The sequence below is a fragment of the Vipera ursinii genome (genome assembly GCF_947247035.1).
Source record: "Vipera ursinii genome assembly, chromosome: 1".
Lineage (NCBI taxonomy): Eukaryota > Metazoa > Chordata > Lepidosauria > Squamata > Viperidae > Vipera > Vipera ursinii.
Window position 1 is genome coordinate 114626616 of NC_139512.1, and position 71897 is coordinate 114698512.

Sequence of the window (71897 nt, forward strand, 5' to 3'; positions counted from 1 at the left end):
ATCACCTTCTCTGGAGAAGATTTTCAGGTGTGAGAGAAAAGACAGATTGACAGATGGACAGCATGAGAGAGTTATACATATTTCCCATGATCCCTGCATTTATTATTCACAATGTTCTCATTTCACTGCATGTCCACTCATACATAGTTGGATTGTTAGATTGTTTTTTCTGCAATGTGAAGTCACAAGGGGTGAAACATTCTTTCATTTTAGATATTGCTACTAGGAACTTCCAACCATCACTGGCTATAGTTCTGCTTCTTCTCAAATAATGTGGGGCTAGAATCTGGTGAAAGGGACGCGGTGGCTCAGTGGGTTAGGACGCTGAGCTTGTCGATCAGAAGGTCGGCAGTTTGGCCGGTCGAATCCCGAGTGCCGCATAACAGAGTGAGCGCCTGTTACCCGTCTCAGCTTCTGGCAACCTAGCAGTTCGAAAGCACGTAAAAATGCAAGTAGAAAAATAGAGAACACTACGGTGGGAAGGTAACAAACAGCGTTCCGTGCGCCTTTGGCGTCTAGTCATGCCGGCCCCATGACCAAGGAGATGTCCTTGGATGGTAATAATTTCTACATTCTTTAATGGAATGGAAAATTGACCAGAATCAACCAGCCCATTATGTATCGGTATAAAAGATATCTCAATATAAGACTACAGCAGCATGTTGTTTAGTTAGCAATTTGGCAAGGAAAGAAAAAGAAAATTATTCCACATGGGTAATCGTGGGGCTGCTTAGGGGGACAAAAGGAATATAAAGTTCTCCTTTAAACATATGAAATAATTCTTTAGCACTCTCTCCTGACTGTCATAGATTTAAAAACACAGCTTTAATCTGGAAAGGGGGACATGGCAATTTGGATCAAGGTAAGAACTTCTTAGAAACTAGAGAATCCAAAAAAGAATGGGAGAATCATTACAATAGATTGTTTGTTTCCTATCCCACCCAGGGCATTTTTCTAATTAATCTAAATCTTATTCTCTAGTCCCTGTCTCTCTAAAAGAAATTGAACCTCTGATTCTGACTTTGTCTCAAGAGAAGATTATACCCATGGAGATTCATTAAAAGTAATACTGTTTGGTGGAAGCCTATTTTGGTTAAACTTTTTAATAACATTAACTCCTCATGCCAATTCCCCCAAGAGGAGTTGCAGTGCAAGCCTTGTGATCCCAACCTGAAAAAAAGATGATCCTCCAGGGAATTATAGACCAATTAGGCTGATTGACAACATGGCCAGATGTATGCAAAACATCTAGCTAACAAATTAGAGGACTGGCTCATTGAAACAATTTATTTGCAGAGTAACAGGCAAGGTTTAGAGTAGGATACTCAAACATTTTGTACTGCATGAATTGATAACTAAGTATGTAAAATGTTCCTTCAGGATTCTGTTTCCTTTGTGGATTTCTGTGAAGCTTTTGATTCTATCAATAAAAACAGGCTATGGGTTAAGCTTGATAGGTTATTGATTTTATGTTTATGTTTATGTTTTATTTGATTTCTATACCGCCCTTCTCCCTAGGGACTCAGGGCGGTTCACAGGGCTTATATAAATAACGATACAAAAGTTAAAAAGAAATTAAATCAATGCCCAGTTAAAAACAATAATACAATACTAAGAACACCAAATTTAAAACCCATAATCCCCCATCAGGCCAGACCAGCTAATTCAAATAAGTGGGTCTTCAACCCGCGACGGAAGGTTCGGAGGTCTGATGTCGTCCGGAGCTCCACCGGCAGTTGATTCCATAATGCCGGAGCGCCCACAGAGAAGGCCCTCCCCCTGGGGGCCACCAGTCAGCATTTCCTGACCGGAGGCACCCTGAGGAGGCCCTCTCTGTGGGCACGTACTGGGCGGAGGGAAGTTGACACCGGCAGCAGGTGGTCCCCGAGGTAACCAGGACCCATGCCATGTAAGGACTTAAAGATCATAACCAAGACCTTGAACCTCACCCGGAAGACAACTGGTAGCCAATGCAGCTCACGGAGCAAAGGTGTAACATGGGAGTACCGGGAAACTCCCAAGACAATCATGGTTGTGTTTAATACACAAGGACTCCAGTTCGGATTAGGGTCATCCCAGGAGGATATCTGACCACCCCAACAACATAAAAATTTCTAAAGGATGTGAGCTTGCCCTGCTCCTATTTCATCTACATCAGGGGTCTTCAAACTTGGCCCTTTTATGACTTGTGGACTTCAACTCCCAGAATTCCTCAGCCAGCATCCCCAGGAAATGTGGGAAATAGGAACTTGTCCCTATTTTAATCTTATGCAGATGACTTATTGCTTACATCTTACTCTCAGAAAAGCTGGCTTGTTATGGCTCCTCAAAATACAGTATTGAATCCTGAAAAAGCAAAATTGGTGGAAACGGCGTGGGGAGCCGTGTGTAAATGGATGTGTGGAGCAATTGATGTGAAGGAATGTGCAGAGGGGGAGACATTTGGCAACCCAGATATTTCCCTGAAAGAAGCTTGGATTAAGATGGAGGGGGAGAAGAGGTTTAGGGCAGCCTCTCCCTAGGACACAGGTAGGCAACTTTGGCTCTTTTTTTTTATTTAAAAAGTTTTACAATACGTTTTGACTTTAATCCCCCCCTCCCCCACCCCTATCCCTCTCCCCCACTCCCCCCCCGACTTCCCAGAGCTAAATACAGGGCATAAAATCAAAAAACAAACATAAACACCCCTATATTATCAACAATAAACTATAAATTCTATCTCTCTCTAGCTCATATAAAATGAGTTGTTGTTGTTAGCTGCGAAGTCGTGTCCGACCCATCGCGACCCTATGGACAACATTCCTCCAGGCCTTCCTGTCCTCTACCATCTTCTGGAGTCCATTTAAGCTCACGCCTACTGCTTCAGTGACTCCATCCAGCCACCTCATTCTCTGTCGTCCCCTTCTTCTATTGCCCTCGATCTTTCCCAGCATTAGGCTCTTCTCCAGTGAGTCCTTCCTTCTCATTAGGTGGCCAAAGTATTTGAGTTTTAGCTTCAGGATCTGGCCTTCTAAAGAGCAGTCAGGATTGATCTCCTCTAGGACTGCCCGGTTTGATTGCCTTGCAATCCAAGGGACTCGCAGGAGTCTTCTCCAGCACCATAGTTCAAAGGCCTCAATTTTTTGGCGCTCAGCCTTTCTTATGGTCCAACTTTCACTGCCATACATTGCAACTGGGAAGACCATAGCCTTGACTATACGCACTTTTGTTGACAGGGTGATGTCTCTGCTTTTTAGTGTGCTGTCTAGATTTGCCATGGCTTTCCTCCCCAGGAGCAAGCGTCTTTTAATTTCTTGGCTACAGTCCCCATCTGCAGTGATCTTGGAGCCCAGGAAAATAAAATCTGTCACTACTTCCATTTCTTCCCCATCTATTTGCCAGGAATTGAGAGGGCCAGATGCCATGATCTTGGTTTTCTTAATGTTAAGTTTCAACCCAAGTTTTGCACTCTCCTTCTTCACCCACAACAAGAGGCTCTTTAGTTCTTCTTCACTTTCTGCCATTAGAGTGGTATCATCTGCGTATCTTAGGTTGTTGATATTTCTTCCGGCAATCTTAATTCCAACTTTTGATTCATCTAGCCCTGCCTTTCTCATGATGTGCTCTGCATATAAGTTAAATAGGCAGGGCGACAGTATACAGCCTTGCCGGACTCCTTTCCCAATTTTGAACCAATCAGTGGTTCCGTGTCCAGTTCTCACTGTTGCTTCTTGACCCGCATATAGGTTTCTCAAGAGACAAATAAGATGGTCTGGTACTCCCATCTCTTTAAGAACTTGCCACAGTTTGTTATGATCCACACAATCAAAGGCTTTAGCATAGTCAATGAAGCAGAAGTAGATGTTTTTCTGGAACTCCCTAGCTTTCTCCATGATCCAGCGTATGTTGGCAATTTGATCTCTAGTTCCTCTGCCTCTTCGAAATCCTGCCTGTACTTCTGGTAGTTCTCGATCCACATACTGCTGAAGTCTAGCTTGTAGGATTTTAAGCATGACTTTACTAGCATGAGAAATGAATGCAATGGTGCGATAGTTTGAACATTCTTTGGCACTGCCTTTCTTTGGAATTGGAATGTAAACTGATCTTTTCCAATCCTGTGGCCACTGTTGAGTTTTCCAAATTTGCTGGCAAATTGAGTGTAGCACTTTTACTGCACTGTCTTTTAAGATTTTGAATAGCAGGCAGAGCGATACAAGAGGAAAAGGTGAAGAGGATTATTATATTTTACTCTCCAGCTTGATGGACTTTTTTGGATTATAAATCTGAAGTGAAAGTGCGTCACAATTGGTAAAAGATGGCGGCTAAACCACCCCCTAAAACTCTTCGGAGTGCTGGAACTTCTCCGGTGCAACAATCATTACTGCAGGCGCTGCATCCTCCTGATGTATTGACATCAAAGGACTTACAAGATGCTCTTGAAAAATACACCCAGGTAATTTTGGAATCAATTAATGATAGATTTGCACAGATGGAGGAGAAATTGGAGAAATTGGAGGAGAGAATGGAGGAGAGGATGGAACAGAAGTTCAGAGTGATGAAGGTAGACATCTTGTCTTCAGTGTGTAAAGTGGCTCGTTGTGTGGAAGAATTGGAGGAAAAGCTAGAAGATTTGACTCAAAAGAATGCTATATTAGAAGCAAAAGTATTGGAGAATGAAGATAAAATGGAAAAGGAACTGAGTCTTGCTCAATATTTCCAGATGCAGTTTGCCATCAGAATTAGAGGCTTAAAGGAGAATATTAAGGAAGATCTAAAGCAGCTGGTTTCTGAGGCTTTCGAAGTAGTATTGAAACAGCCAGCATCTGAAATAAAAGGAGGCATGGATAAAGTGTTTCGTGTGAATTCATGGATTGCTGGACAGAGAAAGTTGCCTAGAGATGTGGTGGTATATTTTGCAAAAAGGGAAACTAGAGATGAAGTTATACGAGCTGCTTATGATACTAAAGTTGTGATTGCTAATCAAGAAGTTTTGGTCTTAAAAGAAATTCCTCCAAAGATTTTAAGGAGAAGGAAGGATTTTACATTTCTTGTGCAAGAGCTCAAGCAACGAGATATAAGGTTCAGATGGGAGATCCCAGTTGGGTTGATGGTGACGCACGAAGGTAAAAGGTACCGTCTGGTTACTGTGATGCAAGCGCGTGATTTCTACAATAATGTTTTAAATGCAACGCCATTAACACTTCTGGAAGCTGAAAAGGGATCTGGAGAAGGAGTGCATCAAGAGGCCGAAGATGGTCAGATAGAAGACAACGGTGTTGGAGGAGATCAAGATATAACCTTGTCGGATGATCCTATAGAACAGAGGGTGACGCGTGCTGCTGCAAAACGATCTAAGAAGAGAAAATAGCAGGATTTGCAGAAGTTTATGGAATTTCTATGACGTATTTATAGTCAAGTATGGGAGGTGGGAAAAGGTTTGGGTGTAGACGCAATATATTTTTATATGTGGTGGTTTTGTGGAAAGGGTGAGGTTTTTTGGATTAAAGTTTGGTGGATTATACAGAAGATTCTCAAATGGAGGTTAAAGTTTTGTTCGCAATCTTTTTTTTTGTTTGGAATAATTATAGATGTGGCACTGGAAGAGGAACGGCCGATTATAGAAGAGTTGACTTTAAAGTTCTCTGATTTGGTTGAGGTGGCGAAGATTTTGGTTAATTTGAAAGATTATTTGCAAGAACGTTATATCATGGAATGGACAAAATGGATGGAGTCTATTTAGGATAAGTATAGGGTTGAGAAGTATTATGTAGTATTTGAATAACTCTTTTTTTTCTTTTTCTTTTTCTCTTTCTATCTTGGGGTTTTTTTTCCTTTTTTTTGTTTTTAATATATATTTAATACTATTAAGGTTTGTTTTATCCTATATAAGTTAGAGAGTGTTTCTCTTTTTATTTTAGTTTTTTATATATATTTAATATTGCTAAGGTTTGTTTTATCCTATATAAGCTAGAGAGTGATGGATTTTAGAATTTATAGTTGTTAGTATATGGTTGTTTATGTTTGCTTTTTTTTATATATATATACCTTGTATTTAGCTCTGGGAAGTCGGGGGGGAGGGGGGGAGGGGGGGAGGTAGGGGGGGAGGAGGGAGGGGGGAGGGGGGGAGGTAGGGGGGGAGGAGGGAGGGGGAAGGGGGGTTTTTTAAAGGAAAATTGTATCTTAAAACTTTTCAATAAAAAAAAAAGATTTTGAATAGCTCAGCTGGAATACTGTCACCTCCACTAGCTTTGTTGTTGCTCAGCTTTTCTAAGGCCCACTTCACTTCACATTCTAGGATGTCTGGCTCGAGGTCAGTGACCACCTCATTGTGATTATCAGGGACGTTAAGCTCATTCTTGTATAGTTCTTCTGTGTAATTTTGCCACCTCTTCTTAATCTCTTCTGCCTCTGTTAGGTCCCTGCCATTTTGGTCCTTTATCATGCCCATTTTTGCATTAAACGTTCCCTTCATCTCTCCAATTTTTTTGAAAAGATCTCTGGTCCTCCCTATTCTATTGTTTTCTTCTATTTCTTTGCACTGTTCATTTAAGAAGGCATTCTTATCTCTTCTAGCTATTCTCTGGAATTCTGCATTCAATTGTGCGTATCTATGTTTTTCTCCCTTGCCTTTCGCTTCCCTCCTTTCCTCAGCTATTTGCAAAGCTTCCTCAGACAGCCATTTTGCTTTCTTGCATTTCTTTTTCTTTGGGATGGTTTTGGATGCTACCTCTTGTACAATGTCGCGAACCTCTGTCCATAGTTCTTCAGGCACTCTGTCTATCAGATCTAATTCCTTAAATCTATTTGTCACCTCTACTGTATATTCCACAGGGATATGATTTAATTCATACCTGAGTGGCCTAGTGCTTTTCCCTACTTTCTTCAGTTTAAGCCTAAACTTTGCAAGGAGAAGCTCATGGTCTGAGCCACAGTCAGCTCCTGGTCTTGTTTTTACTGACTGTATAGAGCTTCTCCATCTTTGGCTGCAGAGCATATAGTCAATCTGATTTCTGTGTTGACCGTCTGGTGATGTCCATGTGTAGAGCCGTCTCTTGGGTTGTTGGAAAAGAGTGTTTGCTATGACCATCGTATTCTCTTGACAAAATTCTATCAGCCTGTGCCCTGCTTCATTTTGTACTCCAAGGCCAAACTTGCCTGTTATTCCAGTTATCTTTTGGCTTCCTACTTTAGCATTCCAATCCCCCATGATGATAAGGACATCATTTTTTGGTGTTAGTTCTATAAGGTGCTGTAGGGCTTCGTAGAACCGGTCAATTTCATCCTCTTCAGCACTGGTGGTTGGGGCATAGACTTGGACTACTATAAAATGAGTACAAACAATATTAATATTACAAATAAAGTAGAAAAGAAAAAGAGGAAAACAGAAAAAGATCTTTACTCAAAATAAATTGAGAAAAGAAGAAAAAAAAACTTTCACCTGCTATTTGCATTCTCCCACCTTTCTCTAATTTCCAAACAAATTCTCAGTTACGCACCAAAAGCGCTTATCTCTATTAATCTTAATAATCTCCAACCAAACTAAACTATAGTCAAAAATATTTCTTGCATATATCACGCCAAATGTCTCACATGGCTGGTTCAGGAATTCTGGGTATTGAAGTCCACAAGTCATAAAAGAGCCAAGGTTGCCTACCCCTGCTAGGATCTTTCAGGATATATCTAGTTAAGTTAGAAGTAGTTTGGGAAGCTTCTGCCCATTAAGTGCAACCAAATAAAGAACTGAACTCAGTTGGACCTTGCTGTCTTGACTCTGGGTTTGGGCCTGATAATTTGTATACACAAATAGAGGTATTTCTGATATATGTGGAAAGTGAAAAGGGATCCACACCACTAACTGTTCACTAATCTTCCACAGTACCTGTTCTGAACCAGCCAGCTACCGGCCTTGTAATAAGGCAAACCCCTATTCAAACAGTAGAGACTGGAGAGCGTCTGAGGCTGAAAAGCGTCTGCCAAGATTTATTACACGAACAACAGAACAAGAAACAAAACACTGGAACTTGAATCCTCAAACGGAAGGGTTGCTTTCAGCAACCAGCCCTTCCCCAAACACTCCTTTTATTTAGAGTTCAGGGCGTGGCCTCCCTCTGCCTCCTCCCGAGGAGACCCGCAGCCTTTCTCTGCTTGGTCCTGCTCGACTGCCTCCTGCGTCGGGCGTCCTTGAACAGGGCCAGCTGTGGGTCATCATCCTCCGCACTATTGGGCTCACGCAGCTGAGAAGAGGGCCCCGGCTGGGAGCTCTGCCAAGCCTCCAAGCCATCATCAGCCAGTTCGTCTCCCACACACTCCTCCTCCCCCTCATCTGAGTCATCCGATACATCTGAGCCGGCTGCCGGACCCACAGGCTGGCCCTGAGTCACAACACTATCCCGCACCGCAGGGCCCTTCCCCCGGGGCTGCCGATCCGGATGCGGTCGGGATGGGAATTGTTCGTGAAAAGCAGTCACCAACGCAGGGGCATGAACGGCGGTCGCGTCTTCCCATGTGAAGTCCTCCGGCCCATACCCTTTCCACTCGATCAGGTACTGGAAGCGACCTTTCAGCCAGCGGGAATCCCGGATGCTGGCGACCTCGTACTCGGGGGTGCTGCCTCCATCACGAGGTCCTGATGGGGGAGGTTCCGCTTGGCGAAGTGGACAAGCCGGTTGTTCGGGGACCAACAAGGACCGATGGAAGACGGGGTGCACGCGCAGGGAACGTGGCAGAGTTAAACGATAGGCGACCGGATTGATGACGGCCTCGACTGGGAACGGTCCAAGGTAACGGTGGTCCAGCTTCCTCGCCGGCCGAGTGGATGGTAGGTTCCTGGTGGACAGCCAGACCCGATCCCCCACCGATAGTGGAGGCGTATCCCTTCTCGACCGATCGGCGAACCTCTTGTAGTCGGCCTTGGCCTTCTCCAGCTGCCGTCGCACCAACCGATGGATCGCCTGTAACTCCGCCATGAATTCGTTCGCTGCCGGCTCCGGTGAGTCCACGGGAGAAAGGGGGAAAAACCGGGGGTGATAACCCACGTTGGCCAAGAACGGTGTCATCTGCGTGGAGGTGTGCTGCGAGTTGTTAAAGGCAAACTCGGCTATGGCCAAATAGTCCACCCAATTGTCCTGCTGCAGGTTAACGTAGCAGCGCAGATACTGCTCTAAGATGCCGATGACCTTCTCGGTACCCCCGTCGGTCTGAGGATGATGCGCGGACGAGAGGCAAACCTTAATGTCCAACGCCCGCATCAACTCCTGCCAGAAGCGGGCTGTAAACTGGGCCCCCCTATCGGAGACGACTCTATCGGGAAGGCCGTGCAGCCGGAACACCTGTTGGATGAACATGCGACTAGTGGCGCGAGCTGACGGTAAGCCGCGACAGGGGATGAAGTGCGCCATCTTGGTCAACATGTCCACCACCACAAACACTGTCGTGAAGCCGGAGGATGGGGGTAGATCCGTCAGAAAGTCCATGGACACAGCCCCCCAGGGTCTCTTGGGTGTTGGCAAAGGCCGCAGTAAACCAGGCGGGGCCCCTGTCGCTGACTTGGCCTGCCTGCATGGGATGCAGGAGGTGACATAAGACTGGACGTCGTGTCGGACTCGGGGCCACCAGAAGGTACGGGAGACCAGGTTCAGAGTCTTGAACAGGCCAAAATGCCCCGCAGCTGGGTTATCATGACACTGGTTGAGGACGAGTCCCCTGAGTGGCTCTCCTGGAACATAGAGCCGGTCACGATAATACAGGAGTCCATCCGTGACCGACCAAGGCGAATCTGGCCCCACCTCTTCCTTCCGCTGAGCCACCCACACCTCCTGCTGCTGCGCCTCCCGGATCCGAGCCCGTATATCCACCGGCTCCCGCACCGCAGCAAAAGACTCGACGGGGATCACTGTCCTGGGCGGAAGCTTGTCTTCCACTCGGGTGTACTCGGGCTTCCTGGACAGAGCATCCGCTCTCTGGTTGTGCCCGCTTGGTATGTACTGCACCCGGAAGTCAAACCTCGCAAAGAAGAGGGACCACCGGATCTGGCGTTGGTTCAAATTCCGAGCGGTCTGCAGGCTTTCCAGATTCTTGTGGTCCGTCCGGACCTCGATTTGATGCTGCGTCCCCTCCAGATGATGCCTCCAAGCCTCGAACGCTGCCTTGATGGCCAGCAGCTCCTTCTCCCAGATGGTATAGTTGCGCTCCGAGGGGTTCAATTTCCGAGAGTGATACGCGCAAGGGAAAAGGGTACCATTGGGCGTCGCTGCCTGGAGTAACACGGCCCCAATGGCAATGTCGGAGGCGTCCGCCTCCACGACAAACGGCCGTTGCGGGTCAGGATGCTTCAAGATGGGCTCCTTCATGAAGGCGTCCTTCAAAGCTTGGAACGCCTGTTGTTCGGGGGCGTTCCACTGGAACCGAGTCTTCTTCTGCAGGAGCCGGGTGAGGGGGGCTGTCAAGGCAGCAAAGCCAGGGATGAATGTTCGATAGTAGTTGGCAAATCCAAGAAGTCGCTGAACATCCTTCACGCGACGCGGGGGTTGCCAACTCTGCAACGACTCAACTTTACTCGGCTCCATGGCGATGCCCTCAGGAGAAATGCGGTGACCTAGGAAATCGATGGTCACCTGGTAGAACTGGCACTTCTCCAACTTGGCAAACAGCCGATGTTTCCGGAGGCGCTGCAGGACCTGACGGAGATGCTGATGATGCGCTTCACGCGACGGGGAGTAAATCAGGATGTCGTCCAGGTAAATCATGACAAACTGGTCCAACAGATCTCGAAAGATGTCGTTCATAAAATGCTGAAACACAGCGGGGGCGTTGGTCAGGCCAAACGGCATCACCGTGTACTCGAAATGTCCATAGCGAGTACCAAACGCTGTCTTCCACTCATCACCTGGCCGAACCCTGACGAGGTTGTAAGCTCCACGCAGGTCCAGTTTCGTGAAGATCTTAGCCTCCCGGAGTCGGTCCAAGAGCTCGGGGATGAGGGGCAGCGGGTAGCGGTTATGCACTGTGATGGCGTTGAGTTTCCGGTAGTCACAGCAAAGCCGTAACTCGCCCGACTTCTTTTTGACGAAGAGCACGGGCGCAGACACTGGCGAGGACGAGGGCCGGATGAAACCGCGAGCCAAGTTCTTTGTCAGGAAGTCCCGCAATGCAGCCAACTCGGGCTCCGACATGGAGTACAAACGCCCCACTGGGAGAGGCGCATCCGGGACTAGGTCAATGGAGCAGTCGTAGGGCCTGTGCGGGGGTAATTGGTCCGCCTCTGACTCGCTGAACACATCAGCAAAGTCGGACAGTTCGGGAGGCAAGGAAACCCCTGAGGAACCCTCCACCTGGCCGGCACAGATATGGCGGGTGTGGTCCACGCACTGCAAACTTGGGAAGGTGACCAAGTTCTGAGACCAATAGATCTGTGGATCATGCGCCCGGAGCCACGCCAGTCCCAAGACCACGGGGAAGTGCAGATCCGAAGTGATGTAGAACTGGATGGCCTCCACATGGGAACTGATGGCCATACACACGGGTTGTGTGGCGGCCGTAATAGGCCCGGACAGGAGCACTCGACCGTCAATAGTCTCCACTAGCATGGGCAGATCCACCGGACACTGGGGAACAGCCCATTTGGCCACGAAGGCCGAGTCCATAAAGTTAGTGGTAGCCCCAGAGTCAATTAAGGCATGGACCGGAATCCCCTCTGGCTTGCCAGGAAGGATCAGACGTGCCTCCAAAATCAAATGCCGTGGAGGTTCACAGGCACCGTCAGAACGGCGTCGCTCGGCGTGGTCGTTGTGGGTTGCCCGATCTATCACACTGTCTAGATCGGGCTCGGGCCGTTTCCCGACAGCAAAGCAGGGGACTTTCTCGGGGCAGGCTTGGTCACTGATGCCCGCTGACGCTTCTTTGGGCAAGAAGCAGCCAAATGTCCAGGGTCCCCACAGTAAAAACACAACCCCCCCGATCGTCGTCTGTCCATTTCCGTCACCGATAGACGGGACCTGGTGGCACCCAGCTCCATTGGCTCCTCCCTCTGGACTGGGGGCTCACGCTCAACAGGAGCGGCAGGGGTCTGTGGGGTGGCACGGCGACTCTTTCGCTGCTGCAGCCGGGCATCGATCCGCAGACAAAGATGGATCAGCCCATTCAGGTCTGAGGGAATGTCCACGCGGGCCAGCTCATCCAACATCTCCTCCGACAAGCCATCCTGGAAGGCATCCACGAGCGCAGCCTCATTCCAGGCGGAATCCTGGCTAAGCAGCCGGAAATCGCTGATATAGGCCTGTAGGGGGCGCTGACCCTGCCTCAAAGCTTTCAGGCGTCGGGTGGCAGTCTGCGCCTTAATCGGGTCCTCGTACATGAGGCGCATATGGTCACAAAACCCCCCAAAGTTATCCAACAAAGGGCTAGGCTGTGCCAGCAGAGGCGTGCCCCAACGTGCTGCATCCCCCGACAGAAGGCTCAACACGAATCCCACCTTATCTCGGTCAGTGGGGAAATCAGCTGCTCTCACGCTGATAAAAAGCTGGCATTGTCCCAGGAAGGCAGGAAACAGTTCTGGATTGCCAGCAAATTTATCCGGCATAGCTATCTGACATTTCCTCCTGGGTGGGGGTGCAGCATGTACCTGAGCTTGCAGTTGAGCCACCTGAGCTGCCAGCAAAGTGAGTTGCTGGGTGAGCTGAGCATTCTCGGCACGAAGCTGCTCCATCGTAGTAGTAAGGGGTGGGAGGCTGAAAGCAAACTGTTCTGAACCAGCCAGCTACCGGCCTTGTAATAAGGCAAACCCCTATTCAAAGAGTAGAGACTGGAGAGTGTCTGAGGCTGAAAAGCGTCTGCCAAGATTTATTACACGAACAACAGAACAAGAAACAAAACACTGGAACTTGAATCCTCAAACGGAAGGGTTGCTTTCAGCAACCAGCCCTTCCCCAAACACTCCTTTTATTTAGAGTTCAGGGCGTGGCCTCCCTCTGCCTCCTCCCGAGGAGACCCGCAGCCTTTCTCTGCTTGGTCCTGCTCGACTGCCTCCTGCGTCGGGCGTCCTTGAACAGGGCCAGCTGTGGGTCATCATCCTCCGCACTATCGGGCTCACGCAGCTGAGAAGAGGGCCCCGGCTGGGAGCTCTGCCAAGCCTCCAAGCCATCATCAGCCAGTTCGTCTCCCACACACTCCTCCTCCCCCTCATCTGAGTCATCCGATACATCTGAGCCGGCTGCCGGACCCACAGGCTGGCCCTGAGTCACAACAGTACCAATACCCAGAACATGTACTGCTCATTAAAAAAAATTGAAAGTCAAACTATTTCAGCAAATTGGATCAGGCCGAGTGGGACCTGACATGCTCATGCTGCCTCAGATCCTGGCCCCAGGCTTGCTTTCTCCAGCCCCTGCTGCTCTGAGAGCCGTGAGCAAAGATCTTTGGGCCCGGTGTTCAGCCCTGGGTGCATTAGAGGTACTCCAACAAAATTTCTGTTGCTAGACAAGATAGTAGTTAAGTGAGTTTTGCCCCATTTTATGACCTTCCTCGCCACTGTTGTTAGGTAAATCATTGCAGTAGCATGGTTGTTAAGGGAAACTGGCTTCCCCATTTACTTTGCTTATCGGAAGGTGATCACATCACCCCAGGACACTGCAACCACCATAAATACATGCCAGTTGCCAAGTGTCTGACTTTTGATCACGTGACTATGGAGATGCTACAATGTTCGTAAGTCTGAAAAACTGTCGTAAGACACTTTTTCCATTGCTGTTTACACTAAATGAATGGTTGTAAGTTGAGGACTACCTATACTACTTAGCCCTCTGCTTTCAGCCATGAGCAAGTGGAGGAGCAGCTGGAGATGGCAATGCTGAAGACAGATGCAGTGGTGCTGATGGTCTTACACAATATGGATCAAAGACAGGTCTCCTCTAAAAACAGCCGCTATGTGGGCATCGTTAGGTGCCGGAACTCTCATCTTGGTGGGCGCAGGAGGTGGGGGTGGTGGTGCTACTGCGGTCATGGGTGCAAAGGGTGTTGGTGGTGGGCTGCCCCCCGGGGCTGGAGCTGGCACGGCTGGTGCTGTGGGAGAAGCAGGGCCCGCTCTATATGGCGGGGCTGCATGGGGCGGGCAGTGGAGGCAGTGTGGACGAGGTGATGCAGGGTGGCCACTTAGGCACACCGGGCAAGGCGACGGTGGCACAGGTCCAGCACCAGGTAGTCAATTCTTGCTCAATGACAGACCAAGGAGTTTACTCGGAAAGGCAAGAGGAAAATTTAGAAGAGATCTGTGCAACTTGTAGAAGGGACAGGCCCACACTGATAAATTAAAAATCTTTGTGGTCTGAAAGGAATGCTGGTGGGCTAATCAATGATTTGGTGACTAGAGGAGCATCTACAGTGTTGGGGCTCGTGGTCATGGTAAGCCATGGAGGCACTAGGCAACATGACTTTCAGGGCAGTGGTGGTGGTTTTATTACTTAAAAAAAAAGTCTGTGCTCTGTCCAAGGGTGCTTGGTAGGCTGCATGTACAGGCCTGGTCTAAAAATTATTTTGGAGCATTCAACTATCTAGAGCAGGCATGTCAAACTCATTTTATTTGAGGCAACTTCTTATAAAAGAATTGCCATTAATTTGTTTTAATAAAATAATTTAAATCAATTTTTCACTTGATTTCAAATTAAATGAATTATATTGGTTGACAATGAGATATTTTTTTTTAGTACAATTGCCAAATGCAATAAACTGGTTTTAGGTATATGTTACTGGAAGGAAAAAGCAATCCCTGCTGCGTTACTGATCCCAGAGAAGCATTTGCATGTATGCAGGTATCCTTAGGGTCCCATAGTTATGGATGAGAAATATTGGTTGCAAAGTTGGCATTTTGGGATGTAATACAGATATTTTGGACTTATTTTTGTTTCTTTGCATATTTGATATTTTTAAAAAGGCATATGCTACTGACTACACTTATGCACATATGTAACATCTTTTGCTAGGATACATGACCACTGCTTGTCCAAAATTTTAATGTACAGATAATACGACCAGAAATTATTTTAGCCTTTTTAATAAATGTTGTTATTGATGTTAAGCTCACCATGGAAAATATCATATATTGTTATGTATATACTAGGTTAATTATTTAAAGACTGAAGTGCAACATAACTAGATTCTAAATAATCTATTTTTCAAAACACACAACAGTTCAAACAGTAAAAGTAAAGTCAAAATAAAGAATATTTTATTCTTAAGAATTGTTTAATTTAAAGTGGTTTAGTTGTAATAGATGGTTAGATTCAAAATAGTTTTCAAGAGTATGTACAAAAGATACTATTTTTTTTCTAGCATCAGATAAATTAGACATAGTACATTGAGAAAAATGTTTCTCATTTCTTTCCTGTTACCTTTATTGATTTCATTGCAGAGATGTTAACATAGGAAATAGATTATTTTGTTATTTAATTTTACCTTCCAAAAGCAGATGAAAAATGTGAGGTTCTTTCCTGTTGGTTTTTTTGAATTAGCTCTTTTAGATTCTAAAAGTTTAGTTCCTAAAGAAATAACCGTGTAAATAATTTTAATGTCTCCTCTAGTGAAGGGTAGGCAACTTTGGCTCTTTTATGATTCAAGGACTTCAACTCCCAGAATTCCTGAGCCACCATGGCTCAGCTTGGAAACCTCTCCCGTTCCTCTCAGCATGGCTGCTCAGGATTTCTGCGAGTTGAAGTCCACGAGTCATAAAAAAGAGCCAAGATTGCCTAGCCCTGCAATAGGCTTAGGAAAGCCAATAGAGGAAGCTTTTTTTTGCTTGAAGTTGTAAACTCTTAAACATTCTTGCCTATATCATATTAAAATAGTAAGAAGGGAAAAAGGAAAAAAAGTGACTACAGTAGTGGCCAAAATTGTGGAAACCTTTTGGGAAAAGTGTATTTTTTAGGTTTGATGGCTAATAACACCACTTTTTTGGGAGTAGTACCATAAAATTACAGTATATATCAATGGAAAGATAATTTAATCAAGAATGTAATGCAACAAAGTTTGTTCAATTATCTGTACTGTATTCTATGAAAGGTTATAGCCAAATAATCAGAAAAAGGAAGCACAACTTGCTTAGGTTGATATCACGTAGCTTTCCTAAATCTGATTTTAGCCAATGAGCATGAGTGTTTAGGGAGCCAATCAGGTGTCATCTTGTTTTGGCAATGAGCCAATCAGATCACAGTAGGATTCAGTTATTGATGTCATGTATTGAAGCTGAGAGGAGGACATTTGTCAGTGTGCTATGTGATCGCTATCAAGTTGGTTGGGTGAGCATCTAAAACGTAATAAAATTAAAGTAATGTTGCCAAGAGTTGACTGGTTGCCCAGAAAGTGATGTAAAATAGTATTATTAAGTGAACAAGGCTACAGTTATAAAGAAATTATAAGAAAAATTGGTGGAAACTTAACCAAAGGTGACATTTCTACTGTATACTTTTACCAAAAGGTTTCCATAATTTTTGAAATAGAAATTGTAGAAGTACTCTGAAATTCACAACACACCAAACAAGACAATAACGCTAATCTCTTTTGCATTTCCAGAGTCTTATCATGGTATATGATTCTTACTATCTAGTTACCTTTATGAAACATGCATTATGAGAAACCAATTTCTATCTTGTGAGTAGGTTTTTTTTTTTGATAATATTTGTGGACCAAAAGAACCTGTGCAACCTGAACTTCCTTCTGGTATCATAAATTTCTAGCTTGGCTAAGATAGATTTGAAAAAAGTTCAGGACCTCTGTCCAGCAATGTTCCTCAGCTTTGGCATGGGACTTCATCTCCCCTCCCCATATTGTGGGCATAGTACTACCCCGGATAGAAGAGATGAAGCAAATTGGGGATCCAGGTGGTTCTATCATATGTCCAGCCTTAGGGTAAGATAATAACCTACAGTTAGTTCTCCCACACTTCTTTGCGTGGCCCAAAGCCACTTCAGCAAACATCTTACTGTTCAAGCTTTGGTCAGCCTCTCCTACCACAAACAGAATGTGACCCTGGGCTTTTCCCACAGGAATGGCGGAAACCTCATGAACTGAATCTAGAGGATCTCCCATGACATTGAAACTGGACATCAATCCTATTTCATTGATGAGAACCGCCTCTGCCAAGTAGGGAACAGCAGGGATGTTGATATCGCGAAAATGGAGGGGTGCACCATTCATACTTGTGGCACCATTGATGCACACTGCAGCTGCTATTTCCTCTAAGAAGGTTCCCATGGCTAATGCAATTTCAGCTCCTTTGGACAAGCCAATGACTCCAGCTCTTGGACCTCTTACCTGGGTGGATAAGGAGAGAAATGTACATATAGACAAGGTTAAAAAATAATTCACAGAAGCTTGAAAAGAGGTCATGCAAACATAACCCAGAGAAAATGGAAATACTTAATCCTGATCCAAACATTTATCAAAAAAGTCTAAATACAGAGAATGAATTTGTCAAAGGATGCGATGGAATTCTCCTGGGCAAAGTATAAACTTGCCCAGTGTTTGGTTTTAAAATTTGGCACTTAATCCTCCTGTCTTGTGTAGTCATAAATAAGACTACCTGAGACCTCTTGGGAAGTTAACAGTGTCATATTTGTGGGTTTAATCCCTTTCAGTGTTTCATGCTTAATATGATTGGGCAATTATCAATGAATGGGCATACTTCTCTCAGTCCGAATCTGGTCAGTTTAGCCCTGTGGTGTCTCTGGCATTGTCCATAGCACTGTCCAGTCTTGAAGTGCACTCAGCAAGAGCTCCCTGAAGTTCCCAATCTGCCCTTAACCAGAATATTTGGTTCCTCTTCACTCACTAGCAGTGGGCTAAATCAGATCTTTCTCACCCACCCAAACAAAGTTGTTTCTCTCTTCTTATTCTCACTGCTGCCAACTGGTGAAAAAAAGATGCTGCTCTAGCAAGCCAGTTACAGTAAACTGTATTATGTTTTCCATTATTAGACTATACTTCCCTAGACTATTAATGAGCAAAATCAAGCAGCCACTGGCTTAGTTTTGTGGGACAGCAGGGGAGTGATAGAGCTGACCCTCACTGCTTCACAGAGGGTTGGTTTGTTTTTTTTGCACTCCAAGGCAAGAACTGAAGCTTCTGTCTTGTGCACATTATCTCTTTAACAAACCTATAATAGGATGAATTTTCATTTTCAGATAACTGAAATAATACCTTCACCAACTTTTATGTTTAGGCTTTTCATCCTCACAGTGATCTGTAATTTGTCTTTCTGAACACCTAAATAAATTTTAGAATTAAGATTTAATTTAATTTAATTTAATTATAGGACTTATATGCCGCCCTATCTCCCAAAGGACTCAGGGCGGCTAACAACAATAAAACAACAATAAAATAATAAATACAAATATTAAAAGAGATTAAATTTACAAAGCCCCACTAAAAACCAATAAAAATTAAAACAAAATTAAAAACCCCATCTTCAGTCCAGGTCGGCCAGTTGGAAAAGGTTTGTCTTTAGGTCACAACGAAAGGACCGGAGATCTGGGGCCATCCGAAGTTCTCAGGGGAGCTGATTCCAAAGGGCAGGTGCCCCAACAGAGAAGGCCCTCCCCCTGGGGGTCGCCAGCCAACATTGTCTGGCTGATGGCACCCTGAGGAGGCCCTCTCTGTGTGAGCGCACAGGGCGATGGGAAGTCGTTCCTGGGAGCAGATGGTCCTGTAAATATCCCGGGCCTAAGCCATGTAGGGCTTTATAGGTAAGAACCAGCACCTTGAACCTCACCCGAAGGGCAACCGGCAACCAATGCAGCCCACGCAGGAGGGGGTGTAATATGGGAGTATCGGGATGCTCCCATCACAACCCGCGCGGCCGCATTCTGCACCAGCTGGAGCCTCCGGGTGGTCTTCAAGGGCAGCCCCATGTAGAGAGCGTTGCAGTAATCTATACGGGAGGTGACGAGTGCATGAGTGACTACGTAAGGCAACTCGGTCCAGATAGGGGCGCAACTGGCGCACCACGTGAACCTGGGCAAATGCCCCCCCTGGCCACGACTCCTATATGATGTTCTAAATTGAGTCGTGCATCCAGGAGGCCCTATCAACAGGAGGCAACACATCTCCCCCCATAACCAAAGATGGTAAATCTTGGACAACACGAGATGCCGATACGTAGAGCCACTCGGTCTTGGCCAGGTTGAGTTGGAGCCTGTTCTTCCCCATCCAGATTCATACCACTTCCAGGCAACGGGACATCATGTCGAGGGCATCACTGGGTTGGTTCGGAGTGGAGATGAAAAGCTGGGTATCAGCATATTGATGATACCTCACTCCGAAACCACATATGATCTCACCCAGTGGCTTCATATAGATGTTGAACAGGAGGGAAGAGAGGACTGACCCCTGAGGCACCGCACAATCAAGGGGCCTTGGGGTTGACCTCTGTCCTCCTGCCAACACCATCTGCAAACGGCCCGAGAAGTAGAAGAAGAACCACCATAGAACAGTGCCTCCCACTCCCAACCCCTGGAGACGTCGCAGCAAGATACCATGGTTGATGGTATCAAAAGCCGGTGAGAGATCTAATAGGACCAGGACAGAGGAATAACCCCTATCCCGAGCCTGCCAGAGATCATCCACCAGCGCGACCAATGCCATCTCCGTGCTGTGCCCGGGCCTGCAACCCAATTGGTACGGATTCAGATACTCAGTTTCCTCCAGTTGCTAGTTTTACATTTAAATATTTAAAAAGCAACATGGCGGCTGAGTTAATAGATAATTCAATAACATACAGATATCTTTAGTACTACTCTCAAACTATTACATCAAATATTTCCTCTCTTTTCCCCTTAGTGCTTACTATCTCATGTTTAAACTAATATAATTCTTATTATATCAATTAAATAAAAATAACTTACATTTATCAATAATTTTTAGTTTATACATATTCTTCATAACTATCCATGTCCTAATTAGTTTTTCCCAATTTTTAGTTTCCCATTAATATTTAAATTTAACATTTAATATTTATAATTTCCAAGTTTTAAATAACCAGAGTTCCCTTTATCTCAATTCATCACAAAGCCTAATGTTCAGGATACACATCTTATCTATTTGAATATATCCTATTTCTCGCCATCTTATATCTACTAATTAATAATACAGTATAACATTCTTATTTTCTATTAATTTCCAAATGTCTTAAATTTAGTAACCAAAATTCCTCTTATTTCAACATTAAATACTTCCTCTCTTTTTCTCTTGGTCTCTACTATCTCATATTTAAGCTAGTTTTACTTTTACATTCAACTTTTATAAGCAAATTAATATTCAAGTTTAACTTTTAATATTTATACTTCCAAGTTTTAAATAACCAAAGTTTTATCTCAGCTCAGCTTTTTTTTAACAAAACCTAGTATTCAAAATACACATCTTGTCTATTTGAGTTTGTTCTATTTTAATTCTCACTAAAAAGTCAAAATCCCAATTTTCTTCAGCTTTATTCTAGCTTTCTTTTTTTAAAAAAATATATATTTTATTAGATTTTTTTAACATAACATAAATCATTCAGTAATTTGTAAACAGAATGTTGTCTGGGTAGCATTTATAAGACAATCCTTAACAATTAATTTCTATGATCTATATTCCATATGTTAATTTCATTTGATTTCCCCTTTCCCCAAAATATCTTTCTTTGCAAAACATTAGATTAAGACAATTCTCATTATTTTAATTAACAACAGTTAAGTATATAGTTTCAATAATCCTATTTGTCATTTTAGTTGCCTTATCATAAATCCTGTTACCGTGTTTATTTCAGCTTATTTCTCACACCAAATTCTAAATATTCTTACAAGTGACAATCTTTTCAACATTTAACTATATTTACATTGGTGGATTTAATTCTGTTTTTTCCATATAAACCATCTCATGCTTTTATATTTCTTAATCAATAAGTAAAAAAAAGTAAAAGGAGAAAAGAAGAAAGAGAGAGAGAGAAAAAGGGAAACAAGAAAAAAAAGACAATTTTTCGAGATGAAGGATGATTTGGAGCTGCGAGACATTTGGAGAGAAAGACATTCACAAGAAAAGGATTATACTTTTTTTCTGATAGACATCAATCTTTTTCCAGGATTGACTTTATATTAACGACTAATTATTTTTTTTCCAGGATCAAGAAAATAAAGATTTGTCCAAGAACTATGTCTGATCATAGTCCAGTCTGGTTAGAGATTGACAAGGATAATAGAGATAGGCGCTCTTGGCGCTTAAATGAGAACTTGTTTAGAAATCAGGGAAACGTGGAAGAATGTAAAAAACAGATGAAGGACTTTTTTGAAACTACCGTATATACTTGAGTATAAGCCGAATTTTTCAGCCCACTTTTTGGGCTGAAAAACTCCACTTCGGCTTATACTCCAGTCAACCCAAAAAAAGAACTGTCCCTTCGTTCGGAACAGGCTGCTGAGAGAAGCTGCCTCGCCTGCTGCGCCCCCAACAACCGCCGCTGCCGCTTTCCCCCCCCATCGCTCACCCGCTGCCCCCGAAAATGCCGCTGCCGCTTCCCCCCCCATCGCTCACCCGCTGCTCCCAAAAATGCCGCTGCCGCTTTCCCCCCATCGCTCACCCGCTGCCCCCGAAAATGCCGCTGCCGCTTTTCCCCCCCATCGCTCACCCGCTGCCCCCGAAAATGCCGCTGCTGCTTTTCCCCCCCATCGCTCACCCGCTGCTCCCGAAAATGCCGCTGCCGCTTTTCCCCCCCATCGCTCACCCGCTGCCCCCGAAAATGCCGCTGCCGCTTTTCCCCATCGCACACCCGCTGCTCCCGAAAATGCCGCTGCCGCTTTTCCCCCCCCATCGCTCACCCGCTGCTCCCGAAAATGCCGCTGCCGCTTTTCCCCCCCCATCGCTCACCCGCTGCCCCCGAAAATGCCGCTGCCGCTTTTCCCCCCCATCGCTCACCCGCTGCTCCCGAAAATGCCGCTGCCGCTTTTTCCCCCCCCCATCGCTCACCCGCTGCTCCCGAAAATGCCGCTGCTGCTTTTCCCCCCCCATCGCTCACCCGCTGCCCCCGAAAATGCCGCTGCCGCTTTTCCCCCCCCATCGCTCACCCGTGCCACCCCGAAAATGCCGCTGCCGCTCGCCCGCTCGCTCGCTTCCTCGCCCGGGGACCAGCACCAGCCAGCCAGCCCGCCGGTGAGAAGCCCGGCCCGGAGGTGAGGGGAGGGAGCGGAGTCGCTCACCCGTGCTTTCCCCCCCCATCGCTCACCCGTGCCGCCCCGAAAATGCCGCTGCCGCTCGCCCGCTTGCTCGCTTCCTCGCCCGGGGACCAGCACCAGCCAGCCAGCCCGCCGGCGAGAAGCCTGGCCCGGAGGTGAGGGGAGGGAGCGGAGTCACTCACCCGTGCTTTCCCCCCCCATCGCTCACCCGTGCTTTCCCCCCCATCGCTCACCTGTGCTTTCCCCCCCGATCGCTCACCCGTGCTTTCCCCCCCCATCGCTCACCCGTGCTTTCCCCCCCATCGCTCACCCATGCTTTCCCCCCCCATCGCTCACCCCTGCCGCCCCGAAAATGCCGCTGCCGCTCGCCCGCTTCCTCGCTTCCTCGCCCGGGGACCAGCACCAGCCAGCCAGCCCGCCGGCGAGAAGCCCGGCCCGGAGGTGAGGGGAGGGAGGGGAGTCGCCGGGGACGCAGCCCGGGGCCCACGTGGAAACAACACAACGCTTGATACACACACACACACACACACACACGCACGCATGAGGAGGGAAACAAGCTTGACTGAGGAGGGAAACAAGCCCCCCCCCACACACGCAAGCACGAGGAGGGAAACAAGCTTGACTGAGGAGGGAAACAAGCCCCTCCCCCCCCCACACACACGCACGCACGAGGAGGGAAACAAGCTTGACTGAGGAGGGAAACAACGCTTGACTGCCCCCTCCCCCCCACACACACCCACCCACGAGGAGGGAAACAACGCTTGACTGCCGCCTCCCTAGCAGACCTCCCCATTCCTGTTAGAAATGGAGCCCAGTACTTCTAGTACTCTTGCACCAAAACAAAGACGCAGGTCATACGAAGCTGCTTTCAAACTAAAGGTTGTGTTAAGAGCAGAAAAAAGCAATAACAGTATTGCAAGTAGGGAATTTGGTGTTGATGAAAAACAAGTGAGGGAGTGGCGGAAAATGAAAGCTGAGTTGGAAAAGATTCCAAAGGCAAAAAAAGCTCGACGTGGTTTAACAACTCCATATGTGGCTCTAGAGGCTGAATTGCATGAATGGGTTATGGAGTGTCGTCAAAATGGTTACTACGTAACACGCATGGGAATTCGCTTACGTGCCCTTCAAATGGCTAAAGATGACAAATTAAAAGTACCAGGCATTGAAAATTTTGTTGCGTCAGCAGGATGGTGTACTGGCTTCATGAATAGGTATGGCCTATGTTTGCGGCAAAGAACAAAGATTTCACAGAAGTTGCCAAAAGACCTTGATGAAAAAGTGATGTCATTCCATTCATTCATCATAAAACAAAGAAAGATCCATAACTATGACCTGGGAGATATTGGGAATATGGATGAAACACCTATGACCTTTGATCTTCCAAGCAACAGAACCGTGGCAAGTTTGGGAGACAAAACTGTTTTACTCAGAACCACAGGTAATGAGAAAAACCATTTTACAGTTGTTCTGTCATGTTTGGCTAATGGAACTAAGCTGCGGCCTGTCATTATTTTTAAAAGAAAGACCTTGCCTAAAAAGGTCAAATTCCCACCACGAATTACAGTGCGCCCACATGTTAAAGGCTGGATGGATGAAGATGGAACAAAAAAGTGGCTGGAAGAAGTTTGGAATGGACGACCAGGAGCAGCCTTAAAGAAAAAACCATCATTGCTAGTTTGGGATATGTTCAGAGCCCACACATCTGATGACATAAAAACATTGGCAAAGTCTTCTCAAGTTACTTTAGCCGTTATTCCAGGTGGGCTTACATCTGTATTACAGCCCTTAGATGTGTGTTTAAATAAACCTTTCAAAGACCGTGTGCGAAAGATGTGGTGCGAATGGATGTCATCTGGTCAAGCCCGACTAACAAAAGGTGGAAATATGATGAAGCCTGACATAGAACTGATAGCAAAGTGGGTTCGTGATGCATGGGAAGAGATTCCAGAGGACATGGTGAAGCACGCCTTCAGGAAATGTGGCATAAGTAATGCTATGGATGGCAGTGAAGACACTGCTTTGCATGAGGAGGACAACTGTGATAGTGATGACAGCGAACTCTGTGACAATGTATATGATGATAACCTCACACCAGCTACAGCTGAAGCTCTGTTTGCAGATACAGATGAGGAGGAGGAATCCAGTTTTGAAGGATTTTGATGCTTGTGTTTTAGCTTGGTTGCTTATTGAGTTAAGGTTTTTGTACATTTAAAGTTATTGTTAATACTTTAATATTATATATTGTTTTTGTTGAATATACTGATAATATATTGTTTTTGTTGAATATACTGATAATATATTGTTTTTGTTGAATATACTGATAATATATTGTTTTTGTTGACCCTCTTTTCCACATGCCTCAATTAAAGCAATTTTATTGTTATCTACCTGTATTTTTATTTTTGAAATTTACCGTGAGCTGCTGCATTTCCCAGCCTCGGCTTATACTCGAGTCACCAACTTTTTCCAGTTTTTTGGGGTAAAATTAGGGGTCTCGGCTTATAATCGAGTCGGCTTATACTCAAGTATATACGGTAATATGAACAAGGGTACTTCTATGGATATGGTTTGGGATGCTAGTAAAGCTTATATGAGAGGGGTGTTAATATATATGAACAACAAATATAGACGTAACTTGGAATTTAGGAGGAAAGAATTAGAGAATGAAATTAGGGAAAAAGAAAAGGCCCTAATTTTGAATCCATCGGATGTGAAGATCAAAGAGGTTATTAATTTGTTAAGAGGACAGTTTGACAAGTTGATGGCTGATCAGGTGGCAACTAACTTACGGTTTGCTAGGCATAATACTTTTTGCAATGCCAATAAACCAGGCAGATGGTTAGCTTACATGTTAAGGAAGAAGCAAAGGGCTTCTAACATAGATAAAATAGAACATAAGGGTAAGGTTGTGTATCAACAGGATCTTATTAAGGAAGCTTTTGTAGACTTTTATTCTAAATTATATGCTAAAGATAAGATTAATGAAGCAGATATTGATGTATATTTGAGGAATGCCAACATCCCGGTTCTTACACAAGAACAAAAGGAAGAGATTAATCAATTGATAACAGAAGAAGAAATTCTTTTAGCAATTAAACAATTGAAGGTGGATAAAGCGCCAGGCACGGATGGACTGACTGCGGTGTATTATAAAAACCTACAATTGGAGATGATAAAGCCATTAAGGGAATTGTTTCAGAAAATTCAAAGGGGAGGAGGGGTGCCTCCGTCTTGGAAAACTGCTTTTATTTCTCTGATTCCGAAGGAAGATCACGATGTCACTCAAGTAAGAAATTACAGACCAATATCACTTTTGAATACGGACTACAAGATATTTGCTAAGGTTTTAGCTAACAGATTGATGAGGGTTTTGCAACAGATAATTCATGGTGACCAAACTGGGTTCATTAGTGGCAGACAAATGAAAAATAATGTGAGGCATATAGTAGACTTGTTGGAATTTTTGGAAAGGAACAACCAGATCCCTGCGGCACTGATTTTTCTAGACGCCGAAAAAGCCTTTGATCAATTGGATTGGCAATTTTTGATGAAAGTATTAGATAAAATGAATTTTGGGGATAAATTTTTACAACCAATTAGGGCATTATATCAAAAACAAACAGCCCGAATAATAGTAAATAATAGTTTGACTGAGGTATGTAATATTGAAAAGGGCACAAGACAAGGGTGTCCGTTATCACCTTTATTATTTGTTTTAACATTGGAGATATTATTGATTAAAATACGGAATTCGGAAAAAATTAAGGGAATTCAAATTAGAGATCAGGATTATAGATTGAGGGCGTTTGCAGACGATCTGGTTGTTATGGTGACTCAGCCAAAAAATTCTGTTGTGGACCTGATGGAGATAATAATGCAATATGGGAAGGTTTCTGGATTTAAGGTTAATGTACAAAAAACTAAAATATTGGCTAAAAATATGACAGTATTGCAAAAGGCCTTTTTAGAAGGGTTAACTGGATTTGAGATTGTTAAAAGGGTTAAATATTTGGGGGTGTATTTGTCACCCTCAAATGCAAAGTTATATAAAAATAATTATGAAAAATTATGGGGAAAAATTCAAAAAGAATTGGAAAGTTGGAAAAAATTACAATTGTCTCTATTGGGAAGAATTGCAGCAGTGAAAATGAATGTTTTGCCGAAATTTTTATTCTTATTTCAAATGATACCTATTCTTAAAAAGGACTCAAATTTGGAGGAATGGCAAAAGGGTATCAATAAATTTGTATGGGCAGGAAAAAGGCCACGAGTTAAATTTAAGATTATGCAGGACACGCGTGAAAGAGGTGGTCTTAAAATGCCCAATTTTAAATTATATTATGAAGCTGCTGCGTTGTCAGCGATAAGTGACTGGATTAATTTAACCCAAGGGAGATTATTAAATCTTGATGGCCACGACTTGTTATTTGGCTGGCATGCATATTTATTGTATGATAAGAAGGTAGATAATGTGTTTAAGGTGCATATTTTAAGACAAGCATTGCTGAGAGTTTGGAAAAAGTACAGACATAAGCTAAATTACAAGATACCTTTATGGGCAATACCGAAACACGCAATAGAAAATATAAATGTTGGGTTCAAACATGATGTGACTACATACAAGGAAATCTTAAGTTTGGAGAGGAACGTATGGTGTTTGAAGCCGTACAATTTTCTACGAGAAGAGAAGATTGTTCAAACCTGGTTTCAATATGGGCAATTACGGGCCAGGTGGAAAGAAGATCAGAAAATTGGTTTTTCAATGACTGATGAAAATCTGGTAAAGCAAATTAGAAATCAGGGTCCAGCACATATCAAACGGATATATCTTGCATTGATAGAAATTGACTCAGAAACAGAACTTGTTAAAGATTGTATGATAAAATGGGCTCAGAATATTCAAGAAGTTATCACAATGGACACTTGGGAAAAGATCTGGGTGAGGAACGTAAAATTTACGCAAGCTCAAAATTTAAGAGAGAACTTTTACAAAATGTTTTATAGGTGGCATTTAGATCCTAAAAAGCTTGCAAGTATGTATCCGAACTATCAACCTAAACGTTGGAGATGTGGTGGCGAAGATGCAACGTATTTTCATATATGGTGGACCTGCAAAAAGGTTAAAGCTTTTTGGATTAAAATCTGGTGGAATATGCAGAAGATATTTAAGCAAAGGATAAAGTTTTGTCCGCAATTGTTTTTATTGGGCATAATTACGGATACTACTGTTGTGGACACTAAGTTGATGTTGAACTTAATTACGGCAGCAAGACTTTTAGTAGGTCAATATTGGAAGAAGGAGGAACTGCCGACTATAGAAGAATGGACTTTAAAAGTTTCTGACCTGGCGGAAATGGCAAAAATATCGGCTTATTTGAAAGACCACTCGCAACAACGTTATATTATGGAGTGGAAAAAGTGGATTGATTACATCCAGAACAAATATGGTACTAAAGTTTCATTTAGCATTTGTATAAGTTTTGATGTGATACTAGTATCGTTTGTAGTCATTTTATATGAGCTAGAGTGCGATAGACTTAATAGCTTATTGTTGTTAGCATATGGTTGTTTATGATTGTTTTTACTTTTATACCTTGTATTTAGCTCTGGGAAGTCGGGGATGGGGAGGGGGGAAGGGGAGGGGGGAGGGTTAGGGAGGGTGAGAAAGGGTTGGGTGGGGGGTGGGGGGGAGGGATTGTTAAAGATAAAATGTACTAAAAACTTTTCAATAAAAAAAAGAAAAAAAAGACAAGAGCACTGAGATACAAAAAATAACATATAACTTAAAATATGTATTCCTCCTAATTTAATATATATTTATTCCCTCAATTTCTTATTCTTTTTGACCATAGCTAAGAATGTATTTAACCTGTTTAAACTTTGAGCATTCCATTCAATAGTTCTAATCATCTAATCCTTTAACTCTCATTCAAAACACATTTTTATGCTTTTCTTATTGTCACATTTAAATAACTAAAACATTTGCTTTTGTTTAAATCATTTCAACTTTTTTCAGAGGAATAAAAAAGGAAAAAAACAAATTATATTAGTTAAGGGGGAAAAATTATCCCTCTAAGAGTAATATATTTCAAAGTTTTTCCATTTCTTTAGCCATATTCAAACAAATGTTTCTTTTTAAAGTATTCTTTCTGATAAGCACCATCTTCTTTTTCTTGAATTTTCATTTTAGTCTTTTTTCTCTGGTCGTTGCCTTTCTTAATCAATATGTTTTGCTGCATCATTTGTTTTCCTGTAAGGAATTTTTTCTCATTCTTTTCCTTATCTTCAAAGTTGCTTAGACGTGTTGAAATATTTCCCATTTGAATTAAATCATAATTTTTTATTGTATATGGTTCCATCTTCAAGTATCCTCAAAATTATATTTAGTCATCTCTCCTGTATTTTCCTGAGAAAGTTCTTGAAGTAAAATTAAGTTGAAAATAAGTTGTTTCATGCTCTCAAGATTATTCTGCATTTCCTTGTAGTTTAAGGTCATTGTCCTTTGAAATTTTTGCTGCTTATCATATGCTTCCTTTTGTGAAGTGATCATTTTATAAGGTTCCTTCTTTAAGTGTCTATCCTCAGAATTTTGTTCGGTCATCTCTACTGTATTTTCCCGGGAAATTAAGTTGAAAATGAGTTCATTCATGCTCTCAAAGTTATTCTGGATTTCTATGTAGTTTAAAATCATTGTCCTTTGAAACTGTTGTCGCTTATCATATGTTTCCTTTTGTAAAGTATTCATTGCTTCAGCTTTGTTATTCTCACTTTGTTTACACAGCTGCATTTTCTAAAAACTTTGAGGTTCAGAGAAAAAAAATCCTCATCCACCAACAGGTGTCAGCATTTGTTCATTTTTCATGTCTTTCTAGTCTTTTTTCTTTCTTTGAAGGGTAAGTTTCACCGCTAACTAAAAGGGAGGGAGCAGAGTCCCCCTCCCCCTTTCCTTCTTCAGAGATCTCTTATTTGGGGGACTTTCTTCTTCAAGAAAATAGGTAGGATAGAGAAAATCAATATTCTTAACCCAGATTCAAGTATGCTGTTTAAGATCCACTTAGTTTAAAAGCTTATGGCTTCTGTTGTTTCAGCTATTGCTGGACATGGAGTTAGCCAGCCTTTTCTTCTGTTGGTTTCTGGGAGGCTTTTCCTGGACTGTTCGGAGAGACCGCCCTCTCTTCTAAGTCCCTGGGATTTCCTTCTTTCATTCCACCCCTTCAGGGTGGGTTCTGGACCCTTAGGGTCCCCAACAAAAAGAAATTTCAGACGAAGAATTCGGCATTCCGAATCTTCCAACTGCTTCACTGAAAAACAGCTCTAACTTTCTTTCTTTGCTAACTCACCTTCCAAGTCTGAGCTTTTAAATCATCAAATAGATCTCCCTGTATTATTATATATATTGTTTGAAGTAGAAAAGGCCATCCGGTCGCCATTTTTTTGGAAGGACTAACAAATCATCTCTCTATTTTTCCATCCTGACGTAGTTGTCCTGAAATGTTTATCTTCCCTTCAGTGTTCTTCTTCTTGATCCTCAGGTTTCTTCTGGTTTATATAGAAAGTCTTTTCCCTTTTCCATGTTATCAGCCTGGGTTTTCCATTAACTGTGTTTGTTGGTCAATTGAATCTTCTATCGTAGTATTTAATTGTTCCACTTCTTCTGTTACATTCTGTGTGGTTAATTCTTTAGTTGTAATCAAAGTTTGGATTCGTATATCTAGGCTGACATCTTGTTCTTTTCTGTAGCTTCTTATTTCATCAGTGGCTGTAAGAATAGTTTCATAAATTGCTTTCAACATAATCTGTTCCTGATCTTCATCAATATTCTCTTAGTAGAGTGTTGAGTTAAAAGCTTTACAATCAGAGAATGAAAATAATTTTGTCACTGAGTATAGAGCACAGCTGGGCTTCTCACAGTTGTTATCTCTCAAGGTTGCAGTCTTATCTATAGTCTAGGCTTCAAGCCAAGACTCTTTTTAGGCAATAACAAATTGTAATATCAAATTTACAGTGGGACAAAAAAGTATTTAGTCAGCCACCAATTGTGCAAGTTCTCCCACTTAAAAAGATGAGAGAAGCCTGTAATTTTCATCATAGGTATACCTCAACTATGAGAGACAAAATGGGGGAAAAGAATCCAGGAAATCACATTGTAGGATTTCTTATGAATTAATTCGTACATTCCTCGGTAAAATAAGTATTTGGTCACCTACAAACAAGCAAGATTTCTGGCTCTCACAGACCTGTAACTTCTTCTTTAAGAGGCTCCTCTGTCCTCCACTCGTTACCTGTATGAATGGCACCTGGTTGAACTTGTTACCAGTATAAAAGACACCAGTCCACAACCTCAAACAGTCACACTCCAAACTCCACTATGGCCAAGACCAAAGAGCTGTCGAAGGACACCAGAAACAAAATTATAGACCTGCACCATGCTGGGAAGACTGAATTTGCAATAGGCAAGCAGCTTGGTGTGAAGAAATCAACCGTGGGAGCAATTATTAGAAAATGGAAGACATACAAGACCACTAATAATCTCCCTCATTCTGGGGCTCCACACAGGATCTCACCCCGTGGGGTCAAAATGATCACAAGAACGGTGAGCAAAAATCCCAGAACCACACAGGGGGACCTAGTGAATGACCTGCAGAGAGCTGGGACCAAAGTAACAAAGGTTACCATCAGTAACACACGCCGCCGCCAGGGACTCAAATCCTGCAGTGCCAGATGTGTCCCCCTGCTTAAGCTAGTACATGTCCAGGCCCGTCTGAAGTTTGCTAGAGAGCATTTGGATGATCCAGAACAGGATTGCATCCAAAGAACACCATACCTACTGTGAAGCATGGGGGTGGAAACATCATGCTTTGGGGCTGTTTTTCTGCAAAGGGACCAGGACGACTGATCCATGTAAAGAAAAGAATGAATGGGGCCACGTATTGTGAGATTTTGAGTGAAAACCTCCTTCCATCAGCAAGGGCATTGAAGATGAAACGTGGCTGGGTCTTTCAGCATGACAATGATCCCAAACAGACCACCTGGGCAATGAAGGAGTGGCTTCATAAGAAGCATTTCAAGGTCCTGGAGTGGCCTAGCCAGTCTCCAGATCTCAACCCCATAGAAAACCTTTGGAGGGAGTTGAAAGTCCGTGTTGCCCAGCGACAGCCCCAAAACATCACTGCTCTAGAGGAGATCTGCATGGAGGAATGGGTCAAAATACCAGCAACAGTGTGTGCAAACCTTGTGAAGGCTTACAGAAAACGTTTGACCTCTGTCATTGCCAACAAAGGGTATATAACAAAGTATTGAGATGAACTTTTGTTATTGGCCAAATATTTATTTTCCACCATAATTTGCAAATAAATTCATTAGAAATCCTACAATGTGATTTCCTGGATTCTTTCCCCCCATTTTGTTTCTCATAGTTGATTACAGGCCTCTCTCATCTTTTTAAGTGGGAGAACTTGCACAATTGGTGGCTGACTAAATACTTTTTTGTCCCACTGTAGCTACAAGATGTTGCCCATACCATTTAGGGTTTTTTTTAAGTCCAATTTTTTTATAATCCTTGGTCCAATTTTACTTCTTTTGTAGTAAAACCCCAAATCTTCAATAAAAATAAATCTTTTAGTCCACAAATTTTAGAAAGAGAAAGATCCAGTGAGAATTAGGTTATTCTTGCAATGTTTTAAACTCTCCTGCATAGTCAGTCACCGCTGTTTTTAGAGGGTGGGGTAGAATCTCCCTTCCATCTCTTACAGGGGGAAAATACTTTGGGCAGCTTATACTGTACAGGTGGAAAAGGCAGAAGGAAGAATCTTGATGTGTGTAGCTTTATGAAAAACAAAGAATGGAAGGAAGAATATAATAGCATTCCTTAAGAAGCTCACAGAGAATGCTAACATCTGTTTTCTTCTCAGACTGTGGGACATCTAAATAGTGAGGCAGACTCTATTTGAATGTTCTGAAAAATTTCCTAACACCAAGCAGTAGTTCAACAATGGATCTAATCAGTCGAAGAGCTAGAGGGCTCCCCTTCATCTAAAAGAGGTGTTTTAACTTTAATTTCTGTGCAGGGTAGAAGATTGGAGTTCATGGCCTCAGTGGCTCCATCCAACTCCATAATTCTAAAGGAAGCTAAACAACCTGGCCTTTCTTTTATCATAAACTGCTATTGTGAAGTGGCCCAAGATGAAACTTAAAAAAATTCAGGATCTCATTCCAGGAGTGCTCCTGGGCTTCAGCATGAGGCTTCATTTCCCCTCCCCACTGGATTGGCAAGGGAGAAATCAGAATTGGGTAGGCATAGCAAACTGGAGAACCAGGGGGTTCTATCAGATGTCCAGTCCCTGGATAAGACAACAGGCTACAATGATTTTTCCCACATTTCTTTGCTCGAGTCAGGGCTGCTTCAGCAAACGCCTTGCTATTGAAGCTTTGGTCAGCTTCCCCCACCACAAAGAGGATGTGCCCTTGGGCCTTCTCCACAGGAATGGTAGATCCTTTAAATGTTTCATCCTGAGGATGTCCGAAGCAATCAAAAACGGATATAAATCCCATTTCATTAATGAAAATCTTCTCATATGGGTAGTAAGCTCCAGGGATACTGACATCATGAAAGTGAAGTGGTGTACCACTCATTATTGTTGGACCATTGATGCACACTGAAGCCACTACTTCCTTTAAGAAGGTACTCATGGCCAATGCAATTTCTCCTCCTTTGGACAAACCAATAATTCCAAGTCCTGGACCTCTTACCTAGAGGAGCAAATACAGAGAGACATACAAAAGTTTAAATCAGTTTCTTCCTTAAAACAATGAGGGGTGATATCAAAGTTATAAAAATGACATACTAATGCACATGCTGTTTTATTGTAGATCTGCACATTCAAAAATGAACTTTTCTTTCTGCCAGCCAGCCAATACGTGACAAGAAAATATGACAGACAGAAGGAAGGAAGGAAGCCTGAAAAAAATGTTGCTGCTTTTATGAATCAGCTCATTAAAGCAGGGCACTTTTAAGCATGACTCTTAATTGCATATTGTTGCATGTTTTTCAGCTACACATAAGGAAGCCTAAGGAAAAAAAATTGTATGCTTTAATGAAAACTGAGAGGGTGGATATAATGGGTGTGTCCACAAAATGACAAAAGAGCATTGTAGCATTGAGGGGTCAGCAATGTATCACAATGCACATACAAAAGGTGGCAATGCAGCGCTGCTCTCATCATTCTGCCCTCAGGAACAATGCTACTGATCTTTGCTGTGCTATGCTGGTATCAGGCCCAAAATCCCTTTAGCTGGTTACAGTAGTGGCCAAAATTGTGGAAATCTTTGGGGAAAGTGTATTTTTGAGGTTTGATGGCTAACAACACCACTTTTTGGGGGGGAGTAGTACCAGGGCTTTTTTTCTCATAGAATGCTCAGAACAGCATTCTGGCACCTTTTTTTTGCACACACACAAAAAAAGCTTTTGCACAAGCTGTGCTACTACCAAAAAGTTCATCTCGGGTCTGAATTCCCATGCAGTGAAAAGGAGAGGGCTTGCAACTTCTGGTTGTAGTAATCCATGTTTCTGCATACTGAGATAACCGGCCACTTGTACAAATACAGAGCCTATCATGCTTTTATATTTATATGGAACAGATACATTACCTGAAAATTTAGGAGAGAAAAAATTGTGTATATATGTATTTTGGTTCTGACTTTAGAAGCATTTGGCATGTCTGCACTGCCAATTGTACTTTTAATTATATACCTATAAATACATCACTCGTGACATAATTTTTGGAATGTGCAAAAAATTTGAACCAGCCCAGAAACTCATTTCCCATTGTTTGTGTATATTTATAGGAAGTAAACCCTGAAATAGATTTGGAAAGAGCAAGGACTTCGATTAAATGGAAATGTTGCTAAGCATAGAACTGTTGAGTTAATTTGCAGCTGTTTCTGCTGTTTTCTTTTTATGTGCTTATGATTTTACATCACATTTTAAAATCAGCTAAATTGAATAGGAATAAGATTGTGACTGAAAGAATACTAATTCTGAAATACAGTAAATATATTTAACAAGTAACGTTAAATTTAGCTTTAGTGTAATTTGCTTGCTTACTATAGCTAAAACTGGAAATTATATTTCTAAAGCATTAGTATGGATCATTGAAAAGAGCAAAAATTTAATATTTATGATTCAAAAATATATTTGTCTTAAATACAATAAATTAAATGTATGCTAAGAATTGAATATATAATTGTTATATAAATAAATATATAAATAAAATTATATAAATAAAAGATTAACAAGATGAGTGTTCCGGCACCTTTTTGTTGTTGTTGTTGTTGAAAAAAAGCACTGAGTAGTACCATAAAAATATATATGAATGGAAAGATAATTTAATCAAGAATGTAATGCAACAAGGTTTGTTCAATTATCTGTACTGTATTCTATGAAAAGTAATAGCCAAATAACCAGAAAAAGGAGGCACAACTTGCTTAGGTTGATATCAGGTGGCTTTCCTTCATCTGATTGTAGCCAATGAGCATGAGTGTTTAGAGAACCAATCAGGTGTCATCTTGTTTTGGCAATGAGCCAATCAGATCACAGTAGGATTCAGTTATTGATGTCATGTATTGAAGCTGAGAGGAGGACATTTGTTAGTGTGCTATGTGATCACTATCTAAGTTGGTTGGGGTTTTTTGTGTTCTTTCATTTAGTGAGCATCTAAAATGTAATAAAATTAAAGTAATACTGCCAAGAGTTGACTGGTTGCCCAGAAAGTGATGTAAAATAGTATTATTAAGTGACAAAGGCTACAGTTATAAAGAAAATAGAAGAAAAATTGGTGGAAACTTAACCAGAGGTGGCATTTCTACTGTACACTTTTTCCAAAACATTTCCACAATTTTGGCCACTACTGTATATCTGACAGATGCATAGCATTCTAAGTTTGTATGAAATATTCTGCATAACAAATAGAGAAGAAACTCTAGGATCTTCCTGAGTGCCAACAAGAAGTTTAAGAAAAGATATAATCTCATGCACACCTTAGGATTTTTCAAGAGCAGTCTGGTTGCTTCCTCAAAATACTCCAGATCTATTACTTCCAGAGTCTGTGGTAAATCATCATATGCAAAGTAAGCCAAAGCCAGAACTGCAAAGCCTTTGCTAGCCAATAAGCCAGCTCGAAATTCGATTAGTCCTCCAGCTCCACCAAATATGTCAATCAGTCCTGGAAATGGCCCAGGGCCTGGTGAGGCAGAGAGGGAGAAAAAACAAGGATAAGTGAAGAAATGAAAAACAAAGAGTAAAATCCCTTTTGTCAAATACATTACTTTCTCTGATTTGGGAACAATGCTCTTAATGATGTCTAGAACTGCATTTGCTTTTTTTTAGTAGCAATGTCATACTGCTGAGCCAAATTTAATTTTCACTTAGCTCCTCTTGCAAAATCTTTTTCATAGGTACTGTTGGCAAGCTGTGCATCTCACATCTTATTTGTGAGATGCATGAATGACTTTTCGTTGTGTCTCAGTTAAGTTTCTTTCTGTCATTTTGTTCCATTTCTCTAAGCTACTACGTCCGTGTTCAACTTTATCTCTAGGGCATCAGCTATTTCAGCTAATTCTGTGACATCTGCAGATCTGAAGAGCATTCCCTCTACCCGATCATCCAACACATTAATAAAAAATATTGCATTGTATCAGACCCAGGCTGAAGTTTGCAGCACTGAATTCAGTATCTCACTTTAGTTTCACGAAGAATTATGATTAAATGAGCATCTGAATATGATTTTCAGATCACTATATATCCTAACTCAGAGGTCCCCAACCTTTTGGGCACCAGGGACCAGTTCCATGGAGAGAACTTTTTCCACAGACTGGAGTGTGTGTGTGGTTTTGTGTGCTGTCCCGCAGATGGGGCTTTGCTTGTTTGCGCGGTTGCTGGCATGCCACGGCCCAGTACTGGTCCACGGACTGGGGGTTGGAGACCTCTGTCCTAACTGACATGTCACTCAACCACAATCATCCAACCTGCTGTCATGGATACTTTGTCAAATGCATTGATGAAATCTTGATTATATAGTGTTGTATCTATAGCATTTCCATAACCTATGAAAGAAGTTAATAGAAAGTAAAGATTAGTCTGACCATGCTAACTTATAGTGGTGAGTAGTAACAGACTCTCATAACTGGGGTAGTCCACGAATACTGTGAATTAGTACTACTCCAAATAAGTAAGCTTCAAATATTTCTTGTCATTTGGTATTTCACATTCCCTAAGATATTCCAAAGATAATGATTTGACCAGATCATCAGCAAGTTCTTTCAGGAATCATCTAGGCCAAAATATTTGGTTTAAAGATTCCTTTAAAGTCAATAAGTGTTCCCTGACTATGTTTCTGTCCAATGGAGTGCTTATCAATTTCTCAGGAAAGACTGGGATGTCTAATTCTCATAGCTCATTTACAAATTATTGTTTTTTTCTTTGGACATAATGATGACAAATAGCCTTTTCTTGTTCTTAGCATCTTTCACTAACTTCAACTGATTTTCAGCTTTAGCTTTCCAAACATCTGTGCAAATCTGGGTGACCCATTTGTTCCCTTCCTTGTGGCATGACATGCCTTTCTACTTTTTATATATGCCCCCTTTTCAGAAAGTGTTCAAACCTTTACTAAGAATTGTGCATGGGCATATGGTCTCTTTTATCAGTACCATGATCCAACTTGGATAAAAGAAAACAATCTGTGCTCATATACACAGAACAGCCAATCAGAGAGGCAGATGTGGAGAAGGAGATCAGATCTTTCAATCTAGCTATAGCAGGTGGATACTTCAGGAATTTTAATATTAGAAATCAGTGTGGGAACTGCTAGGGGTACCAGGAACCAAGAAATTTGGGAAGATATGGCATTTATCAATAAAATATAGATCCAGGCAAACTTGTGAAAATGGTTTCCTGGTCTGGCTGATCTCAAAGGGCTAACGAATTATGGGATTGCTCATCAATGCACAAATCAACACTGCTTCCATGCTGGCTAGGAAGTCTAGGCACTAACACCCTAGATACATTTGGAGGCACCATCCACTGCAAGCAACAGGTTGAGGCAATAAAGGGAAATGGAAAAGAAAACAGAATTCAGTTTCCATACCTGGAGGCAAGAAGAGGGCTCCCCGGACCCGGCCAGACTTAATTGGGATGCGTTCCACTCCGGGGGCTGTGTACCATCGTTCCACAGTGCAAGTAGCCAATGGTTCATCCGTGGGCAAGGGCGTAATCACAGTAGAATTAAAGAGGCTAATCTGAACATAGAAGGGGCTGCCTGTCACATCACGTTTGAGCAGCCTGTGGAACATCTTCTCAGCTTTTAGAGTGTAGAAGAGGCCCATGGACCACACGCCTGTATAGTTGCCTCCCAGAGCAGAGGCCTCTGCCACGTCTACTTCTCCATTCTGATTGGCTTGGTAAAAGGCTCTGGCTGCAAACTTCACTCCCCTTTCATCTGTCAGTGATGCATGTAAGGTCACAAGCTGGGCGGGTGCCAGGCCAGAGGCATAAATCTTCACTGGTGAGTCAGCAACAGAGACTTCAGGAGTGACACTGAGGTGGACCATAGCTGCCAGCTCTTGAGAGTACCTGGGGAAAGTCAGGCTCCTCATCATATAAATTTGGGACTGGTTCAGTCTCCTTATCTCTCCCCTCTCAAACCATGCTGGTCCTCAATCTGTGGTCAAGGTGTCATCTACACTGCTCTGCCAGTCCTATGTTGCAATGCTGAAGTATTTCAGAGGTGCCTGTTTCATTAACTTGCTCAGACATTTCTTAATCTGAGAACCCAACACTAGGACCAATTGGAGGATTTCATAAATGCTCCTAAATTGTTTTTTTTGGGGGGGGGGAAGGGGGGTTTCACATCAATTGAAATGCATCTCATGTAACCAACTGTGGATATCTTTTGTGAACACACATCTACAATTTCCTACTTTGAAATGATTGGCATCAACTGGTTTATGCTGCAGATCAGTTTGCAAGATTATCAAAATGTTGTTAAAACCAGCAGGCGGGAAAATGAACAATAAGAGCTTTGGATCCACACCTGTGTGAGATCATCTTTCCACAGGCAATTCCAAACTTGATGACTTTGCAGTTCACTATGAATACATCAAGACAGCTAAACAAACTTTCCTTTAAGTTAACTCCCTCCCATGGAGCAGATGAGGGGAGGACAAGGCAAAGCTTGTCAGGATTTTGCATGCCCCCTTTACCTTCCAGCTGCTCCTCCCCAAAGTGAGCCTCTGGATTTGTCTGATTGCAGAACCAGCTTCTCACAGCCACTTTCTTTTCTCTCAACCGTAATGGAGAGGCACAGTACACAGTCCAACCCACAACAAATACAATACCTTTCAGTTCCAAACTTTTCCAGAATAAAGGCTTGCTCTGCCAGCTGATGGCTAAGGGGGAAAAAAAACTTTGAGCAGAACTCCGAACTGTTTCCCACACTCTTCTCTGCAGCAAACAATTTCCTTAAAGAAGATCCAGTGAAGATTTTGGAAAATAAGGAGCTGGATCTGCACCATGTGACTCGAACTAATTCTCAGGGTGATATAAAAGTTGGAATGGAATTTAATAGACTGGAACGAGCAATTTTAGAAAGAAATGGGAACAGTAAAGTACAGTATTCTATTTGTTTTTTGCACAATCACTTTACAGAGTGATTAAATAAATAATGCTTTCTTTTAACCGTTAAATGCCTTAAAATATACTGTACCCAAAACAAGGCAGAATTGCTTAAAACACTTTCTGTAAAACAGATAAAACTCTCCAGTTACATGCACCAAGAAAGTAGAGACTTCAAAAGAGTGCAAATTTCAGTTCCAGTTTCAGACCACAATATTATCTCCTACCCAGCCAGACTAATGAATCTCACCAGACACATAGTGCATCTGAGGGCTTTAATGCCAAAAGAATCAAGCTTCCACCAGGAAACTATATTTTCAATAAAAATCTGTACTCTCTAAAAATGATCCATCTAACACAAAAGTCTCAAACTGCCGGCCTGCGGGCCGGACACGTCACGCAGAAGCTGCACTCACCCCATTGCCGGCAATGGCAATACAGTCCTGATACGTTGTGTGATGACACGTGACGTCGCGAGTTTGACATGTCTGATCTAGCCAAATAGAATCTAAAAGACTAGGATTTTGTCTAAGGTAAGTTAATACTATTAATGTTACCATGCACTCTGTGGCTTTAAATTACAAGAAGGCATTTTATTAATTACCACTGGCATAGCCATTTAGTTTAATGAGTGGAAATGTCAGCTTTCTATGTGGAATGAAATTGGCCCAATAAAACAAAATTTGGTTGCTTGTAAAAGAATGAATTCTTTTTAAGAAGTTGTCAAGCAAGGTGGAAAAATTTATATTTGGAGTTTAATATGGATATTGACCTGAAACAAATTAAAGTTGAAACTTTGTCAGTGAACAGATTACTTTTAATTTACCTTTAAGTTAAACCCAATTTAATAAAGAGATCTGATTAAACCTCATACCATAGGTCTACCTTTACATCTGACCAATACATAATTAATATGTATTATTAATAATAATAATACCTCCAAATCACAAGTCATTGGCTTTATTCTTATTCTTCCCCTCTGCAGTTTGAATAGAAAGTATAAAAGACTAAAAAGAGATTTTCGTAGACATCCCAGTCTTTGAACTCCCCAAGGAACTGAAACAGCAAAGTTTCACTGTTGGGCAAGCTTCCACGCCAGCCGCCTTTCTTTCCTCTTGCTTCGCCTCTTTTTAACCTCACACCCCACCTTCTGTAAGGGAAGGCAAAAGGCTCACTTCCCCCCTCGTGAAAGATGCCCTCCATGTTTATTTATCCCCCACCGCCACCATCGGCTTCCTCACCACAAGTCTGACCAGTGGTATTCAAATATGTGAACAACCAGTTCTCTGTGTGGATGCCGCTTCCGGAAGTCCATTCTTGGCCAGGGCAACAAAAATTAGCTACCGGTTCTGCCGAAGTGGTACGAACCAGCCGAATCCCACCACTGGGTCTGACCCAGGCAATCAAGCCAAGCTCTGGCTGTGGTGCTCCGGCACCTCATGGCTCCTCCTAGAGGAGGCAGACAATGCCAGAGGGGACCCCACTCACACCATATTGCCAGCAGGGCATTTTCAAAAACAAACAAGGATAGGAAGGGAAACAATAGGAAAACAACGCAACTCTGGAAAATCTGTTGAAAAAATGTGCCGGAACTCTGTTCTGGTGCATTCTATGACAAAAAAGCCCTAAGAATAAGTGATCTTCTTGTACTTTCACCCATAATGTTCAAGGGAACATTTTTGTTTTTGTTATCTATGGTTTTGTTTTGTTATCTATGCTAGATATTCAAGATAACATGTTTTGTTTTTCTGATATATGATAGTTTGCTTATGATGCATAGACAGGACATGTTGTTCCAGAATGTTTTGGACCATATTGCTTCAAGTACTCTGCTCCTAATGACTCTTGAGTTTGGGCAATTATGAAATCATCATTTTGCTTTGATCCTGAGTGAGAAGCAAATTTCAATCTAACAGGATCTGTCCCGTCTACTTTTCTGTAACTGGTAATTTTGGTTAGTTTGGTTGATTAGGAAGTTGGCATTTTGTGTAGTTTTCTAAACAAAATTTTACTTGGAATAGAGTTAGGGATAATTGGATAATTTCTATCTTAAGACCTACTTCAGGTTTTTTCCCCCCAGGTTGGCAATATTTCATGAGTTGGCTGAGATAATGGTATTCCTATCGAAATTCTAGTTCTTTTAGTACTAATATTAGGTGAGCTTAAGTGACTGTGGGATACAATTCCTTTGTTTCCAACATTTTAAAGAGTGAGGTGATAAATGAAGTTCAATTTTGTTCCCATTTATTTTCACTGTATTCCAGAACACCAATCTATTTCAGCCTATTTTGCTTTTATGCTTGCTTCCATATCATTTCTTTCTGCTTCATTTGAAGTTTAGAGCCATAGACAAGCAGTTTAACAGGAGGATAAATGGGTTCTGGATTATCAGTTCTCCCCAGAAAAATTTAGCTTCCCAAAAAATCATTTGTAATAAAAAATTGCAGGTCATACCTGGAAAAGCTTAAATCCATCCCTTTAATGTTGTAAAACTGAGAATCTATTCCCATTTTGGTAATATTTGTGACATTTGATCATTTTTAAACTCATCCTGATGAGGAAAGGAAGATTGGGATGCACCCCACAGCTTCATGTTTTCTAAAATCCAGAAAGGTGCGTGGAGGTCCATTTTTAATATTGAAAGGTATGGAAATAACTGGAATATACGGTAAATGAGGAGTCCTGTATCTCTGCTATGCATTTTTCTCAGCAGATTCCCTCCCACGCATTTCATGCAGTAAAGATTATTTATGGCATTACTGCTGAACAAAGCATTCTTGTCCCAATAGCTTCCTTTATGGCCCTTTGACTACTATCACGTTCTGTTCTTGCCTTTTGAGGTAATCATCTCATTCTCAGACATGATCGTTCTCCAAGATCCTTAACCCTGCTATTATTGCATCTCCATAGGCCTCATCCCTCAATTTCCATGGCCTCAAATGACCAATTTCCCTTGATCTTTAAAATCAAGGCTAAGCACACCTTTCTGAACAATACCCCCCAGAGCAAGATACTGAATGGCTTGTACAACATTAACTCCTTCTATTGGAGTTTATTGCTGATTTTAATTACATTTTTTTTAGCTTGAGAGCTGCTTTCCTCTCAGAAGGTGTGGGGAGAGGAGAGGGGAAGAAAAGAAGAAGCATCTTTCCTAAACACTTCAAATTTTTGAATGCTGCCATTCTGTTTGCAATGAATACTTCACCTACAACAGATTGCAAAACAATACCAAGTAAATAAAATGGAGCAATGAAGTATCTTGTCTGTTTAATTAAGTGATGAAGCCTCCCCAATGAGATTGAGATACATTAACAGCTGTCCTCCCACTCAAATTACTGAATGTTTCTTTCACTCTGAAACATGAGCACCCTGAGATACTACCGTATGATCTTTTCAGTGGACTAGCTACTGGCTGTACCGTACATTAGATCAATCACTCAATCTGCAGCACAAAAGCTCTTCCCATGAAAAAAGCGGTTCCCCAAATAGGCATGTTTTGACAAAGAACCCCAAACTCACTTTTCTCCAGTGCTTTCCTACAATTCTCACGTTTCTCTGCTTGCTATTTCTGCTTTTTGCTTGGGATCCAAGCTCTTCTAAATGCCACTTTATAAATTAAAATCCGAGAATGTTCCTACAACTGATTAACATGGCCTGTTTATATTGGGTTACCAAAAGCACCTAGTGGTAATCATTAACTGAAAGAGATAAACTATATCTAATTTACCCACTGTAAAACAAAGTATGACTGTGGGGACAATGGCCTTTCCTTCTTAAAGGTACCATTTGAACTTAGCTACTCCTAGATCCCCACTTTTTTACAGCTGTTTTCCTAGGTCATCATATTTATGAGAAAGCAAACTGGGACATAAGAAACTGTGTCTGTAGACATTCTAGATCAGGGCTTTTCAACCCTTTCACCGATAGTACCACTTTTAGAATATGGCAATATTTCAGTTTCAAACGGAGATGAGCACCGGCCCCTAGAGTTGGAAACGACTAGCACGCATGTGCGGGGGAACCTTTACCTAATATTTGAGTACCACCGGTCGCCTAGCAAGGTGTCAAAAACTTGATGACCCAGAAAAAAGTACAGGTAGTCCTTGACTTACAACAGTTCGCTTAGTGACTGTTCAAAGTTACAACAGCACTGAAAAAAGTGACTTATGACCATTTTTCACACTTATGACCGTTGCAGAATCCTCATGGTCAAGTGATTTACATTCGGATGCTTAGCAACAGATTCGTATTTATGATGGTTGCAGTGTACCAGGGTCATGTGGTCCCCTTTTGCAACCTTCTGACAAGCAAAGTCATTGGGGAAACCAGATTCACTTACAACCCATATTACTAATTTAACAACTGCAGTGATTCACTTAACAACTGTGGCAAGAAGTCATAAAATGGGGCAAAACTTATTTAACAAATCTCACTCCCCCTGCTTTTATATCCTCTCTTCTCTCCCCCTCAGCAGGACCCAAGCAACGCCACACGCAGCTCCAGCTGAATTTCTGCTTGAAGACTGCGTGAGGCTGCCTGCCACCCCCAATCAGCTGGAGTTGCGTGCACTGATCCTGGGCTCTGTGCAGGACCCAGGCAGGCAGTGCCTCGCACAGCTCTAGCTGAATCTCTGCTTGAAGACTGCATGAGGCTGCCTGCCACCCCCAAGGCCGCTGCCAATCTGCTGGAGCTCTGCACACCAATCCTGGGCTCTCAGCAGGACCCAGGCAACATCTTGCACAGTTCCAGCTGACTTTCCCATAAGCCTGTGCAATGCTGCTGCCATTTCACCTCATCTGCTTTTACACTTTTTTTTACAGTGCTTTTAAATCCGTCATAGGCATACCATCTGCCATGTGCCAATGTACCACCAGCAGTACGCGTACCACTGGTTGAAAAGCCCTGATTTAGAAAAGTCACAAATGGTGATCATCCGGGCCACTGCAATCGTTGTAAATACATGTTAGTTGACAAGCACCTGAATTTACATAACTTGTCCATGAAGATGCTGTGACAATCTGGTCATAAGTGTGAAAACTGGTCATAGGTCACTTTTTTCAGCATCACTGTAACTTTGAATGTTTATTAAATGAAAGATTGTAAGTTGAGGTCTACCTGCGATAGCTCTTTAAGCTACTCTCTGGACTACACCTTAAAAATAAAAGCATGTGGGACTTCCGGTGGCTCCGCGGCGTCGGAGACAGCCTTCTCGGGCTGCCCGCGGCTCAGCTGAGTGATTTTCGCCCGAAACAGCGCCGATCAGCTGTTCGGGCGAATTTGAAGCCCCCTCCTCGGGAGAAGAGGAGGGGGTGAGCCCCCAGGTAGGGGTCGAGTTCTCCGGGGCCGCCTGAGCTTTGAGCTTGGGCGGCTGAAGGATTGAACTCCCCCGTAGCCTGGGCTGCTCCCAGCTGGCCAGCGTCTCTGCTCCGGATTTTATGGAGCAGAGCCAGGCGTCTGCGACCATCCCTGCCTGAAGGAAGGACTATGAAAGGAAAAGAGCAGGCAGAGCGGTACAAGAGGGAAAGATGAAGAGGATTATTTTATTTTACTCTCAAGCTTGATGGACTTTTTCTAAACTTAAAGTGAAAGTGCGTCACAACTGTAAGTAAAAGATGGCGGCTAAACCTCCTCCTAGAACTTTTCGGAGTGCTGGAAATTCTCCGGTGCAACAACATTCATTATTGCAGGCGCTGCATTCTTCTGATGTATTGACTTTGAAGGATCTTGAAAAACATACTCAGTTAATTTTGGAATCAATGGGTGTTAAATTTTTACAGATAGAGGAGAAACTGCAGAAATTGGAGGAGAGAATGGAAGAGAGGAAGCAGAAATCTATGGAACTTTCACAATGTACTTACAGTCAAGCAGTGGAACTAATGGACTAAATTTATTACAGAGGAAATGGAAGAAAGTTTTATGGGCTAATGTGGGTTAATTTGTGTAAGAATTATCTATTATAGACTATTTTGGTTAGAGATTGATTAGGATAATAGGGATAGGTGTTCGTGGTGTGTAAACGAGATTTTTTTTGAAATTAACATGAATGACACTAGTTTTCTTTTATCTTAGTTTTCTATACATATTTAATATTATTAAGGATTGGTTTATTTTATATAAGCTAGAGAGTGATGGATTTTAGATTTCGGCTTATTTGAAAGATTATTCCTAAGAACGCTATATTATGGAATGGAGAAAATGGATTGAGTTTATCTAGAACAAGTATAGGGATAAGAAGTTTTATGTAGCATTTGAATAAGTCTTCTTTCGTTTTTTTTTCTTTCTTCTTTTTCTATTTTAGTTTTTTATATATATTTTATATTGCTAAGGTTTGTTTTATCCTATATAAGCTAGAGAGTGATAGATTTTAGAATTTATAGTTGTTAGTATATGGTTGTTTATGATTGCTTTTTTATATATATATACCTTGTATTTAGCTCTGGGAAGTCGGGGGGGGGGAGGGGGGGAGGTAGGGGGGGAGGGAGAGGGGGAGGGGGGGAGGTAGGGGGGGAGGAGGCTGGGGGAAGGGGGGATTTTTAAAGGAAAACTGTACTTTAAAACTTTTCAATAAAAATAAAAAATAAAATAAAAGCATGTGAAATTACTATGAAATTATTATGATAGTTTTGATATGCTTAGGACTACACAATTGGAACTGGCAACTTGGTCATTAAGAGAAACAGTGACTGTGCTGATGATGTTCTTTCAGCTTTCCTTTGCTTTTCAAACATGTGAGGGTAATAAACATTGCCATCTTAACTGTGACAGTCACTAAATGAGGCACTCGCAAGGTCAGTCAGTCAGTCCTCCTGGGTAAACCAGATAGGAAACATGAGCAAACAAAGTACTTATACTTTATTGTAAGGCTATATGAACAGAATCTTGCAATTCTAAAAGTACAAATCTCCTACTGGCTTTTTTTTAACAGCCTGATCAATTTAGGGTGGGTTCCTCCTGAGCTTCTTTCTCTGACTGTTAAGCAGCTTTTATCCGAAACAGCTCTTGGCAGCATTTCTTCTCCTCCTCTCTCAAGGTCATTCCCACATACCATTACAACCTTTTAATACAAGAAAAAAAATGTTGAACTATACCATAATTATTGTGCAAGAGCCAATTTGGCGTAGTGGTGAAGGCGTTGGCCTAGGAGACTGTTTGTTTTAGACCTGCCTTAGACATGAAAGCCAGTTGGGTGACTTATTGGTATGAAATCCACCTGCCCGAGAAACTCCTTTCATTTAATAAAGAAAAATGGGTAATTAGCTGCACCCGTGGTTATCCTCTAACAAAACAAAACTTAGGGCTTCCGGTGGCTCCGTGGCGCCGGAGACAGCCTTCCCGGGCTGCCCGCAGCTCAGCTGTGTGATTTTTCGCCCGAAACAGCGCCGATCAGCTGTTCGGGCGAATTTGAAGCCCCCTCCTCGGGAGAAGAGGAGGGGGTGAGCCCCCAGGTGGGGGTTGAGTTCTCCGGGGCCGCCTGAGCTTGGAGCTTGGGCGGCTGAAGGATTGAACTCCCCCGTAGCCTGGGCTGCTCCCAGCTGGCTAGCGTCTCTGCTCCGGACTTCATGGAGCAGAGCCAGGCGTCTGCGACCATCCCTGCTTGAAGGAGAGACTATGAAAGGAAAAGAGCAGGCAGAGCAGTACAAGAGGGAAAGATGAAGAGATGAAGAAGATTATTTTATTTTACTCTCAAGCTTGATGGACTTTGCTTAAAACTTAAAGTGAAAGTGCGTCACAATTGTAAGTAAAAGATGGCGGCTAAACCTCCCCCTAGAACTTTTCGGAGTGCTGGAAATTCTCCGGTGCAACAACAATCATTACTGCAGGCGTTGCATTCTCCTGATGTATTGACTTCGAAGGATCTTGAAAGACATACCCAGTTAATTCTGGAGTCAATGGGTGCTAAATTTGCACAGATGGAGGAGAAATTGGAGAAATTGGAGCAGAGAATGGAAGAAAGGATGGAACAGAAACTTAGAGAGATGAAGGCAGACATTTTGTCCTCAGTGCATAAAGTTGCTAAATGTGTGGAGGTGCTGGATGACCAAGTGCAAGACTTGACTCAAAAGAATGCTATATTAGAAGCAAAAGTTTTGGAAATTGAAGATTTAAAAGACAAAATGGATAGTGAACAGAGTCTGGCCCAATTTTACCAGATGCAGTTTGCTGTGAGAATTAGAGGCCTAAAAGAGAATATTAAGGAAGATTTAAAGCAGCTGGTTTCTGAGGCTTTTGAGGGGGTATTGAATCATCCAGCATCTGAAATAAAACAAGGTATGGACAAAGTGTTTCGTGTGAATTCGTGGATTGCTAAACAGAGAAAGTTGCCTAGAGATGTGGTGGTTTATTTTGTAAAAAGGGAAGTTAGAGATGAAGTTATACAAGCTGCCTATGATACCAAAGTTGTGATTGCTGGTCAAGAAGTTTTGGTTCTAAAAGAAATTCCTCCAAAGATTTTAAAGAGAAGGAAGGATTTTATTTTTCTTGTGCAAGAGCTCAAGCAAAGGGATATAAGGTTCAGATGGGAGATCCCAGCTGGGCTGAGCTTCATGTATGATGGCAAAAGGTACTGTTTGGGTAATGTGAAGCAAGCGCATGACTTTTACAACAATGTTTTAAATGTAACCCCATCAACACTTCTGGAAGCTGCAGAGGGATCTGGAGAAGGAGAACATCAAGAGGATGAAGATGGACTGATAGACGAGAAGGGTACAGGAGGAGTTCAAGCTGCAACTCTTTTGGATGATATTAGAGAACAGAGGGTGACGCGTGCTGCCTTAAAACGCTCAAAAAAGACAAAAAAATAAGACCAGCAGAAATCTATGGAACTTCCACAATATACTTATAGACAAGTGGTAGTTGTGTTTTTAAAAGTTTTGGGATGATATGTATGGTAACAGAATCTTTAATTTGGAATTAATGGACAATTTATTACAGAGGAAGAGGAAGAAAGTTTTGTGGGTTAATGCGGGTTAATTTGTGTAAGAACTATCTATTATAGTCTATTTTGGCTAGAGAGGTTAATAGGGATAGGTGTTTGTGATGTGTAAATGAGAATATGTTTAGGTAATAGGGAAATGTGGAAGAACATAGATGGGAATGATGCTAGTTTTCTTTTATTTTAGTTTTTTATATATATTTAGTATTGTTAAGGATTGGTTTACTTTATATAAGCTAGAGAGTGATGGATTTTAGAGTTTATAATTGTTAGTATATGATTGTTTATGATTGCTTTTTAGATATATACCTTGTATTTTGCTCTGGGAAGTCGGGGGGGGGGGAGGGGGGGAGGAGGGGAAGTAGAGGGGGGGAGGCAGGGGAGGGAGGAGGGAGAGGGGGGGAGATAGGGGGGAGGTAGGGAGGGGAGGAGGGAGGGGGAAGGGGGGTTTCTTAAAGGAAAATTGTATTTTTTAAAACTTTTCAATAAAAAAAAAAAAAAAAAACAAAACAAAACTTAGCATGGAAGTTGCCAAACTGAAAAGCTACTTTTAAGAAGCAGATACTTCTTTTTACTAATGAAAGGGATGTAATTCTTGCTTTTACAACATATTAAGAAATTCCTCAGGCGTACCTTGAGATAGGAGGTCAAAAGAAGAAGTTAAATCAGTTATCATTTGAGCCCAATAGTTTGTATGAATTGGCCCCAAGTTTCTAGACCTCATTTTTAAAGTCTGAAAAGTACAAATAAATTTGCTCCCATGCACAGATGGTAAATTTTAATCTTCAGGGAAAGATTAAAAGCCTAACAGCCCACGGATAAAAGCTATTTTTCAGCCTGTTGGTACGGCTGGCTATATTCCTATATCTCCTACCGGATGGTAGGACAGTAAAGAGATACCGTCCAGGGTGTGAGTCATCCCTGAGAATCTTCCTCACTCTTCCAAGGCAACGAGCCCTGGCGATGTCATCCAGTGGTGTCAGGGAACAGCCCACAATGTCTTGTGCTGTGCTCACTACCCTCTGTAATACTTTCCTGTCTGCGGCTGTCAGACCATCATACCAAACCACAATACCATACGAGAGGACGCTCTCTATAGTAGACTGGTAAAAGAGGGTCATTAGCTGTTGTTCTACTCTGTTCTTCCGCAAGACCCTAAGAAAGTGAAGCCTCTGTTGGGCCTTTTTAGCCACCTGGGTTGTGTTAACTTTCCAGGTCAGATCTTCACAGAGGTAGACTCCCAGAAATTTAAAGGAGGAAACTCTCTCCACACAGTCCTCCCCGATGTAAAGTGGGGCAGGTTCCTCCTTTTTTCTCTGGAAGTCTAACACCATCTCTTTCATCTTGCCGATGTTTAGGTGCAAGTTGTTGTTACTACACCATATGGAAGTGAGTTAAGCATGTTAAGTGAGTTTTATCTCATTTTACTTTTCTTGCCACAAGGTGAATCACTGCAGTTGTTAAGTTAGTAACACAGTTGTCAAGTGAATCTGGCTTCCCCATTGATTTTGCTTGTCAGAAGGTTGCAAAAGGTGATCTCATGATGCCAGGACAGCACAACTGTCATAAATACATGCCAGTTTCCAAGTTTCTAAATTTTGATCACATGACTATGGAGATGCTGCTGCAATGGATCGTGTGAAAAATATGCCACTTTTTCCACTGCTGTTGTAACTTTGAACAGTCACTAAATGAATAGTTGGATGGTCAGGGACCACCTGTAAAAGAAATAATCCTGAAAGTAATTATTGTAGCATTCTGATTTAAGAACTTGCAGGGAAAATTCTGCATATCTCATAGGCAAAGCCAGAAGGAACATCACATTTTATACATTATGATTTATATGTTAAAGACCTCAATATACATAGATTCAAATAAGCAACCATAATTAGTTGTTTTTTAAAATGAATACAAACAGGTTCATACCTGTTTATGAACCTTTATATACAGCAGTGGTTATAATGCAATATATATTTTGCTTTAAAACTGCTTCCTTGATGGAGAATAGCTGACGAGGATGTGCAGGATAAAAAAAATGAAGAATGTGATATGGATAACATTTTCTCACAATACTCAAATGTCTAGTCCTTATAAAAAGATTTAGTTGTAAATGTATTTCTATATCAGTAAGATTTCCCTTAATTAAGTATACATTCTTCATATTTCGTTACATCTACCAGAGAGCAGAAAATGTTGAAAACATTAACATTTGCATATAAATGCAGCCAAAAGCCTTTATATTTTACCCAAAGAACCCCAATCTGCCATGTTGTACGTTGAAACTGGCACAAGTGACATCCATCATTCTCTATAAAGGTAGTCTTCTACTTACAACAGTTAATTTAGTGATTGTTTAAAGTTACAATGGGACTGAAAAAAGTGAGTTATATTTATCACACCTATAATCATTGTGGCATCCCCGTGTCATGTGATCAAAATTTGGATGCTTGGCAACTGGCATGCCTTTAGTGTCCTGGGTTCATGCCATTACTTTTTGTAAACAAGCATAGTCAATAGGGAAGCCAGTTTCATTTAACAACTGTTACTAAACAGCTGTAGTGATTCACTTAACAACTGTAGCAAGAAAGATAGTAAAATGGAGCAAAACTCACTTAACAAATGTTTCATTTAGCAACAGAAATTTGTGTCTCAATTTTGGTTGTTAAGTTGTGGACTACTTGTTCTACACAGAGTAAACACATTTTGTTTTGCCATACTGTGTAGAGCAAGAAACAGAAATCTAACATACTTTGTTTAAAAAGGTAAAGGTTCCCCCGCACATGCGTGCTAGTTGTTTCCGACTCTAGGGGCTGGTGCTCATCTCCGTTTCAAAGCCGAAGAGCCAGCGCTTGTCCGAGGACGTCTCCATGGTCATGTGGCCGGCATGACTAGACGTCAAAGGTGCACGGAACGCTGTTACCTTTCCACCGTAGTGGTCCCTATTTTTCTACTTGCATTTTTATGTGCTTTCGAACTGCTAGGTTGGCAGAAGCTGGGACGAGTAACAGGCGCTCACTGTTATGCAGCACTTGGGATTCGACCCGCCAAACTGCCGACCTTCTGATCGACAAGCTCAGCGTCCTAACCCACTGAGCCACCGCGTCCCTTATCCTTTGTTTAATGCATGCTTAAAATATACGTTTTGTCCTTTGTCTAGTAAAGATCAGAATTCTATTATGAAAGTCAGGGAGACACTGACAGTTTTTTTTTTTTTAAATCCCATAGACAACCCAAGCTACCCAGATTTTACCAAGTCCTCCACAATCAACATAACCCATGAAGCGACTTGAGGGACCATATATTTTTCCTCAAAGTAAGTTCTTTTTTATTATTATTTTCTTCTCATGGTTAAGGAAGAAAGATAAGTTCTGGAAATTACAAATCATCCAGGATCTGTAGATTTTGCAATAACTCTTTTAGGGCTTTGTCTCATTTTCAAACAAATATCCCAGCTGTTCTCCCCACATTTGTTCTTCTAATACCAAATATGAGAAGAGAAATTATTCGGATACAATAACATATTTTGCAGGAAGGGCAGGGAAGGACCTATTGCTGATTGCAAGAGAAGCCAATATAGCAACGTCTCTTTGTACGCTGGATTCTGTGCCTGAACTTGTGCATTTCAAGAAGTCTTTCAATGTGCTACAAAAGAGACTTCTGCTCTCTTATTGCTTGGCTGCTTTAGGTTGTGCCTGAGAGTTCTGCAGCAAGGCCAGTGTGTCTCGCTTCTCAATACGCCGCAAATGTTTCTTCTTTGCACGCTTCAGTTTTAAGGGATTTCGAATCTGAAAAAAAGAAGAAATATTGGTCTTATCTCATGTATACCTAGGACTTAAAAACTTTTTGAATAGCAATCAACCAAGCTAGAGGTTTCCAGAATAGTATTACTACTAGTTTACAAAACTCCAACAGAACAAAACACAGCTTTTCCATAGAAAAGAATGAATATTAAACCTTGTCAAAGGTGCCTAAATCAAAGGAAGGCAACAAATTAAACTCTACACATGCAACAGGAGGGCAAAGAAAATGTAGAAGTAGGATTGGCACATCTGCATCACCACAAATAAGCTCCTTCATCCACAAACTGTCATCTGTTTGTCAAGGGTAGATGGAACCAACCCATCATCTCCACATTTTTCCTTTCTGAAACGTTCCGTACCCCAAATAGCTACTATAAGACACTGTAAATAAAAAACATGTTTTTCCCCTTTCTTCTAACTTTTTATGCAGAAAGCAGAGAAAAATCATTTAAATATATCAGACCCTTAATAAAAACAATAGTGATTTACAATCATGTTAATATGGTACCAGATTGCCTATGAGGATCCACTTGTACTGCTGTATGACTTCCCATGTTTGTATGCCTCTGACTTTTGCTATGTTGCTAAATTGATGGTAATGATCTCCTAATAGTAAAGAAATCTAAATAATCTTGTTAGTAAAGAATTAACAATGAAACATAGCTGTCTGCTTGGACTCTGGAACTAGCTTTCACACTTGGATCAGAGCCCAGATAATTGAAAGAAATGGTCAGCTGAACTCCAGTGACACACTTTCATTACCAATTCAATTCAAGAGGCAGATGTTCTTTAAGGTAAAGGTAAAGGTTCCCCCGCACATGCGTGCTAGTCGTTTCCAACTCTAGGGGCCGGTGCTCATCTCGGTTTCAAAGCCGAAGAGCCAGCGCTTGTCCGAGGACGTCTCCGTGTTCATGTGGCTGGCATGACTAGACGCCAAAGGCGCACAGAACGCTGTTACCTTCCCACCGTAGTGGTCCCTATTTTTCTACTTGCATTTTTACGTGCTTTTGAACTGCTAGATGGGCAGAAGCTGGGACGAGTAACAGGCGCTCACTCTGTTATGCAGCACTTGGGATTCGACCCGCCAAACTGCCGACCATCTGATCAACAAGCTCAGTGCCCTAACCCACTGAGCCACTGCGTCCCTTAGATGTTCTACAATGGATCTTATCAAATGCCTTTGAAGCTCCCCTATTCATTGCTTAGTCCAAATCCTAGCATGCATCTCTCACATTGGCTCATTCTCAAAAGGAATCTCTGTGGCAAAAATGTAGGAACTTGGTTCAAGCACATTTACATGTAAAGTTAGCAAGTCATCTTTCCATTTAAACTCAGCCTAGGAGACAAACTTAACCTCCAGAATCCTATCCACCTTCCTAATGCTTCAGGCTGGGAGGGAGAGAGCCAAAGTCCTTCAATCATGGCTGCAAAAAACCAGCAGCACATCAATATATTGACCCGAAATCTATTTACATCTATGAAAATCTATTAACATACAACTATTGTACAATTTTACTTGTTTTGGATTGCCAGCGCTTCATATTGAGGCCCCTATCCTCTCCTTCCACAAGAAAAAATAAACGCAGTTCCCATTTCCCATTTGAGGCAACAGAGAGTGGTATAAAATTTGTGTAGTTATTGGATCAATAATTCAGCCTCCAGGTCTCAAAATGCTCCTCCTTAATGGCAACGAAGAAGCATAACTTATTATATATTGCTGATGACCTAAACCATTATAATGTACTTCTGCCAAGTTAAATAAAACATTAACTAATGATGAAATACACTCCACTCTTCTTCAACCAAGGAAGGAAGATTTCTTTCTAGATGAAAATAACTTGATCCCAAACTCACCACTTGCACAACCTCTGCTTTCCTCTCATTTTCTAGTCTTCTTTTTAAGTTATCCCTCCTTCGCTGTTTTTTCTCCTGAAAGGGGGAAAAAAATCATGCATGCTATCTTATATGTCCCAGCCAAAAAAAAAATAAGCCCAAACTATTCCGGAAAATACAGAATATACTGATAGAAAAAACAGCATATGCAAACAGCTTTATGAATCCAAAAGCTGAATTTATTAATGAATCTCAATATTAAGTAGCAAAGTTATATAATATCAGAAGAAAGTTTTACTGAATTGCTTATTACTTGAAAAGTTCTTGCTCATCAAACTTTTACAGACAGATAAGCTGGAATAAAAGTTACTACTTATGAGGTCCTCAGAGGTTTCTTTTAAGCAGAACAGGTGACTTTAGAATCTATATTGTGAAACCTTCACTGTAGCAAATAGAACATTTGTAGGATTTATGTAAGACAAAAGTAGCTCAAATCAGCACCATTTTTTTTAAAAAAATAAAGCACTTGTAAATTGGCCCTAATGATTCTTTTATTTGAATTGACTGAATTGGGGGGTGTTTTTTCAGACTGAAACATGTCAGCAGCATCTGAGTAGCAACAACATCAAATACAAAAATTATGCCATGACATCTAATGCAAATGTCATTTATCCCATCTTTTCCCCATGGATGGCCATGTTGTATATTATGTGATTTTATTTATGATATAAATAAAACAAGCATGAAGCTCTGGTATTACATTTTCACTCAGTCTTTCTTAATATATAAGTATTGAAGCTCTATTAACATTCAATAGCAAAGATATGCACAAATTCATATTCTGCTTTATGAAATAATAGCATCATCAAAGTTATGCATGTATGCCTAAATAAAAGGGTAGCAGTCCTATTTTAAATTTTTAATAGAAGAAATAAGTACAAAACTTGTAGATGCCTAATTCAAAATAGCTACAACAAATCAATCCCGCAGGACAAAGGCATATGCATTAGATATAACAAGAATTTTGTTCACAATTCTTGTACAGTGTCAGAACAGAGGGTGTGAGTTCAATAGACTTAGGACTAGTCCTTTCCTGCTAATTCAGTCCATAACTTAAATTAGAGTGACAAAAATATTAGTGAAGATGGTGTCTGGGCAGAGATGCTTGGGGATACATTATAGTTACTTAATAATATTATGGATATATTGCTTCCAGAAATTTGAGAGAAACATGTTTTACTTACCTCACGTTCTCTTTGTTTTTGTTCCTTCAACTCCTGGGCAAAATCTTTGGTTAGCTTCTTTTCCTGACGTATTTTCATTTTATGTTGCCAGGAAGTATGTAAAGGCTTGTCCTGGATCATGTGGGAAAACCTAGGGAGATGGGGAAATTTACATCCTCAGCTAAAAATAAGAGCTTAGCTTCAGCACTAGATGGTATTACCTTGTGAGACAGACATAACGTGCCTTAATAAAACCTTACTGAATAACTAATACTCAGATTGGTGCAATACACTGAGCCATAAACTACAACTAAACCAAACAATCTTAGTAACATTTAGTATATTGTGTGAAGCAAATCTGCGATAAAAGTCCTGCATACTCTTACTCGGCAAGGAGTTCCAAGTAAACAAAAGCTTATTTTCGCACATCAAAAACATTACCATAACAAATAAAAATATTAAAAACACCCTATGATTTTAATTTGGCTGTGCCACCAAAGGTTGGTTATTCAATACAAACCCTAAATGTACTCTCAGTTTGAACTGAGGATGAATATCAACGTTTTATTTTATTTTTGTAACATTTTAGTGTGCACGCCAAATAGATATGAAGTGCATAAAAGAAACTCTTGTCTAGGAAAACTAACCAATACACAGTATTTCTGTTTAACAAAGCGGTATGAAATACACATAAACGGCAGCCCATTTCTCTTTAGCTCAAAGCAGCTTTAAGATGTGTGGACTTCAACTCCCAGAATCCTTGCTGGGAAACTCTGGGAGTTGGAAGTCCACTAAAGTTGCCGATGTTGAGGAAACCGCTTTTACTGCTCCCCAAGATGCTACGTCCGATCTCCTGGCGACCAAGATCGCATTCTTACCGCTTTTTGCCGGGGTCTTTCCATACCCGCCCAGATTTAGGCTTTCCTTTGGGGATAGGTGGTGCCTCCTTCCGCTTCTTACCCAAAGCAGTTACTTGCAGCTTCCCAGATCCAGGTTCCACTAAGGCGACAGCCCCTTCCTCGTTCCCCAGCTGCTGAAGTTGCTCACCCTGTTCCGCCTCTGGAGACAGTCGGTCGGCCTGCAGCCGCTCCTCGGCGATAAGCGCTGCCATTTCCTTCCTTTCTATCTCTTCGCTAGAGAGTCTCAGCGAGCAAACATGTGCTCGCTCTCCAGTAGGGCCCTTTCGGATGACGTCCCATATGCGACGCAGGCGGATGCGCAGATCTACGAACGAGGTAGCGTTCTTTGGGGCAGTCCTTCGCGAATGCTGTGTTCATTGGACGTTCCGTGAGCTACAGCGTTTCCTTGGCTAGAAAAGAGGGTAAGTTTCGATTGCTCTTGTATAGAACTTCCGGTATTCGCTGCTTGTTAGTGGAATCCATATGCGCGGCAAGAGTGGTTCAAAATTCAATACAGTCGTCTTCACAATGTAATGCCTTGTAAGTATTTTGGGAATAGTAGGGCCAGAATTCAGAAAGGCGTGCTGGCTGGGGATTCTGGGCTTTGTAGTAACAATGCATCTGGAAAGCGTTTGGTTGGGGAAGCTCCATTAAAAATGCCATTATATGCTCAATCCCCTTCATGGATTACTGCCTTGTCGTGGCGAAGGGGCTTGCGTAATTCAATGAAGCTATGAGCTATGCCGTGCAGAGCCACCCAAGATGGACAGGTCATAGTAGAGAGCTCTGACAAAATGTGATCCACTGGAGAAGGAAATGGCAACCCACTCCAGTATCTTTGCCATGAAAACCCCATGGACAGTACCAAAAGGCAAAGAAGATATACTGGAAGATGAGCCCCTCAGGTCGGAAGGTGTCCAATATGCTACTGGGGAAGAGCAGAGGGCTAGTACTAGTAGCGCCAGAAAGAATGAAGCGACTGGGCCAAAGCCGAAAGGACGCTCAGCTGTGGATATGTCTGGTGGTGAAAGGAAAGTCCAATGCTGTAAAGATTTTTTCTCCATAGGAACCTGGAATGTAAGATCTATGAATCAAGGCAAGATGGACATGGCCAAACAAGAGATGACAAGACTGAACATTGACATCTTAGGAATCAGCGAACTAAAATGGACAGGAATGGGTGAATTTAATTCAGATGACCATCAGGTATACTACTGCGGGAAAGAATCCCTCAGAAGAAATGGAGTAGCCTTCATAGTGAATAAAAGAGTAGGAAAAGCAATACTGGGATACAATCCCCAAAGTGACAGAATGATCTCAGTTCGAATCCAAAGCAAACCATTCAATAGCACAGTAGTCCAAGTCTATGCCCCAACCACAGGTGCTGAAGAGGATGAAATTGACCAGTTCTATGAAGCCCTACAGCACCTTATAGAACTAACACCAAAAAATGATGTCCTTATCATCATGGGGGATTGGAATGCTAAAGTAGGAAGCCAAAAGATAACCAGAATAACAGGCAAGTTTGGCCTTGGAGTACAAAATGAAGCAGGGCACAGGCTGATAGAATTTTGTCAAGAAAATACAATGGTCATAGCAAACACTCTTTTCCAACAACCCAAGAGACAGCTCTACACATGGACATCACCAGACAGCCAACACAGAAATCAGGTTAACTATATGCTCTGCAGCCAAGATGGAGAAGCTCTATACAGTCAGTAAAAACATGACCAAGAGCTGACTGGCTCAGACCATGAGCTTCTCACTGCAAAGTTTAGGCTTAAACTGAAGAAAGTAGGGAAAAGCACTAGGCCACTCAGGTATGAATTAAATCATATCCTGATGAATATACAGTAGAGGTGACAAATAAGATTTAAGGAATTAGATCTGATATACAGAGTACCTGAAGAACTATGGACGGAGGTTCGCAACATTGTACAAGAGGTAGCAACTAAAACCATCCCAAAGAAAAAGAAATGCAAGAAAGCAAAATGGCTGTCTGAGGAAGCTTTGCAAATAGCTGAGGAAAGGAGGGAAGCAAAAAGCAAGGGAGAAAAAGATACATCCAATTGAATGCAGAATTCTAGAGAGTAGCTAAAAGAGATAAGAATGCCTTCTTAAATGAACAGTGCAAAGAAATAGAAGAAAACAATAGAATAGGGAGGACCAGAGATCTTTTCAAGAAAATTGGAGAGATGAAGGGAACATTTCATGGAAAACTGGGCATGATAAAGGACCAAAATGGCAGGGACCTAACAGAGGCAGAAGAGATTAAGAAGAGGTGGCAAAATTACACAGAAGAACTATACAAGAACAAGCTTAACATCCCTGATAACCACGATGAGGTGGTCACTGACCTTGAGCCAGACATCCTAGAATGTGAAGTGAAGTGGGCCTTAGGAAAGCTGAGCAACAACAAAGCTAGTGGAGGTGACAGTATTCCAGCTGAGCTATTCAAAATCTTAAAAGACGATGCAGTAAAAGTGCTACACTCAATTTGCCAGCAAATTTCTGCTTCATTGTCTATGCTAAAGCATTTGATTGTGTGGATCACAACAAATTGTGGCAAGTTCTAAAAGCGATGGGAGTACCAGACCATATTATTTGTCTCTTGAGAAAGCTATATGCGGGTCAAGAAGCAACAGTGAGAACTGGACAAGGAACCACTGATTGGTTCAAAATTGGGAAAGGAGTCCGGCAAGGCTGTATACTGTCGGCCTGCCTGTTTAACTTATATGCAGAGCACATCATGAGAAAGGCAGGGCTAGATGAATCAAAAGTTGGAATTAAGATTGCCAGGGTGATATATCAACAACCTAAGATATGCAGATGATACCACTCTCATGGCAGAAAGTGAAGAGGAACTAAAGAGCCTGTGGTTGCTGGTAAAGAAGGAGTGCAAAAGTTGGCTTGAAACTTAACATTAAGAAAACCAAGATCATGGCATCTGGCCCTCTCAATTCCTGGCAAATAAGTGGGGAAGAAATGGAGGTAGTGACAGATTTTATTTTCCTGGGCTCCAAGATCACCGGAGACGGGGACTGCAGCAAAGAAATTAAAAGACGCTTGCTCCTGGGGAGGAAAGCCATGGAAAATCTAGACAGCACACTAAAAAGCAGAGATATCACCCTACCAACAAAAGTGCGTATAGTCAAGGCTGTGGTCTCAGTTGCAATGTATGGCTGTGAAAGTTGGACCATAAGAAAGGCTGAGCGCCAAAGAATTGAGACCTTTGAACTATGGTGCTGGAGAAGACTCCTGCGAGTCCCTTGGATTGCAAGGCGATCAAACCGGTCAGTCCTAGAGGAGATCAACCCTGACTGCTCTTTAGAAGGCCAGATCCTGAAGTTGAAACTCAAATACTTTGACCACCTAATGAGAAGGAAGGACTCACTGGGGAAGAGCCTAATGCTGGGAAAGGTTGAGGGCAAGAGAAGAATGGGACGACAGAGAATGAGGTGGCTGGATGGAGTCACTGAAGCAGTAGACATGAGCTTAAATGAACTCCAGAAGATGGTAGAGGACAGGAAGTAGGATTATCCAGTTTTCTGTATCATACATGGGAAACATGTGAACTTGTGAAAATAAAATGAATTTGACATCATTTTGATATTCTGTTCTAATATTTCAAACATTCAGTGCTTAAGTGTAGCACAGAGAATAATGTGATTCTTTACAAAGAGTAATAAACTGATAATTGTATAAATTTGTATGGATCATGGTCCACATTATGAGATGCATGGATTTGTTATGTTGTTACATATTATGTCTAATTCCCTGGAATAAAGTTATTAAGATAACTAGAAGTATCTTTTATTTTATTTTATTTTATTTTATTACATTTGTATACCGCCCTTTCCCTGAGGACTCAGGGCGGTTTACAGGGAATTAAAAATCAAAACATACAAAAGTTAAAAACCAGTTAAAAATATTAAATTCACCCTGTACACTTAAAAACCCCAGTTAAAATTTTCTCCTCAGCCTGGGCCCGGGAGCTCAAAGAGCCAGGTCTTCAGGCCCCGGCGGAATGATCGGAGGTCGGGGGCAGTCCTCAGCTCCACCGGCAGCTGGTTCCATAATTTACTTTTGATATTTTAAACCTATCTTTGTTTATATCAATCTAAAGTTGTCTTACATATTAAAAATATAATATAAAATAATGCAATCAAAATTAAAAAAACTAAATTCCATATCATTACCATTTCCTTGAGAACCTTTAATCATGCTTCTGATGGAGGGAATCTTCAGAAATGTGTTTTTCATTGATTTAAACAGAACAGAACAGAACAACAGAGTTGGAAGGGACCTTGGAGGTCTTCTAGTCCAACCCCGTTTAGCCAGGAAACCCTATACTATTTCAGACAAATGGTTGTCTAATCTCTTCGTAAAAACTTCCAGTGTTGGAGCATTCACCACTTCTGAAGGCAAGTTGTTCCACTGATTACATAGTTCTAACCATCAGGAAATTTCTTCTTAGTTCTAAGTTGCTTCTCTCCTTGATTAGTTTCCATCTATTGCTTCTTGACCTGCCCTCAGGTGCTTTGGAGCTTGACTCCCTCTTCTTTGTGGCAGCCCCTGAGATACTGGAACACTGCTATCATGTCACCCCTAGTCCTTTTCCCCCCATTAAACTAGACATACCCAATTCCAGCAACTGTTATTTATATGTTTTAGCCTCCAGTTCCCTGATCGTCTTTGTTGCTCTTCTCTGCAAGTAATTGGTCAGATTAATTAACAGGAGAGGCAATTGCCTGAATGAGTCACTGAACAGCAAGTTATGATTTGTCAGAAATAAGATTGATTTGGCATGGTTTTTAACAAACCCATGCTGGCTTCTAGTTATTTTGTTTCTAGATGTTTGCAGATCTGTTTTTTTATGAACATTTCTAGTACCTTCCCAGGTATTGATGTTAGGCTGATTGGTCTATTTTCCATGGTCTGGATTTTTTTTCCCCTTTTTTGAAGATGGGAAACACACCAGCTCTTTTATACAATTCTCAGGAATTTCCCCGTTGTTCCAGGATTTTTGAAAGATATGGTACAAGGGTTCTTAGATAACAACTGCCAACCCCTTCTGAACTCTGGAATGTAATCTGTCAGGTCTTGGTGATTTATATTCATCAAGATCAAACAGGTGTCCCCATCATTTTCTTGCTTATTTTAATTTTTATTTCTAGTCGGTCTTTTACCGTTATATTTTTGATAGGCTGGGCTATAGTTTCTTTTTATGTGAAGACTGATGTAAGGAATGAGTTAAGCAGCTCTGCTTTCTCTCTACTGCCTGTTACGTCCCTGCCATGTTCTCTCTTTAGTGGACTGTTTACTTTTTTATTATTTATGTTGAAAGAAACTATTTTTTATTATCTTTGACTTTTGTTGCAAATCTTTGTTCATTCTGAGCCTTTGCTTTCCTGACTTCATCTTTGCAGATTTGGGTTATCTGCTGATATTCTGCCTTGGTATGTTAACTTAATGATTGAGTTAACATAAGGCGTCTTGTCTCATCCCATTAAAGCTAATTTAATGGGTACTGATTGCACTCTTGGGGTAGAGAAGCAGCAAATTTCTCCAGCATACTGAATGCTTTCATAAGTTGTTAAAACAGTATACAGAACTTTGGGGTTCCTACAGTCTCAATCATCATACCCAAGAATAGAAGATTTAAAATTGGCCTATATAATTATTATTAAAAAATCTCTTTTCCACATATTTTCATATTCTTATATCTACCTCTTTTGAGCAGTTAGGAACATATTCCACATTCAGATGGAGATATTGGTTGCCTGTCTTAATCATGATGCCTGAACTAGACTGGCCAACTAGGAAAGGCAAGAATTAAACAAATGGATGACTGCCTCATCTCTGTATATACCCTCTCGAGGTCCTCAAAAGCTGCAAGCTATGTGAACCTAACAAGCAGATGTTAACAAATTACCTGTGATCTACCCCAAACCTGGAATCCAATTTGAGGTAATCCCTGTTGACCTAGCTTGAAAATAAAAGTGAAAATTGCTTACAATTAACCTCTGAAAGTTCTAGCTCTTTCCCCCTTACATCTTGCTGGAGATGCTGTGCAGTGTGGAAAAAAAGCATCAATAGCCTGTTCATCTAGATACCATGGGGGCAAGTAAGCCCTGCATCTACTACCCTGGGTTAGGATTTCAAATGGGCTTAAAATAGGGTCCATTTTCTGTTCAATATGATTCATTACAAGACTCCTTCATTATAAAGGAGGCTTTTATATATCTGCTCTTTTATATTTGAACTATTATGATTAATATAATTGGGATATTATTTTACATAAAGCTGTCTCTATGAAGAAACAAGAGGATATGGATTGCCTTTCAAGACTTATTAGGTGTATTCTGTAACACCAGATTTCATCATATTGTGGATCTGCTGGCTATAACAGGAATTATCAGAACATGAGCTTGCATAGAGAAAAAAAAATCCTCAGGAAATGTTTACCTTTTATTAGCACACTTACTCACACTACGGTATTTGGTTATGTAATCTGAATAAAAAAACCCAAACAAACACTGAATATAATGCAATTATTCAGAAACAGTATATAAAAACATAGGACTGCATAGAGATCGCAATTCAAAAATGCCCAGGAGATTACTTTATACAGCATGTACAGAGCTACCTGCTAGGAATTATCTTAAAGCAAGTGTATCTTTCACTGTTTTCTGCTGCTGCCCTCCATAACTGATATAAACCTGGGAAAATATTATTTAATTTACAGTATTCCCAGCAAGTGTTACAAGTGCAAGCACACGTTCCATAAATCATGTTTTTTCCTTTCAGAGCTGGATCTTTGAATAATCTCAATAAGGGATTAGAAAATTGACTTACATTAAGTACAAGAAATATTTCTGATAATTATACAGATGTTAACATACATTCTCCAAAGTAGTATTAATGCAACTGTTAAGAATAGCTATTTCAATGCAACTATCAATGACATGGTAACATGGCAAGTCATATTTACATAGTTTAGAAAAATAAAGGCACTTGTTTCCATTACAAGGAGCACCCATTACTATGTTTAAAAAAACCAAACAGTAGAAATGGAGGCACTCACAATGTTTACTCAAACACTACATCCCAGTCACTCTGGGACCTGTCTAATTATGAAAAAGGCCTACACAACCCCCCTAAAATTCATGATGATTTTGAGTTGAAGCACAGATTGCTTGGTGAAATGGCTCTTCGTTTCACAGCTTTACAGGAAAAGCTGTAAACGTAATAAGGTCATTTTACCTGTATTAAAATGCTTGCGATAGATCTCACGAGATCCAGGAGGTAAAGGATGCAGTCCAGAGGTGTAAGAGGCAACTCAGTCCAAATACTATGTGTGAGAGAAAGAGGGTGAAAACAGCCCTTCTCTAATCACTCACAGAGTATATAGTAGATACAAACAGTAGCGTGCTCAGTCTGGCAAGATTCTGTCTATAGGTATGAAATACTAAAGAACTCAGCTTGGAAGAATCACTGTGTGTCGTTCTTAGTTTTTAGGCCTGGCATTATTTTTATTTTTATTTTAATTCCATTTATATCCCGCCCTTCTCCGAAGACTCAGGGCGGCTTACAAGCTTAGCAGTACCTTTGTATATATCAACTGTGAAATTTAAACATGGGCAGGCACAAAAGGTTCTCTAAAACTGATAAATGAAAAAGTAAGCATTTCATATGGAAATAGTTTGTGAAGACAAAACAACTAAGTCTTTGTGAAACAGCAGAAAAAATGATCTGATAACAATAGGCATTATCAGTCTGAGTGGTTATATTGGATCTGTGGGCCATTTAATGTATTCGTTAGGATGAAATACTAAACCTTTGCTACAGATAGTGGGGCAAGAGAAGTGTTTAGGCAATTACTTTTTGCTGAATGCATAAATTGGCCCATAATCACTTGTTTCTTTTGGCTTTGGAAATAATTCTGTATGACATCACAGTGTGGTCAGGGTTTAAGAAATTCAATTCAAGCTCCTCACTGGTTGCTTCAGTGCCATGAATTGAATGATTCCTCCTTTGGCAGGGGTGGTCTTTTTTCCTCAAGGCAACATCACTGCTAATTAGTTGGTAACATATTTCCCATTCTCTTTTATTATTTTTAATAAACTAAAGTAAAACTAAACCCCAGGGCAACAAAAATAAATTAATTTAGCGGAACAGCTCTCTCTGCTTTCAGTACAAACGCTAACCATTTTTCTGACTCCTAATCAATGCCTTTCATTATAGTATAGTTCAGTGCTGATCGGAAACCTTTATTGACCTTTTGTGTGAAACTAAAAAAAGATGAAATTACGATACATTGTTTTGATGATTACAAAGTAGTTATAAAAATGTAAACAGTGTTGTAACTATAGGGTAAAAGCTTAATGTGCATACATAGCAAATATAGCTGCTGTAAAAAAATCAGAAATTATATTTCTTTTCTGCACTTTTTTCTGTTCTTATTTCTTTTCTTTCTTCCTTTTTATTCTAATATTAGTTCTTGATAGTTTCTGTCATCTTAAAATTTTAATAGTTATTTATAAAAAAGAAAAATGTTGAAAAAAACTCAGAAAGCCTACTTGGCGAAATCTCTCTCTCATACAGACAGATGAAAATATACAAATTTTAGGCGATTCCAAACAAATGACCTCTTATTGCAGGGAGGGGGGATCACTTGCAGATTATCTGTCTCTTCTTCATGAAGACCTCGAAAAGTTACAGATGAAAGGGAATGATGGTAGAGCTATGATAAAATCTACACTAGCACACATCAAGATTGGTGTTTGTCAGGATATGCAAGTTGATGAAACTACAGAGGATATTTCATAATGCAGGGAGTGTAACAGGCCTTGTATTTGGGATAGACTTGTGGCTTTCCTATGGTATATAGGAGAAGCTCATAATAAACAAACCTGTTTTCCATTTCTAGGTGGAGACTTTTGGGATTGAGCAAGGGAAGGGAACCTTTACTGAAAAAGTAAAGAGATGGTAGGAAGCTCACACTCATATAGCTATAAGCCAAGGAGGCAGCTAGAGTAAATATTCAGCATTGTGTGCCAGGAGAGGAGAAACCACTTGTCTTCATGATGTCTGGAAAACACACACAATAAAGATTAATCTAGCAAATATAAAGGCCTTTAACCACTTAATTTGCTCAAGAATAACAAGTTCATTTTTCTGCACAATTCCCAAAATAGTAGAATCAAAATGCCCGGAGAAAACCTGGAAATCTCTAAATAGTAACAGGAGGAGGTTCAGGATTTGAAAGTCCTCTGAGCCTAAAAACCAGTAGGAAGCTCTGGTGCACTTTTTCCAACTAACAAATTTTGTTACGGGCATAAGCTTTCATGAGCTGTGGCTTACTTCATCATGTATATAGAGTGATGTGGATTTAATAATATTTGTTAGATGGGAAAGATACTATCAAACTCTTCTGATTTTTTTTTTTGCTACTATGGATTATACAGAATTCCAACAGAATTGGAAGGGACCTTGGAGGTCTTCTACTCCAAAGTCTCTGCTGAAGCAGGAAACCCTATACCATTTCAGTCACATGGCTGTCCAACCTCTTCTTAATAACCTCCAGTGTTGGAGCACCCACAACTTCTGGAGGCAAGCTGTTCCACTGATTAATCATTCTCACTGTCAGGAATTTTTTCCTTAGTTTTTACATTGGATCTCTCCTTGGTAACAAAGTTTATCTAGCTCCTTGATTAACATGGCTCTCCTTTATATACTGTAGCCCTCAAAGCTCCTGGTTTAAGACTACATTTGCTACATCAGTAACCCAGACAAAAGTAAGATAGACAAGCTAGTTGGGTTTTTGTCCTCACCATTGGTTGATAGCTCTGTTGCTTTTGAGTCTTGAGCCTAATTGCAGCCGTGACAGCTAAGGATACTTCAAGAAGCACAAAAATGATGAACACAGAGTTCAGGCCAAACGATAAAATCTGTGGGGAAAACCACATACAATTGTGATGATCGTCACCACTCCACCTGACTGTAATTCCTCTGTTATATAAACCATAGAATTGAAAACATTATCATTATAGGGACTACAAGAAATCCTATATCAGTGAAGTGAAGAGCAGTTAACTAACTTAGAACCCAAATATTACTCAATTATTTAATTTTTTAAAATTTAGTTACACTTAATATAATCTTAGTTTTAACTTAGTATATGTTGATAACTTGGTGCTTATTTGCTCTTTTTTGTACCACCTCACTCAGGAGTACGGCCTGTGCTCCTCTGAAATAAAAAGTGGGGTACAGGTGAAGGCTACAGGAGTCACCTACTGTGGTCCTCAGTTAGGAAGCCTGAGGAGATGGGCTTCTGCTTGCCTCAGCTTCATCCTTAGCACTCAAGACAAGATCTTTTTCAGACTAGGGCAGCACCTAAGGCACCACCTTCCTTGAATAGCCAAGGTGGGCATGTGTTGTGATTCAGGGTCAGCCTGTGGGTTTGGCAGTTGGGTTGGACGACTCAGAGGAGGAGGGGGGTGTTGAAGAGCTTGCTGAGGGGTTGAAGATCTTGCTGATGAGAGCCCTCAGCCAGGCCCCTCCCACCTGGTCACGACGGAGACCCAGCTGTGTGAGCCTGACAGCGTGGATGAAGATGACCCACAGCTGGCCCTGTTCAAGGACGCCCAACGCAGGAGGCCGTCAATCAGGAGTAAACAGAGGAAGGCAATGGGGCACCTCGGAAGGAGGCAGAGAGAAGCCACGCCCTGAACTGTATAAAAGGGGAATGCGTGGGAGGGCTGGTTTGCTGAAGGCAACCGCTTGATTAGTTCCTGTTTCATAGCTCCTGTTTCATGGTTGGTGTCTTGTTTTGCTCTGTTTTATGTTAATAAATTTGGCAGGCTTAATTCCAGCCTCTTGCCGTTTGTAAAGGGGTTGTCCCTGCCTTTTCTGCAGGGCCGGTAGCAGGCTGGTACAGAACAGCATGGAATGAAATGGCTTCATTCACCCAGGTCTTATCCTTCCCTTGCGAAGAAAGGCAGGGGTCCTTCTTTTTCTCCACAGTGGCCTAGTGACCACAATAGGCTCCTTTGCTTTCCCAGGGATTTTAGTTTCTTTTTATTTTACTTCTTCCTTGTATTTCTAGCTTTCCCATTTTATTCTGGCTACAAAACTATGGAGCAAATTATGATGATGAAGACTGAAGAAACAGTAAAACAGTCAGGATGCACCTCCCTCCCTTCAAAGAGATCTTTTCTTTAAGCTAGCAACTGAACAGTGCAGGCAGCACTGTTGCATAGATCTTCAATAATAATTATTCTTCCAGACTGATCTGACAGTAAAACAGTGCTTCCTTATAATAGTTTCTGTGTTGTTATACTATAATATGATAAGAAAATTGACACATTAATTCCGTTTTTAATCACCCTGCTAGACATAATCCAGGTGACAAGCTGCTCTTTCTGCTTGTCAGAGACCTCACTGCCATCTGAAGTAGACCTGACCTTAATAGCCAGCAGGAGTCAGCACCTCTTCCATTAATCTCTGTCCCATTTGACAGCCTCAAATATATTCTTCAACCAGCTTAATTATTGCCTACCATTCAGAATAACATCATTGTAACAGAACTATTGCTACCAACATAGATGGGCTTCCCACCAACATAGATACGTTTAAAAAATGTGTGTTGACATAGCTGCTCAAGTTAATTTAAGGAGCTGTAAAGTGGCTTCTTCAGATACCCTTAGTATTTTACTTGAATTTAACATTGCAGTTGTTTCCTTCCAATTGTTTCCACCAAAATGAGGAATTGTTTGGCTTCCCTTCAATTTTATCTACACTGGATTTTTTGAGAACCCAAAATATATTGTAGCCAGTCAAATTCTAATGTTACAGATATCAGTAAAGAAAACCCAGAGATGTTGTATATCACTAGATCCTTGCTTTTCCTAGCCCCTAGAAGTTCTCATAATCCTAAACCAGATGTTTATCATGTTTGAAAATAACAGATACGAAGATGGGCTGACTTTCTTGGTAGGACAATTGCCATGACTGACTTTTATGTCCTCTGAAGTGAGAGACACAGGCCTGTGATGTTGATCTGAATATGCACTGGTATGTATGAGATAAGGTTTCTAGCAACAAACAAGCTTTATTTTATACATACATGCATACATACATAAAAAATCCTGTATGCTTTCAGTGATTCTAAAAAAGGGAAACATAAGGGAAGCAATCCTAAACCTTTTCTTACAGAAAATATTCAAGCATCTGGTTCCTTTAGAGATTAATTACAACGACTTCAAGTTTTCCTATTTATGGGCCCACTATAAATACACAAGTATTTCATTTTTTCAAATTACAAAAATATTGATATTATTGCAGATGTTATGGGCAATGGGTACATGAACTAGAGAACATTTTGTAATTCTAGTGTAATTTTTTGTTGTGTTAAAATACATGCATACTTATACTCAAAAATTACTGCTGCGTTCAGGGAGATGTCGCAGGGAAGTGTTGAAAAGAAATAAATGCTAAGATGGGAAGGCTTAATAGGTCAAAATTCAAGACATTATTTCATGACTTTCTCAATCAATATAGAAAGAATACAGTAATTGGATTTAGACACCACACTCAGAAATAATGTTTAATTTTGACTTAGCATCCTGTGTGAACTCAACCACTGTGAATTGTTAACACTAATTTGTGTCTTAGAATGTTGTATGTATTTATTTGCAGTTTACTTATCAAATCATGGTAAATCATTAAGGAAATCATGGCTTAATGTAATATGTTAACTCAGTCAATGTGTTCGTTTCCAGTTAAAAATACCTGTGTAGCACAATTTAATTATAGTTCTGTAAGTGACAAAAAAAAGTACAAAACGAAACAAAATAAATCCCATAATGGAGAACAGGGCTCATATCTATACCAAATTTAGACAAGTTGAAGACTCTTTTAAGGTCTGAATCTTACTATGTCAGAATCATTTCAATTGCAGCTATGTACACATGAAGGGAGGCCAGAAATTTTACCTGATGATAATTTCCGCAGTAGTAACTGGGGTTCAAGTCACACGGGTTTCCTTCTTTAACAGTTTGTGCAATCTCAGTACCATGTAGGACTATTGCAACCAATCCAGCTGCCCAAAATATCAAGTTGGCAAAGAAAGCAGATTTCACCTACATCAATATATTAGATAAATGTTAGTTGTTATACATCTTGTGTAACTCTTAGAAGCACCTGTCTATATAGTACTAAAATTCTTGTTGTCATGGCCTTTAACCAGGCAAAATGGTGCATCATAGGGCAACAATTTTTGAATGGGCCAACTTACAGAATGAATCCAAAATATAGGAGTCATGACTCCCAAATGAAATTTGAGAATGTTGTGGCTGCTTCAGTACTACTGGCTGCTGCTGTACTGATGGGCTGCTGCTCCAGTCACATGATCTTCATTTTCAACATTCTATGACAGTTTCCCAGCCAGACTTGCAATCCTTTGCTCCCTTCCCCTCCCCTGGCAACAGCCATTTACCTGTCTGCTGGTATGGGAAAGGGGAAGGAACAAGGAGGAAGGACCCCCCCCCCCACACACACACCTTTCCCAGCCCACCCAGTTGCATTTCTCCTGACCTGAGCTGCCCCAAAATCTTCCATAGCCCACACCACCCCTTTCCCTCCCATACCTGGTATCTGGCTATTTTTCTCCTGCGTATTGCCTCTCCTTGCCTCTTAAAAGCTAAAATAATGAAATGATAGCATGTCAGTAATTCTGCAACCTGGTTTCTACTAATAGGAAGAAATTATACCATTCATAAGCTCATTGGAGCAATCATAATTTAATCCCTATCCCAGAGACCTGGATCAACCCAAACAGCAGCTGGTTAGTGGGCTGCAAGGATGGATGGGAGCAGCATGGTGAAGTAGTGAAACCAGCTCTCTCTCTCTCTACTATTTCACAGCCCCATTCTTCTCAGTGCTTCTTAGCAATCAAAAAGGATGCCAATGATCAGCGGATATCAACTGACAGACTCCTTTTGAATGCATCCATGCGAAGCATTTGTGACCAAGTTTTAAAAGCTGGCTAACCATCTGTCAAAAATTTCCTCCTCCTCCTCCTCAGCGTCATCTCAAGAGAGTGATTTGGTGAGAGCAAACTCCACCAATTTGTCGTAGGTGAAGAGAGCACAATTTGCTAGTTTTTTTTTATCTCTACAGTATGGGGATAGCAAATTTTATACCAGCCTAATTTTCTGCCAGTTCCAAGAGTTGATGGGAAATGCTTTAATTTGGCCATGAGAAATGGCTCTGCACCTGCCTATAAACTCCAAATTACACTACCTACCGTTTCTTTATTATCTATTGTGAGCACTTTTGTCTTGCTTCCACATTGTAAACCTCCTTCTCTTTTTCCTATACATTAGTATAATTCAACTAGTTTTTGTTCAAGTACTGAAATTTACCTTCTGAGCGAGGAAAAACAAAGCCAGACTGATAAATCTGGGGAATATACTTACTAGTTGATCAGATTGTCTTTTCTCAACTTCTATCAACAAAGACCCGGTGATCAAGAGCTACAGAAGCAAAGGAAAACAAATAGCAGGTTTGAGGGCGAGCCTATTTTACATTGTAGAACCAGTGCTCATAAGTGTTGTGATTCAGGGTCAGCCTGTGGGTTCGGCAGTTGGGTCGGACGACTCAGAGGAGGAGGAGGGGGGTGTTGAAGAGCTTGCTGATGATGGCCTTGAGGCTCCGCAGAGCCCTCAGCCGGGCCCCTCTCACTTGGTCACGACGGAGACCCAGCTGTGTGAGCCTGACAGCGTGGATGAAGATGACCCACAGCTGGCCCTGTTCAAGGACGCCCGACGCAGGAGGCAGTCAATCAGGAGTAAACAGAGGAAGGCAATGGGGCACCTCGGAAGGAGGCAGAGAGAGGCCATGCCCTGAACTGTATTTAAGGGGAATGTGTGGGAGGGCTGGTTTGCTGAAGGCAACCGCTTGGATTGTTCCTGTTTCATAGCTCCTGTTTCATGGTTGGTGTCTTGTCTTGCTCTGTTTTATGTTAATAAATTTGGCAGGCTTTATTCCAGCCTCTTGCCGTTTGTAAAGGGGTTGTCCCTGCCTTTTCTGCAGGGCCGGTAGCAGGCTGGTACAGAACAATAGAATCAAACTAAACATTTATTAATGAAATTTACATCCCACTTCCTTATTCAAGCACTAAGTGTTGAAGGCAACTGAAAGATGAGAAAAAGCCTGTTCCAGTTTCCCTTAAGAGTAGGTTAAGGCATGCCGGTTGAATTTGCTCAAAAACCTAATAGGCTCAGAAAGTTAAAAAGTCCTCTGTGTAAAAGAAAGTATCCCTGCCTTAACCTGATGTCTTTGGCTTGCATTGGATTTTAACTTCACTATTTTCTAACCAACACTGATATTATGAGAACTGAATTCAAAGATATCTGCAAAGCACCAAGTTGGGGGTGGGGGGGGGAAAGGTGTCAGGAAAAGTTTGTGCTGAACAAACATACTGTCTGTTTGGGGGTGGGGGTGGTTGCTAGATCTCCCCCTGATTCTGAAACTATACAGAACCCTACAGAAGCTTCTGTCGACTGAATATAGAATATATGTGCCTCTCAAAAAGTTTGCTTACCAGGATCCCAATCCAGAAGTAAATGCCACTTAGCACAGTGATGCTGAAGCTTTTTTGAGCGGCTGTCAGGGCAATGCCAAAGCTCACGTGGGTAACCCCAAAAGCAATCTGCATGATCTGAAGGAAAAAAGAAAGAGGGTACAAGTGATATATTTAGATATCTAAAGCATTAACATTTAACAGACCCAAGGTGTATTTTGTACTGTGCGATCCCGAATAGGTCAAAGGTTTTAATGAGAAATATCCTACAAAATCGAGTTTTTCCTCTATTAGAAAGAGTATTTTGGATAAGACAGCAATATTAAACAAAGGGGAGTGGGGGGAGACGAAAATCAACTCAGAATCATAAATAAAATCACTACCATCGTTTCAACTAATCGGTGAATGATTAACTCCTTAAATATGTTCTTGGGATTTCAGCACAGATTCAAGATGATTTGCAGGGGTGTAGCTGGAGAGAGGCTATCCAGTGACCTCCTCCTCCTTTGGCTTTCCTTTTCTTTTTAAAATACAATCCTCACTTTAAAAAAACGAAATATAGAGTGGACTTTGAGCATTGGTTAAGGAAATATCAAGCCATTAAGAGAGGTCTTGCAATAATAAATTTTTTAGGGATGCCATACTAAAAATTAGGAGTTTGTCTTCAAGGCTATCCAAAACCAAAAAATTTTCTAGGTTTGCGAGGAATCCAAGGTTATTCCTCTATACTGTATCTGGTTACCAACAATCCCAATAGAAGTAATACAGTAGCAAAACTATCTGCTA

The 71897-nt window shown here is 41.4% G+C and overlaps 3 protein-coding genes across 4 annotated transcripts in view; all 3 read right to left on the reverse strand.

Annotated features, from left to right (window-relative positions):
- Positions 1 to 15240: 15240 nt before the first annotated feature.
- LOC310636421 (acyl-coenzyme A amino acid N-acyltransferase 1-like) lies at positions 15241 to 38650 on the reverse strand. Of its 2 annotated transcripts, XM_083356236.1 has the most exons (5): positions 38559 to 38650; positions 37310 to 37794; positions 35202 to 35404; positions 32769 to 32915; positions 15241 to 17277 (listed from the first exon to the last, which is right to left on the reverse strand). In XM_083356236.1, exons 2-5 carry the CDS (start codon positions 37770 to 37772, stop codon positions 16687 to 16689), a joined length of 1404 nt encoding a protein of 467 aa, XP_083212362.1. In that variant the 5' UTR covers positions 37773 to 37794; positions 38559 to 38650; the 3' UTR covers positions 15241 to 16686. The 2 variants fall into 2 exon arrangements, with proteins under 2 accessions (XP_083212362.1, XP_083212363.1); XM_083356237.1 differs by lacking the exon at positions 32769 to 32915.
- Positions 38651 to 49896: 11246 nt separating this feature from the next.
- CCDC86 (coiled-coil domain containing 86) lies at positions 49897 to 56365 on the reverse strand. Its single transcript, XM_083358098.1, has 4 exons — positions 55502 to 56365; positions 54645 to 54774; positions 53422 to 53496; positions 49897 to 51552 (listed from the first exon to the last, which is right to left on the reverse strand). The coding sequence occupies exons 1-4, from the start codon at positions 55732 to 55734 to the stop codon at positions 51433 to 51435; spliced, it is 558 nt and encodes a 185-aa protein (XP_083214224.1). The 5' UTR covers positions 55735 to 56365; the 3' UTR covers positions 49897 to 51432.
- A 5615-nt stretch (positions 56366 to 61980) lies between these two features.
- LOC310631901 (membrane-spanning 4-domains subfamily A member 12-like) overlaps positions 61981 to 71897 on the reverse strand; it is a 13140-nt gene continuing 3223 nt past the window's right edge. The window contains exons 3-7 of the mRNA XM_083348685.1: positions 71133 to 71249; positions 70006 to 70062; positions 68521 to 68667; positions 65359 to 65475; positions 61981 to 64615 (exon numbers count right to left, since the gene is read on the reverse strand). Of these exons, the coding sequence (XP_083204811.1) occupies positions 64607 to 64615; positions 65359 to 65475; positions 68521 to 68667; positions 70006 to 70062; positions 71133 to 71249 (447 nt within the window). The 3' untranslated portion in view covers positions 61981 to 64606. The remainder of the gene's footprint in view (positions 64616 to 65358; positions 65476 to 68520; positions 68668 to 70005; positions 70063 to 71132; positions 71250 to 71897) is intronic.

Coding starts and splice junctions, on each gene's coding strand:
- CCDC86 (XM_083358098.1), bottom strand. CDS start 55,734: ATGGCAGCGCTTATCGCCGAGGAGCGGCTGCAGGCCGACCGACTGTCT. Junction 53,497..54,644: donor AAAAACAAAGAGAACGTGAG/GTAAGTAAAACA, acceptor TCCCCCTTTCAG/GAGAAAAAACAGCGAAGGAG. Junction 51,553..53,421: donor AAGCAGAGGTTGTGCAAGTG/GTGAGTTTGGGA, acceptor TCTTTTTTTCAG/ATTCGAAATCCCTTAAAACT.
- LOC310636421 (XM_083356236.1), bottom strand. CDS start 37,772: ATGGTCCACCTCAGTGTCACTCCTGAAGTCTCTGTTGCTGACTCACCA. Junction 32,916..35,201: donor TGCTCTTGAAAAATCCTAAG/GTGTGCATGAGA, acceptor TTGCTCCTCTAG/GTAAGAGGTCCAGGACTTGG. Junction 17,278..32,768: donor CACCACTTCACTTTCATGAT/GTCAGTATCCCT, acceptor TTATCCACCCAG/GTAAGAGGTCCAAGAGCTGG.